At 48.5% G+C, this 68,524-nt stretch overlaps 6 protein-coding genes across 9 annotated transcripts; 2 read left to right on the forward strand and 4 right to left on the reverse strand.

Moving 5' to 3' along the window:
• Positions 1-2,234: 2,234 nt before the first annotated feature.
• On the reverse strand, positions 2,235-30,889 carry USP39 (ubiquitin specific peptidase 39). Its single transcript, XM_035001156.1, has 13 exons — positions 30,603-30,889; positions 28,559-28,628; positions 26,968-27,062; positions 25,667-25,803; positions 24,324-24,476; positions 19,449-19,674; positions 18,097-18,174; positions 16,803-16,870; positions 16,092-16,280; positions 10,461-10,603; positions 6,274-6,409; positions 4,021-4,107; positions 2,235-2,752 (listed from the first exon to the last, which is right to left on the reverse strand). The coding sequence occupies exons 1-13, from the start codon at positions 30,868-30,870 to the stop codon at positions 2,705-2,707; spliced, it is 1,698 nt and encodes a 565-aa protein (XP_034857047.1). The 5' UTR covers positions 30,871-30,889; the 3' UTR covers positions 2,235-2,704.
• A 1,438-nt stretch (positions 30,890-32,327) lies between these two features.
• Positions 32,328-37,870, forward strand: CUNH2orf68 (chromosome unknown C2orf68 homolog). The gene is made up of 4 exons (XM_035001162.1): positions 32,328-32,537; positions 32,613-32,731; positions 33,622-33,773; positions 34,140-37,870. Exons 1-4 carry the CDS (start codon positions 32,431-32,433, stop codon positions 34,260-34,262), a joined length of 501 nt encoding a protein of 166 aa, XP_034857053.1. The 5' UTR covers positions 32,328-32,430; the 3' UTR covers positions 34,263-37,870.
• A 2,103-nt stretch (positions 37,871-39,973) lies between these two features.
• On the forward strand, positions 39,974-44,493 carry TMEM150A (transmembrane protein 150A). 4 transcript variants are annotated; one of them, XM_035001159.1, is made up of 8 exons: positions 39,974-40,056; positions 40,572-40,746; positions 41,197-41,244; positions 41,586-41,672; positions 42,283-42,350; positions 42,671-42,798; positions 43,001-43,178; positions 43,446-44,493. In XM_035001159.1, exons 2-8 carry the CDS (start codon positions 40,682-40,684, stop codon positions 43,685-43,687), a joined length of 816 nt encoding a protein of 271 aa, XP_034857050.1. In that variant the 5' UTR covers positions 39,974-40,056; positions 40,572-40,681; the 3' UTR covers positions 43,688-44,493. The 4 variants fall into 4 exon arrangements, with proteins under 4 accessions (XP_034857050.1, XP_034857049.1, XP_034857051.1 ...); XM_035001158.1 differs by lacking the exon at positions 39,974-40,056 and having other exon boundaries at positions 40,154-40,746; XM_035001160.1 differs by lacking the exon at positions 39,974-40,056 and having other exon boundaries at positions 40,696-40,746; positions 41,197-41,385; positions 42,703-42,798.
• On the reverse strand, positions 44,144-46,729 carry RNF181 (ring finger protein 181). Its single transcript, XM_035001163.1, has 5 exons — positions 46,594-46,729; positions 45,830-45,960; positions 45,541-45,650; positions 45,284-45,358; positions 44,144-45,006 (listed from the first exon to the last, which is right to left on the reverse strand). Exons 1-5 carry the CDS (start codon positions 46,677-46,679, stop codon positions 44,947-44,949), a joined length of 462 nt encoding a protein of 153 aa, XP_034857054.1. The 5' UTR covers positions 46,680-46,729; the 3' UTR covers positions 44,144-44,946.
• A 1,913-nt stretch (positions 46,730-48,642) lies between these two features.
• On the reverse strand, positions 48,643-55,865 carry VAMP5 (vesicle associated membrane protein 5). Its single transcript, XM_035001164.1, has 3 exons — positions 55,536-55,865; positions 49,944-50,081; positions 48,643-49,476 (listed from the first exon to the last, which is right to left on the reverse strand). Exons 1-3 carry the CDS (start codon positions 55,848-55,850, stop codon positions 49,267-49,269), a joined length of 663 nt encoding a protein of 220 aa, XP_034857055.1. The 5' UTR covers positions 55,851-55,865; the 3' UTR covers positions 48,643-49,266.
• Positions 55,866-57,548: 1,683 nt separating this feature from the next.
• Positions 57,549-60,977, reverse strand: VAMP8 (vesicle associated membrane protein 8). Its single transcript, XM_035001168.1, has 3 exons — positions 60,731-60,977; positions 59,288-59,446; positions 57,549-57,989 (listed from the first exon to the last, which is right to left on the reverse strand). Exons 1-3 carry the CDS (start codon positions 60,731-60,733, stop codon positions 57,846-57,848), a joined length of 306 nt encoding a protein of 101 aa, XP_034857059.1. The 5' UTR covers positions 60,734-60,977; the 3' UTR covers positions 57,549-57,845.
• Positions 60,978-68,524: the final 7,547 nt, after the last annotated feature.

Below are 68,524 nucleotides of genomic sequence, written 5' to 3' on the forward strand. Positions count from 1 at the left end.
CACGGTGAAACTGGGTTGCTCTTACAAAATGCAGGCAAGATGGACTATATCCAGTAGTAAAGGTTAATGGAAAACTAGAGCAACACAAAGGGGGTGGGGAGTCAGATGATTAAGGAGTCAGGTCCTTAGGGACTGAAGATTTGGGTCACCCTACCAGGTTCAGAACCCCAACTAGCTGAGGCTCTGGCTAAGGGCAGACTAGACCCAGAAAGGGCAGTGGAAGTAAGAAGCATAGACATCAACTGCAGCCTTTTGCCCTATTACAGAAATATGGACTATAGTTTTATTTTCTACTTGCTTATTGCCTTCAGGATATACATAATTATATAGGATAATTTGCATATGTTAACCATTTTTTTTCTTCTTCCCATTTTCATTTTATATACAACTCCTTGGAAGTTACCTTTACAACTTAGTCTTTAGATAACGGCATATTCAGTGGGACTAGGACTGGATTTGAGGAGTAACCCATACAGCCTTCAGAGGATACAGGACTCTGAGGACATCTCGTTTTGGGAAAGGTTGAAAACTTGTTTACTTGTAAGAAGGGTAGCAGTTTTTTGTTAGGCAGAAATAGAGTTGTTTTCTTTGTTGTCGTCACTGTTGTTGTATGGAAGTTCAAATGTGTGTAAGAGTGTACATGGAGGCTGAGTCCTCAAGGGGTGGACTGGGCCTCTCAACTCCACAACTTAGTGCCTTGGGACGCCACAAATTCACCCTTGTCACCTGCTCTGTGAAAATGGATTTGGGTCCTGTAGATTGTTCCTCGCCAGCCGCCATGGATGCTCCGAGGTGCTGGAGACACACCGCAGGCAGACAGGGCTCTGCGTCCCAGAGCCGGTGCGCTCACTCAAAGGCAACATGCGCAGCTTGCTCCGGCGTCAGGTTCCCGCAGTGCCCACAGACCCTCGGGGCCGCAGCTGCACCGGGCACTCCTCTCCTCCCCAGGCAGTTGGGAAGCAGAGTGAGACGCCTCCCCATAAGCAGCGTTTCCTGACGCCTTAGACAGACCACTGATGGGCACCAGCGGTCGGACTTTCAGCCTTAGACGCTATGGCAACCCTAGGGATGGCAGATGCTCCTTACACCTGCTATTCCTGTGTTCTTTACAGTTCCGACCCCAATCCTGTTACAGTCAATAATTCTTGAAACTGAGTTTTCCCTGATCAAATTACCGTATGGTTTCTCTCTTTTAACTGGACCTAGACTAAGCTGACTATAGTTTAGCCTGGACAGTGGAAGAGGATTCAAGTGGGGAAGATTCAAGAGACACTTAAAATGTGAAATCGACAGGACTTGGTTACCGATTAGATGAGGGAAGTGGGGGGGAAGGAGAACTCCTGCATAAATTTCCAAATTATATAACTGGATGATGGAACCCTACAGTGCCATAGAAACCACTGGAAAGGGACCAAGTTTAAGGCGAAAACTCACAAGCTCAGTTTTGAACAACGTTGGCTTTGAACTGACTTTAAGACATCTAAAATATATCAAGAGGCAGTTGGCTCTGAAGTTGAAGAACGGAGAGAAGTCTGGGATTAAGACTGGAGCCATCCCCCTTAGGGGATAAGTGAAGCCATGGACATACTTGAAATGGCCTAGGGAGAAAGCAAACTGAGGAGAGGGCCCAGCACTGAGTCCTGAGGAATCTCAACTTTTAACGGCCGGAGAGAGGAAGAGGAGTCAGCAAGGGACATCCGGAAGCTGTCAAAGAGGTAAAGGCAAACAGGGACAGCGCTGACTCCCAGAAGTCAAGGGTGGCAGCCACAGACGTGCAGGGCTCCTCCCTCCCTTTAAGAGACCTCGCGGTGGCTGGCTGACCGCCACCAGCGGTTGCACCTTTACATCGCCCCCATTCTCAGCTCCGTCACCGTGCTTGGGCCGACGCCACACTTTCTCCAGGCTGGTTCTAATCAACGACTGAGCTTGAAGAAAGCCATTTCTGCTTGATTCTTTTGACTGGCAATCTTTGCTCTGGGACCCCAGGGGCCTGGCTGAGACTTTCTCAGAACTGCACTGCAGTCGAATGTCCCTCCTGCCTTCCTTTCCCCCCCTTCCCTCACACAGCCCTGCACCTCAGCCTGAAACCGCCCACCTCCACCTTTCTAGTTAAGCACAGGAATCGGTTGCTTTAGTCAGATATTTTGTTACCTAGAGACAAAAATGTATCCCAAATGACACACCACCCACAAGCTGACAAGAGCCTAAGGGAAGGATATAAAACAAGAAGCTGGTTTAAAAACAGGAAAACATTTAATCCATTCCAAAATACACATCAGGAAATGAAGTGAACCACAGGAAAAACACCTATGATGGAAGAAGGATATTACTGGCTTCATGCTCTTATTCCTAAAATCCTGAGGCTCTGATGTGTAAAAGACATCATCTTGCCCTTCAGATACTCCCAGATGCCCAGAAAGATATTACACACATCTGCTAAAAAGTTCTGGCCTGCTGAAACTAGAGGGGAGCTAGACAGGAAGGAGAAAGGAGCATCAATCTATAATCAACTGATCTCAGGACAGTTGGGTGACGGTGCAGACCCATCCCAGGCGGGTGGGCCCCTCTGATGCCCTGGTGTGAACCCAAACCCACAAAACGGGTTGGCTCAGGGAATGTGCCAGTCAGCCTATGGTCAGCTACAGCTTTGCTATTATTACATCTTCAGCCAAAGCCCTGGGGAGCAAAACCCTAAACTCCTCCTTCAAGCCCCCTGCTGGTTGGTTTCATCATTATCTCGCCTCTTCCAAATCTGTAAGAAATGAATACAACAGACATGTAGGAGCTGACATTCAATCCACACACATTTATCAAGTACCTGTTCTACCCTAGGCGAGGGACAGCCTGTCGCTCCACATCCTTATTTGTCTGTCCCCTGAAACTAACTCAATCCTTTCAGAAAATTCCCTTTGGCTTGATTTTTATCTTTCTACCCATCCGCCTCTCTCCTTCTTAACTTCCCATGCCAAACTCGCTTTCTAAAAAGGAACTCCAAGTTAAGCCTATAACCACAAAGTCACTGAAGTGTTATCTCTAGAACGAGAAGTGTCTCCGTTCTTTTTCACGAAGCTATAGCTTCTTGACACCAGGGAACAAGGTCGTTAAAAGAGCAGGATGTGGTGTGGTGCTGCCACTTCTACTGTCTAGGATCGCCGCGCCTTTCGCAGAAGTTCCAACAGCCCTCGGTCAGGACAGAGCGGCCCGAGGCTCGCAAGCTCTGCGCTCCGGAGGAGCCCCTACGAGGAGGGCCCAGGAAGGCATTTACCATTTTTGGTGGAGCCCAAGCGGCAGTTCCTAATTATGATGCCTCTGTACTCTGGATCTGGATGTCCTGCACGCTTTTTTATGGTTTATTTAACCCATTAAGCAGATGTGAAAAGGAGCACTTTAAGAGGTGCAGTCTCCTTGAAAAACGGATCAAACTCTTGAGTTCAACATACTCGGTGTTTGTCAATAAATGTATGGTATGACAAGACAAAACAGAACAAAGCTTGGTCTCTCTCTTCCTTCTTTGCTAGGTACCAGGGCAGTTATAAAGAGAAACAGAGATACTCCGCTCCACGAGCTCTCGATCCAATAGAGAAGACGTTAAAATAATAAGGTTGGTGCTCTGGCAAAGACATGAAGAAAGCGCTGTGGGGTCACGAAGAGCACTCACTTGGCCTGGGATGCTGGGGAAAGCTTCAGAGCCGACTCCTAGTTGGGGTCCTGATTATTCTAGGCTCTTCCTCCTTGAAATCAGACTACACACCTCCGCAAAACTAACCTGGCCACACACATAATCTCCTTGCTCACCCACAAATCTTTCACACTTCCTTGCCCTTCTCTTTTCTAGCAATCACCCCTGGGCTCTCAGGGCCATATAATCTGGGCCCACCTCACTCCTCTGTGCATTCCAACAGGTACCCAGCCTAACCGAGGCTTTGACTCAATCCCACTTCCTGCCTTCACCCACATCATTCCCCTCACTGGCCCCACACCCTATCTGTTCAGCGCGCACCAAGTCTGTGGCCAACCCACCTGAATGTAAGCCTCCGAGAGCGTGATCATCTGGGGAAGGATGTCAGTCACCTGCAGGTCTTGTAATTCATACCATTTGCCCGTCCCCTGCAAAAAGTATGAAGGGATGGGTTAGTCTGCTCCCTAAAACCAAAAGGTGTAGAAGGAAAGGATCGCAGCAAAAAGTGAGAAGAATCAGAAGAATAGCTGCTAGACCACCACTCAGCAAGAATCATAATTAAGAGGGTGCATGACTTCTGCATGGCATCAATCAATTTAAAGAGCTTTTGGGGTGCTGATCTTGGCAAACGCAATCCCTGCCGAGGATTCCTTGAAGTACAATGGAGTCTCCCAACACTTTTAAGAAGAATTTAGGTGACAGACTAGACACACTCAGCAGGTGCAGTGTTAACCACTGGGAAAGCCTAAGGTACACATCCCCACCCTCCATCCCACAGAACACAGCAATAGCCAAGAGAAGTGTCCTTGGTGGACACTGTTCAAAATAGTAACCAGTTTCCTTTGGCCTATAAAACCAGTGCTGCAAATACAACAAATCTACTTTACTTCATGCTGCCATACACGAGGGGGCAAAGAGGCTTCTGGATTATGGCAGAGGCACTACTGGAAGCTCACCTGCCTCAACCATCCAAACTTCAAAGAAATGCCAAAGGCAGATACTACAGACTATAGATATTCAGAGAGTCCAACAGTTCAGAATACAGGAAACATAACAAAAGCTCAGGATCACATAATCAAGCACCCATTCCTGTTTTGAGGCCTGGTTAAGAACATGGTGAAACCAGGGGAACCCAGGTGGCTCAGTCAGATGAGCAGCCAGCTCGACTCTGGCTCAGGTCATGGTCTCAGGGTCCTGGGATTGGGCCCGGCGTCAGGCTCCACACTCAGAGGGGAGTCTGCTTGAGATTCTGTCTCCCTCTCCCTCTGTCCCTTGCCCCACTCACATGTTTTCTCTCCCTCTCTCTCTAATAATAAATAAAATCTAAAAAAAAAAAGGTACTAACACCTGTCTTAGAGGTGTGTTTTAAGGATACAAATGCAGGGTGCCTGGTGGCTCAGTTGTTAGGCGTCTGCCTTCAGCTCAGATCATGATCCCAGGGTCCTGGGATGCAGCCCCGCATCAGGCTCCCTGCTCTGCTCGGCGGGAGGCCTGCTTCTCCCTCTCCCAGTCCCCCTGCTTGTGTTCCTGCTCTCGCTATCTCTCTGTCAAGTAAATAAAAATCTTTAAAAAAAATAATAATTCATTTAAAAAAATTTTTTTTAAATAATAAAGATACAAATGAGGGGCGCTTGGGTGGTACAGTTAGTTAAGCATCTGACTCTTGGTTTCCACTCAGGTCGTGAGATCAAGCCCTGTGCTGGATTCCCTGGGCACTCCTCCCCTTCTCTCAAATTAATAAATACGTTTTTTTAAAAAAGATACAAATGAGATGAACATACATTAAGCACTTGGCATACTTTCTAGCGCACAGTAAAATACTTGCTAAACAGAGTTAGTTATTACACCCAGAAGACTAATCAAATTAAAACAACCTGTGCTAATTAATAATCTGTGTGATACCAAATATATCTTAAGTACATGTTTCATCCATTTTCAGCTTGAGACAAATTCAAAACAGTTTTTCTAGCTGAAAGAAACCTTTAGACCAGTGCTTCATAAATTTTAATTACATACCAGAGGGTCCTGTTAAAATGCGGATTCTGATTCAGTAGGTTTGGGTGGGGCCTAGGATTCTGCATTTCTAGCGAGTTCTCATATGATATCAATGCTGCTAGTTCGAGGATTCCACTTCAGGTGGTAAGGCTCTAGTCTAAGACAGTGGTGCTCAACCTTGGCTGCACAATGGAATCTCCCAGATAATTTTAACACCATGCTGCCTGGTTCCCACCTCCACATAATCTAAAGCAGTCTCTTAACTGACTGACATTTTGAGCCAGATAATTCTTTGTTATGGGGGCTGCCTGTGCACTACAGGATATTTAACAGTAGCCCTGGCCTCTATTCCAGGTAAAAACCAACAGGCACAAATTACACTGTTCTAATGTAACTGGCCTGGAGTGGCCCAGGCAACAGGATTTAAAAATCTCCCCAGGTGAGTGCAACGTGCAGCCAAAATTGAGAACCACTGCCCAAAACTAACCACTGACAGCTCTATTACTTGCAGAATACCAAAGTCAAGGTCAAGATAAGGCAAACTGAAGAGAGCTGCCCACTGAAATGCCAAAGGAACAACCCCCATTTATGCCACTCACATGATGGAGCACATGGATCCGGTAGGAGCCCTCCGAGGGCTTGCCGTCATGGACAATGTTGGCAATGAGGTCGTAGGTGGTATTCTTATGCACTGCTTGTACTTCCTCAGACAAGTACTCTCTCAGATCCACATTTCTAAGGATGATGAAAATAAAGCCACAAGATCAGACAAAGACTACAGACGGGGAAACAGTCCAACATCAATGGACCACAGAGCTACTGAACCCTATTTTAGCAGCCTGGATCTAGGTAGGCTTGCAGAGCCATGGAAGCCCAGGTTGGTGGAAATTCACATAATTTGCCACAAACATGACGCAAACTAGAAAGACTGGCTCTAGGGGGAAAGCACACTGTAAAAGCATGTCTAGCCATAAAAGATGCAGGGCCTCACATCATTCAGATTAGAACTGGAATGAGGGCTTCTGTCGCTTCAGAGGTATGTGAGAATCTGAGCAGGTTACACCGCCGAAGGCTCTTCTAGGAAATGAAAAGGAGCATCACCATCTCGAAGGAGATGGTGAGGATTAAGGGAGACAACAGCAGTAACCCGTCACCTTTGCCCTCTGTGGTAATCCCACAGCTGCAGTGTTCAGTCGATGCCCGGTCCCTAGCCTCTGGCTATAGAAGGCCTGACCGCATGATTCTGTGAGTGGCCACTGTAAACAGTCATTTTCACAATTCCAATATGGCAAAGCAGGCAGACCAGTAGCTTCAGCACAGAAGGGGAATTTACTCAAAATAAAGTAGAAATGTGGCTAGAACCAGGCCCTGGAGAAGAAGCAAGATCCAAGGGAGCTGCATGACCTCTTTTCTGCTCTGACATCGGCTTTGTCCTTCTCCCTCCTTTTGCAGCCCTTCTTTCTGTTCTTTAGGTGACCCACCCTGGCTACTCCACAGCTTCCCAATTTCTCAGTTCTGGTGGCCAAAAGAAACTACTGACTACGTTCCTTCAATTGGGACTTCAAAATATCTATTTTATTTTGAATATCTAAACATTCACTTTCAAATATAGAGACGCATTCTTGAATGTGGAATAATATCTCCTTTTGTGTTTTACGTGTTGGATTCTAACCATCAGTTGAAGTATAAATGTATATACCAGTTATTGCAAAGTCAAATGCTATGATAAATGTCAACTATGAAGATGGGACAAAGACAATTGTGAAGAACCTTCCTATAGTTAAACAGGGAAACAGAGTGTTAGCAAGAATAAGAGAGACTGTATCATATTTCTAGTATCTCTAGAACTGACATGCCATCTGATGTACTACCACTCAAAACATGAACTCCAATAACGTCATCCGTGACGGATTCACAGGAAATGCTAACAGCGGTCATGTTCGTGGTCACTTCCAAATGTGTATCTCCCTCTGAATTACAGACTGTGAATATATTACCTGTCCAAAAATACAAAAACTTTCTATGTAAACCATGTAGTAATTAACATGCAACTTTGTTCTAATTATATTATATAGCTTTCATGTTAGTGATAGCTATTTACTTCTACAGACCGACAGTGTACCATACAGACTGCAACACTTATTGTTAAAGATAATTTAGATAGGAGTTGAAAGAAATCCACGTGAGCTCCAGAGAGCCGGAAGGCCTGCTGGCTGCTAAGAGCTGTCTTCTCAAGCTAGCTCTCCTCAGCTTTAACAACAGCTGTCCAGACTTGTTTGTCTGAACAAGTCCTAGAGAGTCTTCACGAGTATTAGTACTCAAGCTTTCAAGACTGAACCAAAACCGTTTAGTGATAAAAGGGAATGAATACATGTTAAATCATTCTGTTTTAGAAAACAGCCAAAGGAGCCCACTATACTCCTCTCCCAATGAGAACAGCCCAATTCAGAGAACACCTATTAGCTGGAAGCGCAGCTCTAATCCCGTGCTCCAAAAACCTACCTCCAAATGAGCAGAAGGCACCTAATCACTGCAAGTCTGATCAATCTCCAGTAAAAAGATGTGTTATGAATAAAACACAGGAGAAAAATTAGGTATAAAAAGGGTCCTTTTCAAAAAAGTGGAGACTTTAGGGGTGCCTAGGTGGCTCAGTCGGTTGAGTATCCGACTCCTGGTTTTGGCTCAGGTCATGATCTCATGGGTCATGAGATCGAGTCCCACATCAGACTCCTTGCTCAGCGTGGAGTCTGCTTGGGATTCTTTCCCTCTTCCTCTCCCTCCCCCTCTGCCCCTCTCCCCGCTCGCACATGTAATCACTCTCTCTCCTTTCTCGACCACGCACTCTCTCTCTAAAATAAATAAATCTTAAAAAAAAAAATGGAGGCTTTAGCTAATCTAGAACCATAATGCATAAAGCATTTAAAGTACAGGTTTCCAGAACTGGTCTCTAAAAGACTGACTAGCTAAGAATTCATCTTTTTCTCAACTTCTCAAAAGCAAGCTTTCCAAAGGACAAACTACTGAAGTCAGTTACCAAATAAACACATTCCAGATGCAATATAAAAGAAGCCAATGGAGTAAGGCCATTTCTGTGGTGACTGAGCCGGAACTATTACCGACACATAGTCCTCCTTCCTCCGGAAATGCCCTTGAGTCAAGAGCACTCCCTCCTCCCACGAACACACTGATGACTGTGGCAATTCACAAAAGTCCAGTTCAGAAAGAAAACCCCACTACATGGACTTTCAAATTCACAAAAGTCCATGTCAGAGTAACTCCAGAAGATATGCCAATGACCTGCCCAAAGTCCCACAGCTAGGATGGCACAGCACTCAGGCCTCTTTACTTTCTGATACTACCCTCTTAAACACTACCAGAATTAAGAACTGGAACCATTTTCAAAGGAGAAAATTGGCAGTCTTGGTGTGGTTTGGGCAAGTGAGAAATGGAGAGGGATGGAGAGACAAAGAAAGGAAGGGATGAGCATTTACACATTACAGCTCCCAAACTACTCTGAGGGTTTGGGGGGAAATACACAAAAAAACAAAAAACAACCCTGAGCTAAACATCAAGTTAATTCTGTCATATATCCACCCAAATCCTTTTCGACAAGAAGCTGCCTTAGGGCTCCACTCTGACCTAAACACCAGCAAAGAGACCCTCACTCCTCCTGCCAGTCCTGCCACCAGGTTTCTCAGTGTTCTCAGAGGTATCTTCTTCAGAGTATGAAAAACCATGTCTCCTGAGAACCGAAAACCAACTGTCTACCCCCAAAAGGATCTTGCAGGAACTGAGTTAGAAAGTAGTAAAATGAAAGCATCTGGTACAACTCCTCTCAATTTGCATTAAAATACTCATAGACGGGGCACCCAGGTGGCTCAGTTGTTAAGCGTCTGCCTTCGGCTTGGGTCATGGTCCCAGGATCCTGGGATAGAGCCCCGCATCGGGCTCCCTGCTCGGCAGGGAGCCTGCTTCTCCCTCTCCCACTCCCCCTGCTTGTGTTCCCTCTCTTGCTGTGTCTCTCTCTGTCAAATAAATAAAATCTTTAAAATAAAATAAAATACTCATAGACGTTCATAAAAAGATAACTGCAGGGTGCCTGGGTGGCTCAGTTTGGTTAAGCGACTGCCTTCGGCTCAGGTCATGATCCTGGAGTCCCTGGATCGAGTCCCACATCGGGCTCCCTGCTCGGCAGGGAGTCTGCTTCTCCCTCTGACCCTCCCCCCTCTCATGTGCTTTCTCTCTCATTCTCCCTCTCTCAAATAAAGAAATAAAATCTTAAAAAAAAAAAAAGATAACTGCATGGTAAACTAAAAACAAGACCATACATCAAAATTTACCTTTCTCACCAATAAGGAAGGACCCCAAGATGGCAAGACAAATGTGGAACCATCCCCACTGTCTGTGACTAACTACAGTATGCAAGAAGATGCAAAGACCAGCAAACAGAAGTACAGACTCTAACTGCTCGGGATCATCTTCAAAGCCAGGCAGAATCCTACCGGTCCTGCCCTACTTTCATCAACAGTTTTTCCCTACATGAAAGACTACACTGCCCAGCAAGCAACAGGAGAGAAGGTGAAAGGACTGCCTCAAGGTAAACATCTATCTTTGAAGTCCCTGAAATATTTGTATCCTTCCAACAACAACCCTTAACTTACATAGTGTAAGTAGCCTCTGTTCCCAGCAATCTCTAACACAGTCCAAAATGAATAACGGTACAAAAGTATGAAAAGAGATTCAAGCTCATTCCCCCTAAGAGGAAGTGAAGCAGTGTAATACTCACGTAATAGGGAAGTTGACAATAGTTGGATTCTTCTCCACAAAGAAATTGTTTTTAGTGAATCTCTTAATACAAAAGATGAGATATGGAGGGAGCTTGGTGAGCTGGAAGCGTTTTAGAAAGTTCTCCTTGTAGGTCTTATATTCCTAGACAGAGTGAGAAGGAAATTAACAAATTAGTGCTGGAGTATTGGGGGAGGGGAGTGAGTTTTGTTTTGGTTTAGATTTTTAAATATAATTCTGCCTTGCGCTTAAAAATTCAGAAGACGGGGTGCCTGGGTGGCTCAGTTGGTTAAGCGTCTGCCTTCAGCTCAGGTCATGATCCCAGGGTCCTGGGACCAAGCCCCACATCGGGCTCCCTGCTCAGCAGGGAGTCTGCTTCTCCCTCTGCCTCTGCCACTCAACCCTGCTCATGCACTCTCTCTCTCTCTCTCTGTCTCAAATAAATAAATAAATAAATCTTAAAAAAAAAAATTCAGAAGACACCTGATCCCAGAAGCCACATAAAGGCTTAGGGACAGCAACATGGCTACGGCTGCCTAAAATACAGCTACGGGCCGTGTTTACTCCAGCACATGAGCATACTGCTGAACTCCACCCACAGCAATGTGGGATCTGTTTCTACAAGGAAAACAAAAATGTCCGATGAAAAAGAGGTTTGTTAAAAACTGCAGAATTAAAACCATGAAAGTCTTGGGGTGCTTGGGTGGCTTAGTCGGTTAAGCATCTGCCTTCAGCTCAGGTCATGATCCCAGGGTCCTGGATCCAGTCCCACGTTGGGCTCCCTGCTCGGCGGGAGTCTGCTTCTCCCTCCCCCTATGCCGCTCTCCCTGACTCATGCTCTCTCTCACTCTCTCTCTCACATACATAAATAAAATATTTTTAAAAAATAAAATTAAAAATTAAAAAATAAAATATAAAACCAAGAAAGTCTCACTGAATTCAAAATAAGGAAGAACATCCTGACCAGGAGAGGCAGATAGGCACAGAACAAGTACTTCTGAAGCAGTGAGGGACCCCTCATTATTGACGGTATCCCAGCAGATGTAAGAGCTAAAACTACAAAAGTCTTAGAAGAAAACATAGGGTAAATTTTCACGACCTGGGATTTGACAGCAGATTCTTACATATGAAAACAAAAGCACACACTTCACAAGAACACCTAGACAGTATTTCATCAAAACTTAAGGCTTATGTGCTTCAAACGATACTATCAAGAGGGTGAAGAGGCGACCTACAAAGAGGAGAAGATGTCTGCAAATTCAGACAGCTGATAAAGGACTGGAATCTAGATTATATAAAGCATTCCTACAACTCAATAATAAAACGATAACCCAGTTAAAATATATACAAAAGAGCTGAGTAGACAGTTCCCCAAAGATGATACACAAAGGTCCAATGCGCACATGAAAAGAGACTTAACAGCATCAGTCTTCAGGGAAATACAACTCAAAACCGTAATGAGCTACCACATCACACCTATTAGGATGCCTCTCACCCAGAAGACGAACAGTAACGAGTGTTGGTGAAGATGCAAACAAACTGGAACACGCATTCACTGCTGATGGGGGTGCAACACGTTGCAGCCACCTCGGAAAACAGCCTGGCAGCTCCTCAAATGGCTGAACAGAAGAGTTACCATACAGCCCAGCAATTCTGCTTCTTAATTACCACCCAAGAGAAATGAAAACTGTTCACGGAACAACTGGTAGACTAATATTTATGGCAGCATTACTCACAGTAGCCAAAAGGTAGAAACAATCCCAAATGTCCATCAACTGATGGCCAGATAAATAAAATATGGTGTATTCACACAACGGGGTGTTATCTGGCCACAAAAAGGAAATGAAGTAGTGACACATGCTACAACATGGACGAACCTTGAAAACATTACACTAAGTGAAAGAAGCAAATCACAGAAGACCACATATTACAGAATTCCACTTATATGAAATGTCCAGAATAGCAAATCCAGAGAGACAGAAAGTAGATTAGAAGTTATGGCTAAGGGAGATGAGAAGGTTGAGAGGTAACAAAAGGGTGATAAAAACATGAATGATGAAAATGTTCTAAAACTAACTGGTGGTAGCACGTATCTGTGGATATAGTAAAAACCATTCAATTATAAACTTTAAATGGGTTCACTGTATGGTGTATGAATTATACTCAATAAAGCTGTTATTTTTTTTTTTTTTATTTAGTGAGAGAGAGAGAGCGCACAAGCAGGGGGAGTGGTAGGCAGAGGGAGAAGCAGACTCCTGCTGAGCAAGGAGCCCGACGCGGGACTCAATCCCAGGACTCCGGGATTGTGACCTGAGCCGAAGGCAGGTGCCTGACTGAGCCACCCAGGCGTCCCCTGTTATGTTTTTTTAAATCAAATTGTCCTGTCACATGATGAGTAACCTGAGAGCACTGGAGAAATAAGCTTTCCATCTCTACTACACAGAGCATAGGCACACCTTTCTGGTAAATATTTGATCATCTATAGGTATAAGCACTACTGGAAAAAATATCTTTTTGTTGGTATCAAGTAACTTCTGTGTGGTTGAAATAACATACTGTGTTAAAAGCAAGAAAAAAAAAATTTTTTTTTTTTTTTTTTTAGATTTTATTTATTTGCGAGAGAGAAAATGAGAGACAGAGAGCATGAGAGGGAGGAGGGTCAGAGGGAGAAGCAGACTCCCTGCTGAGCAGGGAGCCCAATGTGGGTCTTGATCCCGGGACTCCAGGATCATGACCTGAGCCGAAGGCAGTTGCTTAACCAACTGAGCCACCCAGGCGCCCCTCAAAAAAAAAAATTTTAAGGTTTTAATTTCTTTTATTACTTTTTTTAAAATTTATTCATTTGAGTGAGCGAGAGCATGAGCGGGGGGAGGGGAGGATAGTCAGTAGGGAGAAGCAGACTCCCCACTGAGCAGGGAGCCCGATTCAGGGCTGTGGGGCTCTATCCCAGGACCCTGAAATCATGACCTGAGCAAAAGGCAGACGCTCCTAACGGTTTTTATTTTTAAGTAAGCTCTACACCCACCATGGGGCTCACACTCATAAAGCCAAGATCAAGAGTTGCACGCTTCCCTGAGCCAGCCAGGCGCCCTCCCCCTCCGCCACAAAAAAATTTTTTTAATCAGGTAAATGCTAAGAGATTTCACTATCCACATCTGAATCTATGAATTAGTGTTCACAAGAAGCATTCATTTTAATTATCTCAGACTAGGGAAGGATTTAACACATAAATGATATCACAGCCTAACATAAAAGTTTCCTCAGGAGTTCCAGAAAACGTGGAGGAAGAATTTCACCATGGACAGCAGTACCACATTCATACAGCAAGGAACAATTTGGCTGTAACTATGTATCACATTGTAATAACACTGTTAATCACTTTTATTGCTTTTAAAATTTTGTCTGCATAACTTATAAATATGTTATAATTTCATACTTGCTTAAAAGCTGTAAGTATAGGGGCGCCTGGGTGGCTCAGTCGGTTAGGTGTCTGCCTTTGGCTCGGGTCGTGATCCCGGGGTCCTGGGATTGAGCCCCACATCAGGCTCCCTGCTCAGCGGGGAGTCTGCTTCTCTCTCCCATCTCCCTCTATGTATGTGCTCTCTCTCTCTAGTTCTCATTCTCTCTCAAATAAATAAATAAAATCTAAAAAAAAAAAAAAAAAGCTGTAAGTATAATGAGCTTATACCAAAGTTTACATTTATACTAACTTAAGTATTATTATAGTAAAAATAAATGTAAATCAATACTGAGGGCTCAAGAGAATCTCAATATTACTTAAGTTTGAACAGTGATAATAGGGACCAAGAGTGGCATGGCTGAAAATGCCAGATGAAAAATCGGAGTTTAAATTCCCAGCTCTGTCATTAAAACTATAAAATAAAGAAACTGAGCTACACAAACCCTAAGGTCTCTCTTTCACCTCCCTAAAATGAAATGAGTCTAAACAGCAGATTAGACATCTTAGGTTATCACTGTTACCAATCTCTGTGCGTGCATGTGTGTGTGTGTGTGTGTGTGAGAGAGAGAGAGAGAGAGAGGGGGGCAGCTGCCAATGTCCATGGATACCCAGGGCTTGTTGTGCTTCCTAAGCGTGCTAACAGTCAACGGACTTGGGCACTGGACGGAAATAGTGATGGAGGTCAGGGGAGGCGTGTTTTAGAGTGCTGGGATGGCTGCCTACCTCACAACTCAGCCTTTTCAAGGAAAGGCCCCTAGTCACGGGGTTTTTGAACAGAAAGGACACCTGATTCAAGCAGGCCTTTCAACTCCCCCTGAGGAACCCAGAGCAGCACGGCAGAGGCTGGGCCTTGGCGATAAGGTAATAGCAGCCTGTACCAGGGACAATCAACAGACCGCCACTTCTGACAGCCCCCTCACTCTCGTTCTGTCCTTCCCAAGTCCTGCTCAGTTCAAGTCTCCCTAAGATCCTAAGGAGATGCCTTCCAGTAAAATTCCTCTTTTAGTGAACTTTTTGTTGGTATTTAATATCTGAAAACAAAAGAATCTTAACTAATGAAGAGAACGGGCAGAAAGGATTTGGAATGAAACATTAAGTTAAAAAAAATTCTCTTAGTAAATTCTCCCAGAACCAAAAGGATTAAATTTGTCTAGCATGAAGAAGAGAATTAAACCAAGAAACTTTAATTCAGTAGATAAAAAGATACTTTTAACTTCATAAGAAGTAATATTACAGGGGCACCTGGGTAGTCAGTCGGTTAAGTGGCCAGCTTTTGATTTCGGCTCAGGTCATGGTCTCAGGGTCCTAGGATTGAGCCCTACATCGGGCTCTGTGCTCAGGAGGTAGTCTGCTTTTCCCTCTCCCTCTGCCCCCCGCCCAGCTCGTGCTCTCTCTAATAAATAAAACTTTAAAAAAATGAGTCAAGTACAGTTCTCAGCAGGACTTGGTGTCTCTAAGAATCACTGCTCCCTCTGCTCCTCCCCCCACCCAGCTTGCAGGCCTGCATATACATGGTGTCTCTCTCAAATCAATCAATCAATCTTAAAAAAGAAAAGTAATGTGACAATGAGAACAAATGATTTCTTTCCATTTATTTATTTATATCTTAGCTCTGTTTTTTTCCACTTTAATGCTGACACTACATTTTTTATTTTTTAAAGATTTTATTTATTTATTTGACAGAGAGAGACATAGCAAGAGAGGAAACACAAGCAGGGGGAGTGGGAGAGGGAGAAGCAAGCTTCCCGCCGAACAGGGAGCCCGACGTGGGGCTCCATCCCAGGATCCTGGGATCATGACCTGAGCCGAAGGCAGATACTTAACGACTGAGCCACCCAGGCGCCCCAACACTACATTTTTTAAAAGATGGGAGTTTTTCCTACTTTTCTGAGTTTCTACTGTCCTAAATACCCCCTCCTTTCTCCAACCTACCCAGAGGCAGATGGTTAGGGTTAAAAGAACATATGAAAAGTAGAAGAGAGGGCACAGCAAATCAAGTTAAGAGCTGGGGTGACCAGCTAGAAACAGCAATGGAGTCTGGGAGGCTCAATACAGATAATATGCTTTATGGTAAATGCATTCCACCTATGTGGCGACTTTGACATATAAAAAGAAACTGAAAAAGTCAAGAGAGAAAGAAGCATCAGCAGGGCAGCTGTGCAAATGGGATACCTTCTCTGTAATGCCGTTGAACTTGGCCAGGATATTGAAGAGCGGCACCTGAGGGATAATGAGCTGCTCTTTCTCGTCCTTGTAGAGGGGAGCAGTAGGGAGATCCAGAGTCAGGTACATGAAGGTGGACTCCACCATTGTCTCCTGGTACTCGTCATTATGCAGCAGCTGTTCTTTTTCTTCTGCCGGCTAGAGACAAGGGAGAAGAGAAAGGAGGGAAGGAGTGTGAGCAGTACAGAGACCACCACACACATGGAAAGAAACAATGTTTTTGTTACATTTACTTCATTTTGTTTTGAAGTGAATGAAGAGGGTGTCCAAGAAACTGAGCATTTCATGGGCAGCAGCATCACCTACCTCGTTAGGGTAATGTAAAAACTGATGGGTTTCCATCTTCAAAGAGATTTTATTTAAATACCAGAATATTTAAAACGCTTTCAGATGATCTAGAAAGCTCACCTGAGCTTTCTGAAAAATCATGCCAGCACCACCCAGTGGCCGGGCCACTTAACCAGCGGACTATACCCTCCCATAACTCCCACACTTTGGCACACTGGCATGACAGGAACCTGAGGAACTGTCCCTTGGCCAGTGTTTTACAGAACCTCATCCTGGGGCAAGAGGACGTGACAGATCTCTAAGCCTCTCTGTCAACCCTAAATCCCCTCAGATAAGAGAAATCAGGCCAAGAGTCAGGTTCAACCCACTCACCAGATCAGGATGAGGAAGCTTTTTAGTGAAGATCCTCATGGACCCCTGGAAAACATCGGTCACAATAGCTGTACAAATAGGAATCAAAATGCAAATTCTGTCAGGTTGGGCAGCGTTTCCAAATATAGTCCTAACTTCTAAATTTCTGAAATAAACCAGCATCTTCCAGCATAAGACCCAAAGCTCTCACTAAACACAGAAGTACCTGTATAACACATACCACCACCTTCATCATTATTTGTGTAAATAATTATTTTATGGCTTTCTTCTCCACAAGATGCCCTTTGATCCTCCAGCACAGGGCCTGGCCCATAAGAGAAAAATTAAGTGTGTCTGAAACGAATGAATGATTTATAAAACCTAGGGACTTACGAATCACAAAGAATTCACAAGCAAACCAAGACACGACCAAAGAATTTCCCATAACCATATGCTGTGTGCAAAGGAAGAGTCCACCTTGTGCTAGACATAAAAGAAAATCCAGACTAAGGGACGGAGCAGAAGAGACCCAAAGCAAAGAGGGAGAGCACAACAGGGTTCTAGAATCCGGACAGGACACGAGTAACAGAACTCAGAGGCACAGGTTGAAGGCATCTGGTGGAAGAGGCAGGGCCACCTCGTAGAAAGAGCACCAGCCCACAATTCCACATCAATAAACATCAACACCAAAAAAAATAAAAAATAAAAATAAACATCAACACCAGCAGAACCGAGGAAAAGGACAAGATAAAAAACTGCATTCAGTCTCCAAAATTATAAATCTAGCTTGGTAGTCTCTAAGCTGAGAGTTATTTCTGGCATTCATGGAAACTAACTACTGATATGCCACCATGGATGTTAAGGGACACAGGACTTGAAGTCTGAGAATCTGTATGGAGGCCAGCCTCATTTCTCCAAGTACAGGCCCAGAAGGAGGAACCAGCTTTCACTCTGCTTTACCAGTCAACTTAGAAGCCAGGCAAACACTCAGTGAGCCCTCCTCACATCAACTCTTGCACTACCAGACTAGCAGCTGACAACATGCTGCCCAGCCCCTCAGTGTGGAACTGGGTCAGGGTTTCTAGAGTATAATTATATCCATTTCCATGTATTAAGCATGCCATTGGATTAACCATATCCTAATCTTTTTAAATGGAGAGGAGCCTATTCAGGAATAAAATTTAGCTCACGTGTACATAAACACTATCCTGAGACACCAAAAATCAACAGTTAAGAAAAGGATGGGAAGTTGCAAAGTGCCCCTAAAAGGAAGCAAACAAAAAAGAGCTCTCTTTTACAAAAGAACATGACTTACTCTTCTTTTTCTTCTTTGTGCCCCCCAGCGCTGAGTGTAGAGCATTCAGAAACCAGGACAGAAAGTCAACTCCATCCCCTGGAAAAGAAGGAAGGGGGGGCATGTCGAAGGTGGAAATTAGTACAACCCAAACCATGCCCTGGTTGGCAGGACGCCACATTCCTGGTTTTCCTCCTTCCCTTCAGGCCACACCATCCCATCCCGTGGGCATCCTCCTCTATTTGGCCATTAAATGCTGACACTCCTCAAGGTCAAGCTCTTAGTCTTCTGATCTCTACTCTCTCTCTGGGCTCTCTGACCCAACCAGGACCTTCAATTATCATCTCTACTTCAAACCTGTCTCTCACCACCCACCAAAAGCCAGTATTGAATTTCTCCTCTAAATCACTCCTCAGCCAGAATCATGTTTTTAAAACTAAGTTTGATGTCACATCTTGGCTTAAAAGCCTTCACTCACTCCCCACTGGTGTCAGGATATAACCCAAGCTCCTTCCAGTGGCACCTGAACAAGATGATCCAGTCCCTCCCTCCCACCTCAGCTCTCACGCTGTCCGCTGGACTCCAAGCGCCCAGCTACTGGCAGCCTTCCATCTGTTCCAGGCACATCCACACTGCTGGCAGCATCCTCTCTACCTGGAGTGCCCAGCCCCGACCTAGCTCCGCTGTGCCTGGAACTCAGCTAGCCCCTCCTCCGCTCCGACCCAGCCGGCCGCCCATGTGCTCAGCTGGGGCTCCTTGCTCCACGCCCCCTCCAAGAGCACACTTCACTTCCTCTGGCACAGCACTTACACCCTGGAGTCACCTTTTTACACAACTATCTTCCCCACCAGAATGGGAGCTCCTGGAAGAAAAACACTGTGCTGCTTATCCCCGTAGCTCTAAAACCTATGACAGCAGCAGGAGAGGTGGTGAATAAACGGACAGGAGGCAAGAGGACACTGTATGAGATCCAGGCGCTAAGAGCTCCAGAATGTCCACTTTACTCACACGGCAATAATTAGCTGGACTTGGAGGGATGAAAAGAGTCAAAATAGGTCATCGGAATATCTAGTCTGCAACATAACAAAATGAGAAGCAAAGGTGGCAAGTGCTTCAAGCTTGGTGCCTTTCCCAGCCTCCTAGCTTTCCCCTGAGCCATACAGTTTAGTTTACCAAATAAGACCGACTTTCTATCCAGCTCAAGTCTCAGGACTCTGAGCAGGGCAGGCTGATGAAAGAGGAGTGAGGAACCCAATCACGCTATCAACTAGACACCCAGTTACTACAAAGTTCACTGCAAGCACAAGTAAATCTGCTCATCAAACTAGTTTTGTTGCCCCACCATCAGAAAAGATGAAAGACTCGTTCCTTACCTTGCTTGGTGATCTGAAAGGTCTTCTTGCTGCAAAGGACAACAGCCTGAAGCATCTCATGGGGAGAGACATGTGCCTTGAAATTTCGAGGGTTCCAGAGCTTTCTCATCAGCTCTCCAAAACGCTGGACCAACAAGAACATGATATCCCCTGGAGGACGCTTGATGTTCTTATAATTGTCTTCTTCCAAGAAGTAGTTCCGGAGAGGAGGAACATTAGACAAAGCCTGGAAGTTGAACACTCCAATTAATCCAGGGCCCCTGTGCACAGCCCTGGGGACAAGCTCTTCTACTAGAACTGGGCCTGTGATGGCCTTCAAGAGTCAGAAGGAAATGCTCAGGTTTAAAGTTCATGTTATAGAAACATCCTCTGTACTAAGTCACATAAAGTCCAGTTCTGCAGACACTTTACTGATGTAGACATGATGAAGTTTTGTTAAGACTTTACTTTTTTTTTTAAATCTCACTTTTTTTTTTAAGATTTTATTATTTATTTGTCAGAAGTGGGGGGAAGTACACAAGCAGGGGGAGTGGCAGGCCTAGGGAGAAGCAGGCCCACCACTGAGCAAGGAGCCCGATACAGGACTCGATCCCAGGACCCTGGGATCATGCCCTGGGCCGAAGGCAGACACTCAACTGACTGAGTCACCCAGACATCTAATGATTTTACTTTTTTTTTTTTAAGCAATCTCTACCCCCAACATGGGGCTTGAACTCACAATCCCAAGATCAGGGTCACATGCTCCACCAACTAAGCCAGCCAGGCACCCCACGGAAGTTTAAAAAAAAAGTATTCAAGTCCCTAGCCACTGACCAACTTTTTTTTAGATTTTATTCACCACTGAACAACTTTTTTTTTTTAAGGTTTTATTTATTTATTTGACAGAGAGAGACAGCAAGAGAGGGAATACAAGCAGGGAGAGTGGGAGAGGGAGAAGCAGGCTCCCCACTGAGCAGGGAGCCTGACACCGTGCTCAATCCCAGGACCCTGGGATCATGACCTGAGCTGAAGGCAGATGCTTAACAACTGAGCCACCGAGGGGTCCCTAAACAACTTTTTTTAAAAATAATTTCCTTTATTTACTCTAATCAGTCCTGTGACTATGTTTGAAATCATCTTAAAAGTTGGTGTTTTTCCCAAAGTGGTATTTACTAAGAGAACGGTAATATAAAATAAAATGAAAGAAAAATGAATTATACATAAAAATGACACAAAATGAACATATATGTAAAAATGATTAATTCTGTTAGGATCAAGGGGCGCCTGGGTGGCTCAGTCAGTTAAGGGTCTGCCTTCAGCTCAGGTCATGATTCCAGGGTCCTGGGATTGAGCCCCACATGGGGCTCCGTGTTCAGCAGGGAGTCTGCTTCTACTTCTCCCTCTGCTCCTCCCCCCCTGCTCGGTGCTTGCTCTATCTCGCGCTCTCTCTCTCAAATAAATAAATCTTAGGAAAAAAAATCTGTTAGAATTGAAATGGTCAAAAGGTTTAGGAAAACAAAAATACATTTTAGCTCATTAAGCAAAAAGATAAAGACTAGCCATGTTGGTTCAGGAAGAAATACATGCTCATTAGTGTGAGCTACAAAACTGGGAGGAAGACCACAGAACAGACCCAAAATAAATAGTTTGCCCGCAGGCCCCTCCTGATGGGTTTGTGAACACAATGCTTACTATGAGCACAACCTTCTGTGGTGAGGTAATCCATTTAGAAAGGAGGACCAAGATTTCTACTAAACACAATAAACCCAGGCATCTTCGAGGAAGACAACTCAGGACACGGGAGCACCATAACAACAGATATGATTAGGAAAACCCCCACAAGTTTAGCTCAGATAAACAAGGACTTCATGCATAGAGAATAATTATTTAAAAAAACTAGTTACTCTCTAAAGGAAAGGAGTACGGATAAAGTTCTTCCTAGTTCTCAGTCATCCAAGCTGTGGAGGGAGGTTGCTCTCCGGCTTCAGCAACCATTACAAAAAGTATCAGGGAGAGGGGCGCCTGGGTGGCTCAGTTGTTAAGCATCTGCCTTTGGCTCAGGTCATGATCCCAGAGTCCTGGGATCGAGCCCCGCATCGGGCTCCCTGCTCAGCGGGAAGCCTGCTTCTCCCTCTCCCACTCCCCTTGCTTGTGTTCCCTCTCTCGCTGTGTCTCTCTCTCAAATAAAGAAATAAAATCTTTAAAAAAAAAAAAAAAGTATCAGGGAGAAATTAATCAGCCTCCAGAGGGAGTAACTTCATCCATTCAATCCCATTCTAGTGGCAGTAATATCACAGAGGGTTTGTTCATCTACTTATTTTATAAATAAAAACTTCCTATAGGAACTAACTAGAAGGAAATATTTGCAACACATACAACAGAAAAAGGCTAATATATATCTCTTAGAGCCCAGTGAAATAAACCACCAATAGAAAAATGAGCACGTATGGCCCAACATTGCATGAAAAAATCTAATCAACTTTAGAAATTAATAAAAAAAAAGGTATGTTATACGTATCAAAATGGGGGAAAAAATAACAGTGTAACAGTGACAATGCAAAATGAAGAACCCTCTCTTGTGTTGTTGATGGGTTTGTGAGTTGCTATAAACACCCTACAGCCTAGAATCTAGGCCCTAGATACATTAATACAAGAGGTGATGATTAAGCTATAATTCATCCACGAAATGGACTAACATGTAATCATTAAAGATGCTGCAAAAGCAGAGGTACCAGCCTATTTCAGAGGTATTACAGGTTTGGTTTCAAACCACCACAATAAAGCTAATACTGCAATAAAGAGAGTCAAATGAATTTTTTGGGTTTCCCAATGCATCATAAAGTTTATATTTACACTATACCATAATTTATTAAGTATGCAATAGCTTATATCTAAAACAACAATGTACATACCTTAATTTAAAAATACTTTATTGCTAAAAAATGCTAACCATCCGGCCACCTGGATGGCTCAGTGGGTTAAGCGCTCTCTCTCCTTCTCTCTAATAAATGCTAACCATCATCTGAGCTTTCAATGAGTCACTCTCTTTTTACTGGTGGAGGGTCTTGCCTCCACGCTGATGGCTACTGACTGATCAGGTTGCTGAAGGCTGCGATGACTGTGGCAGCTTATTCAAAGACAACAATGAAGTTTGCCTTCTCAATTGACTCTTCCTTTCATGAACAATTTCTCTGCAGCACGTGATGCTGTTTGACAGCATTTTACCCACAGCACAACTTTCAAAACTGGAGTCAATCCTCTACAACCTTGCTACTGCTTTATCAACTAAGTTTATGTAATATACCAAATCCTTTGTTGTCACTTCTACAATCCTCACAGCAACTTTTTTTTTTTAAGATTTTATTTATTTGACAGAAAGAGAGACAGTGCACAAGCCAGGGGAGCAGCAGGCAGAGGGAGAAGTAGGCTCCCCGCTGAGCAAGGAGCCCGATGCGGCACTCGATCCCAGGACCCTGGGATCATGACCTGAGCCGAGGGCAGACGCTTAACCGACTGAGCCACCCAGGCGTCCTGGATCCTCACAGCATCTTCACCAGTAGATTCCATCAAGAAACTACTTTCTTGGCCCATCCATAAGAAGCAACTCCTCATTCACTAACATTTTATACGACTGCAGCAATTCAAATATAATAATAAATTGTGAGAATTATCAAAATGTGACAATCATGAAGTGATAAGTGGTGTTGAAAGACTTCTTCGACACAGGGTTGCCACAAACCTTCAATTTGTAAAAAGCGCAATGTCTGGGAGGTACAATAAAGCAATGCGCAATAAGGAAGTATGCCTGTGTTGATTTCATAATATACCTTTAAGATTTTATTTATTTTAGAGAAAGAAAAAGCGCGAGAACACGTGAGCAGGGGGAGGAGTAGAGGGAGAGAGAGAATCCCAAGCAGACTCCGCACTGAGCAGAGAGCCTGAAAAGCAGGGCTCAATCTCACAACCTTAAGATCATGACATGAGCCAAAATCAAGAGTTGGACATTCAGCCAACCAAGCCACCCAGGCGCCCCTTTCATAATATGCTTTTAAGCCAGCCCAGGACAGAGTACTAGAGAAAGGAAAGAATGAAGCCTTTACTTTATACTTTCTACATCTTCCACCCACCCCGTAAGTGTTTATGTCTATAAATTTTTTTAATTAATTTTCTTGTCAATCAAGCAAGATTATTAATTTTCTTAATTGTGTTTACCAACATTTTCTTATTTTTCTACAATGTGTATATATTACTCATATACTTTTTTAAAAAAACAAAATTTAATTGCAAATAGGACAACTCTGGCTTTCTGCATTCCCCACTTTGGGGCTTAAGCACAAGAGCAGGATCAAGACATCAGAAAACCAGCACAAGGAACATCCGCACTATTAAAAAAAAAAAAAAAATCATCTCATGCATGTGTTTCTTTTTTGGTACTACCAGGCCACACACACATTCTATCCTTTATTCCCTGAAAACCCCAGAGGCCCTGAGCCCAAAGGCTAGAAAAGGCCTCACCATTTGGCAGCAGCCCTTTAAGCAGACACAGGAATGTTGTTTGGTGCAGAATAGTCAAGTACAGGGGTGCCTGGGTGGCTCAGTCGGTTAAGCATCTGTCTTTGGCTCAGGTCAGGATCTCAGGGTCCTGGAATCAAGCCCCATGTCAGGCTCCCTGCTCAGCAGGGAGTCTGATTTTCCCTCTCCCTCTGCCCCACTCGTGCTCTCTCTCTCTAATAAATAAATAAAACCTTAAAAAAAAAAAAAAAGAGTCAAGTACAGTTCTCCGCAAGACTTGGTGTCTCCAAGAACCACTGACTATACCAGAACGGAGTCATTTCTTGACTCACCTTCATAGTGTTCCCAGGTTACCTCCTCCCCCAGTTTCCATCCTGATCCTACCTGAAGGACAGCATTGGCATAGTCGTTGGCCTTTATGTTATTCAGGCCCACGATGCCTGGCAGGTAAGTGGTACCATCATATGCCCGGGACAATTTGGCTTGCTTGTCCAAGTTTGCAATCTGCTGCTTTGTGAAAGTGGGCTTCAACACATACTGCAAAGCAAAAGAAAATTCCAAGTTGTAGGGCTGTCTACAGAGTTCATAAGATATATCTGAAATAGCAATTTCTCCCCAAAAACAAAAAACACTTTGGTCATGAATGTCTCATCACACACCTAAAGGGCTCCCAACAATAGGTATAAAGGCTGAGGTAACATAGAATAGGCCCTCCCCACATTACTAATACAGAAGGGGATCTCTGTGTTTAACCCAAAATCACTGAATCTAGGTCTTTCCTCAGACCTCAGGTCTGGCCAACTCCATGACAAAGGACCGTCAGAAACTGGAGGACACTCAGGTCTCTGCAGGCAGCAGGAGTCTGAGTCTCAGGGGGGAACTAACAGAGCCAGCACAGACCAGCGCAGGTGCGGGAACGTCTCCCTGCCTCTGCAAACCTGAGATCTCATGAACTCCCTGTGGCTGGAGGGGCAGGAACCCAGTCCTAGAGCTACGGGGGTCATCACATAAAGGGCTGAACAGAGGTCTCTATTAACTCACTTTGAAACCTTGCATTTATTTCAGTTTCTCTCTCTCCAAATACTGTAACTACTTTAACCTCAACTATTAATAGGTCTATAAAACTTATAAAAGTAACAATGTTTCAAACACTCTAAACACCAAGCTTTCCTTAAAAATGAACAGAGCATTCAGCATGAATATATAGACACTTGCTAAAAAGGAAAGTAGTAACAGTTCCAACATTAATCACACCCAAGACTTTTAATGCTCCCCACTTAAGTACAGTGACTCTTGCCACAGATCACACACCAGAGACCACAGATGGGATGCACTGGCCATTCTGGCCACATCATATCAAACTAGCCAGGAGCTGGTATGCAGCTTGGTATCCACTGTCCTACACCAGGCCCAATTCGTATCCCTACTCCAAAGTGTGAAAGGGAATATATTTCACAAAAATGCTTTCACCCCAATTAGAAGGTAGCCATATTCCTTTAATCCTCTCACATTAAAAGCAGAAATAACAGCTAGGCTGCAGACCACAGACCACAATAATGAATCCTGGCCTTCTTACTCACATCTCCCTGGTTCCTCCAAAAGGAAAAGAAGCCTCTACAAGCCTAAAGGACTGAAATTCTTCCCTAACCTCGTGTGAGGCAGATCCCCAGGAGCCCTGGGATGGCTCCCAAGAAAACTAGTTCCAAACCAGCCCTTCTTGGACATACTGTGATGTCCTCCAGCGAGGAATCGATGATCTCATAGTTGTCTGGAAGGCAGTAGAACTTGAGGGTGTGGAGGTTGAGGAAGACATGGTGGCTAAACTGGACACTGTGAATGTAGGCATGAGACTTCAAACCCCGGCCTGGAGGGAAGGATGAAAGGCTGTAAGTGTAGGGCAGATGCCAGAGAGGAACAAATCAAATTGGATTTTCCTTTCATAATTTTGTCCTGGAACATGTTAATATCAGCAAAAACAAAGTATTATGCCATCCGTGCAATGAATCTCTTACATGAACTCTTCTCATCAAAAAATTAGCAAGGAAGAATAGCGCATTAGTGCTTTATTCCCTGGCTGACATAAGACATTGTTAGGGAAACTAATTTCATACACATAAATATGAAATTTGTGTGTGCGTGCAGCAGTGTATAAGTTAGTTCCATATTACCTAAAATTAAGATTATCTGTGCATGTATCATATATAACAAATGCACAGACATGCACAGATACGTACATATACACATATGAACATCCTATGACAGTCCACCACCATTCAGTCCTGAATTTCCAAACCCCCACGTTCAGGACAATCCTGCACCTACATACCTTTGTTCACGTTGCCACTCCTTTTTAGAATCTCTCTCCCTTAACCCATTCAAACCCCCTATGTCCTGCCAGTTCAAGTCCTACCCTGACCTCCTCTGCGAATTAAACATAAACACTCCAGCTAACACTGATCTTTGCCTATTTCAATTCCCATAGTCCTTATTCATACTCAGTGCCAAACAGTCCAGCAGTAATCCTTATGATCTTATAGAGTTTGCTGATCGTTTTATGTGTTAACCTTGACTATTTATGAGCTCTTTATAAGTGCAAGGAACGTAGTTTACATTTCTTTTGAATCCTCCAGTATACTGTGTATACAGCATTTGCTTGGTCTGAATGAATTGAAATAATAAATTTCCAGAAAAAAACAGAATGAAAAAGCACTCAGAGCAAAAGGATTTTCAAAAAAAAGACATGACTACAGAAAACATCAGAGATTCAGAAACTCACAGCCTTTGAGTTCTCCTACACAGCCTCAACTAGTTCCTTCTCCCTTTCATATGTATATAGGTTCCGACTGGAGAATCTCCTATTGATTTCCTAAGAGTATCCCAATTTCCTGAGAACAAAGATAGGGATTCTCAGATATGACTCCTGACAGCAGCTTACTTTCTTTAAAAAAAAAAAAAAAAAACCTCTCTGGAGCAGACCGGTAGCTGGCACTGAAAACTTAGCAAGTTTATAATACACAACGTTACTTACCCTGGAAGTACTTGCCACACACGAGACAGGCATATGCATTGATATGTGAGAGGGAGATGGAACACAGTTTCTCAAAGTCAAAGTCCAGTACACTCCTAAAAGAACCACACAAAAGAAAAAACAATTAATAGGGAGAGATGCCTAGGAAAGCACCCAAGTGAAGCAGCATTGGCTCCACATTCCACAACGTCACATAGCATCCTTCAGAGATGGTTCAACGACCATACATAAACTGTGGGGAACATTAACTATTCCTCCCTAAACATTTAATATAGCACCCCTACCCACCAAGCCCCAAAGCAGTGCCAAGGTATCTCTACTAGACATACAAAGCAATGACCCTCTCTTTTTAAAATTTACAACCAGTAGAGAACCTTCCACTGCAGTTGCTTTCTCTGGAGGAAATGCTGAATGTAGGACTAATGTAACAGGGCCCCAATGGCATTCCAAATTAAAAGACTGGGGATGGGGGCACCTGGTCGGCTCAGTTGGTTAAGTGCCCAACTCTTGATTTTGGCTCAGGTCATGATCTCAGGGTTGTGAGATCTAACCCCAAGTCAGGCTCTGTGCTGGGTATGGAGCCTGCTCAAGACTCTCTCTCTCCCTCTGCCCACCCGCTCTCTAGGGAAAAAAAAAAAAAGACAGGTAATGGAAGGACATCAAAAGAGTGAACAAACCCTTATATAAGAGAAACCCTTATATAAGAAAATCTATTTTTGTCCATAAAGATAAATGGAAAGCCTGAATATTAGGAGAATACCTACAAATAGATCTACTTATTCAACTGCAAAGTAATGTTATATGAGTAGTGAACAGGTTAAGGGACAAAAAAACTTTACTTCTATTGAATCCACAAGTGACAAAGAGATTTCTCCTCAAATATTAACTCTAATTAATTGGTAATGATCCCAGTAAAGCTGCAATGTCTATTAAAGGAGGCAATAGCTACAAGTGGATATTTACATTTAAATTTAAAATCATTAAAATTTGAAACTGGGTTCCTCAAGCCATGTTTCAAGTCCTCTCTAGCCATAAATGGCTTGTACCTGTCACAATGGATAGCCCTTGTAAAGAGTAATTCCATTACTGAGAGAAGTTCTGTATCTAATCTATATATTAGACAGCACTATCTTAGAGCATAAGTTGAAAAGCATCCTAAGATGCCAACTGGGATCAGAGAAAAGAAACAAGGACAAGGTAACTACTTCTGCTTTAGGACATATTTTTATCGGTTTTTCCTTTCTCTGATGAATTCCGGCCACCTAAAGTAGTACCTAGCACATAGCAAGTGCTCAAGAGATATTTAAATTTGCTACTGTCACTTTAAGAACACCATGTACCCTGTTATTCCATCAAACAAATTCAAGATAAACTAAAAGCTCTTTATGCACATTCCCACCCTAAAAAAAACACTCCGACACTTTATATTAAAAGGCAAAGATTAATAAATATGGCAAGAAGCACAACTTTCTGGGCAGAAAGCTTTAAAAGGGATAAAGTTTGTGAATGTGTTGTTCTATGTACAGCTCAAAGAATTTTCTGCATAGATTCCATTGTTTTTTGCTGCCCTCGGCATCCCTGTTCTACTAACCTGTTAATGGTATCCAGGTATGGGCAATGGCGGCTCCTCCGGTCCTCGGAATCCACGCGGCCATTCTTTGCTAAAAGGAAAATCATCACAGACTGTGAAAATGGGAAAACTGTACTCAGGGTCAACTACTAGTATAAACAAAAAAAATGAGAAAAACCCAACAGGATGAGCTCCTACACAGGTGGCCCAGCAATACATCAAAAAGCCCACTAATGGAAAAAGCACCAAACTGGGAGAATAGATTTGAAACACATATAACCAACAAATGATTCATTTGCAGATTACATAGAGAAATCTGGTGAAGCGATAAGAAAAAGACAAACAACCCAACAGAAAATGAGGAATATAACCCTCATCAACAATCAAGAAAATGCCAATTTCCTTGTACGATATACCCACTTCACACCTACCAGAGAGGAAAAAATAAAACCAGAAAATTCCAGGTGTTGGCAAATACAGAGAGCAATGGAAATGCTCATGTACTGCTGGTAGGAGTGTAAACTGTTACAACTTCCTGGAAAATAGTACAGCAAGATCAAAGCTGAAAATACGCAGACCTTTGACCCAGCAATCTCTACTTATAAACCAGAGAGAAACTTTTGCACATGTACACTGGGAGTACTTTACTAAAAACATTTATAGCAGCAATATTTAAAAGGGCCCAAACTGGAAACGAACCAAATATCCACCACAAATAAAATGGATAAACATATTCTGGTATATCATCAATAGAACACTATATAGCCATGAACATCTATTTGGATGAACCTCAAAAATATGCCTAGCAAAAAAAAACAAAAAGGAAAATCAGAAGACCACATATAGTATGATTCCATTTGTATCAAACACAAAGTAAAACACAGTACTACTTAGGGATACATATAGGAGGTAAAACTAAAAATAAAAATAGACATGATTAGAAAAATTTCAGAGTAATGAATTCTTAAGCAAGGAAGGCAGGCAGATACAACTGGGAAGGGGCCTATGGGAGCTTCTAAGGTACTGGTTATGTGCCACTTCTAACTCTGAATAGCATTAGGAGACAATTCTCCATGGGTCTCTCATGTTTCTGCCCACACTGTGACCAGAGGCACTGTCTGCCTCCAGACTACCTTGTCAAGGATATTTGTATAGTAAACGCATTGGGGGGGGGGGGGTGGCGGTCTGTGGTCTCCCTACAGTGCAAAGGGGAGTCAAGTTCACAGACCATTATAAAAGATTCACCTTCTGTAAGCCCAGAGTTCCTTTCCTGGAAGGCCACCCACTATAAATATAAGTTCTTTTCAAACTGCACTGTGGGAATGACACGACAGGAACTTGTCCCGTCTTCATTTACACCCAGAAAACTGTGGCAGGCTAACTAGGTAATTTGTAAATAAAATCTCAAACCCTTCACAGTTCTTGACAAGTAAATTTAAGGATGTATATTTTCACTCTTCTTTAAACTATACCTGTACATTATATTCAGTCCATCTTAGTACCTGTGATCTATTTCATCATAAAAGTGAAAGGGAAAAAACAAACAAAAAAAGACAAGCCAGAAGAGCAAGTGGGATCCTAGTGTGTCTCAGAGAAAACAATCTCCTTATCACAGTTATGCAAGATACCTAAGAAACAACTTCTCTTCCAAAGAAGGGGAAACCTGAAGCTGACAAGGTACTTAAGAAAAATCAAAGAATACCCTGAAATTATTAATTATTCAAAGAATATTTATCAAACATTTTCTATGGGCAAGGTGCTATTCTGGACTCTGTGTAATACAAAAATATGTCAAACAGAGGACTCTAACCAAGAAGTTTAAGATTTAATATTAAAGTATAATCATACACAGATAACCAGGGCCAGAAAGCAAAATTATAAAGCCTTAGAGAACTAGTACTGTCCTCACTACAATGCAGTCAACTCTGGTCGCGGACACTAGGAGTGTGAATCCCCTAACCCCACGCCCACGTCCATCCCCAGGGAAAGCTGGAAAGAGAAAAAGGAGAACGTTGAGAATGGAGCCCGCGCCTGGCACGGCCCGGCCCAGCCCAGCCCCGCGCACCTCGCACCTCCCGCTCAGGCTCAGAGTCCTCGTCGGCCTCGCGCTCCCGCTTCACCCGCACAGCCGGGACCGCGGGCGTCGGGGCCTCCCGCGCGCTCACCGGCTCGACCTCCCGCTTCACACGCACGGGGCTGCCTCGGGAGCTCGGCGCCTCGGCTTCCCGCTCCCGATCTCGCTCCCGCTTGACGCGACCCGAGCTGCCCCGCGACTCGGACTCGCGCTTCCCGCGGGTAGAACCACGAGATTCACGCTTGGACCGACCAGACATCGCCACTACCGGCCGAGTCGTTCTGCGCAGGCTCCAGGCACGCTGGAGCGCGCGGCAGGTAGCCAATCAGGAGCCGTGCTATTATGGCCCCCCCCCCCCGCCTCGGCTCTCTACGAGTCGCCGTCGAGGACACGTCATGCCGCGAGAAACTTCTGGGAAGAACTGCGCCTCCAGTGGCCTCTTAGCCTCTGCGTGCGCCCCTGAGAAAAGCCTGCGGGCCTACTGCCACCTTACCCATAATTTTCTGGATTAAAAAAGGTTGTCATTGGGCCCCGGATTTCGTCGAGTTACTTTGTGCCCGGGAACCAGAATCGGGAGGTCGTCTCCACAGTCGCTGTGCACCAGAGAACTTGGCGACATCCCCAAACCATCCCCTTCATGCAGCAACCTGGCTACTCTAATTCCGCGTTTAGAGGCTTGTTCTCGGTCTCACAGGAAAATATATACGTCAGGCAGAGAGACAACCTTGACCCTAATAGGGTTCAAACTTCAGGGCCTGTGGCCCTCACGATCTTGTACAGTTCTACCGAGATGAAATTGACATGCAATCAAATGCACGTTTATTTAAAGTGTGCAATTTGCTAAACACTGATGGATGGGTGTATACACTCTGAACCCATCACCACGATCTAGATAAGGAACCTACCCACCAGCCTCAAGATTGTCCTTCTCCAAACATCTGCTTTCTGTCACTACAGAGCAGTTTTATATAAATGGAAGCCCACGGCGTGTCCTCTTTTTTGCCTGGTCCCTTTGGCTAGGAGAATTTATTTTGAGATTCATCCACGTGGTTGCGTATATCAACAACTTGCTCCTTTTGATTGCCCGGCAGTATTCCATCGTGTGGATGTACCAGTATGTCCCTGTACTAATCACAAATTTCTAATTTTGTCATTTTTTTAGAGGACTCCAAAACTACACACTCAGATCCTGAAAAGCGCTGGGTCCTTCCGCGAGGTCAGTTAAGATATGGGTCGGGTGGGCTCCGGCGCTGGGCGGGCTGGAAGAGGCGCCACCGCCGCCGGCAGCCTCCGCGGGGCTGTGCGGCCAGGATGCCGCTGTGTGCCTTGCCTGAGCATTCGCCTCCTCACAACCTCTTTTGAGGTAGATGCGCTCAATGTCCTCGTTTACAAATGAGAACACTGAGGCTCCGCGGGGTTCTATAGTCAGCCGAGGTCACGCAACCGGTGATGGGAGTTTCACAGCATTTTATCACCACAAAAAGGAAAGGAAGACTCCACAGCGATCGCTGAGTGGTATGATGGGTGCTTTGTGTTTTTCTGAATTTTCTGATGTATCAGCAGTAAGCCTAAGTCCTGTTTCCTATTGCTAATGTCACAAAGAAAAGCCCCGACGGGGAGTAGAAGCCGCGCATGCCCCATCCCAGCACCCGCGCCGGGAACTCCGCGCGCCGCGACGCTCGGCCCGACAGGCTCTTTCCGGGCGGGACGTCAGGGCGCGGGGCCGGAAGTCAGGCGAGGGGCGGTGCGGAACTCGCCGGACGGGAGGGTGGCCGTTAGGGCCGTTGAGTTGGTGGCGGCTCCCAGCACAAGGCTCCAGATGGAAGCGGCACCAGATCCCGGGCCGGGGCTCTGCTGCAAGCCTGGCGGGCGGCTGGACATGAGCCACGGCTTTGTGCACCACATCCGACGGAACCAGCTCGCCCGGTACCGCCCCGCCCCGCCGCCGCCCCCAGCCTAGCTTGGCCCGGCGGTCCCTGACTCCCGCTCGGCTCCCCGCAGGGACGACTATGACAAGAAGGTGAAGCAGGCGGCCAAGGAGAAGGCGAGGAGGCGGCACACGCCCGCGCCGACGCGGCCCCGCAAGCCCGACCTGCAGGTGTACCTGCCGCGACGCCGAGGTGAGGCCGCCCACCCCGCCTGCCTCCTCCAGCCCGCGCGCTCTTTCGGCCCCCAGTCCTGTCTCTACACATTCTTTTCTCTACGTGGAAAAAAAAAAACCCACTTCTTAACCCCCAGGGCTCAGTTCATGTCGTCCCTCCCCTGACGCTCCCCATTCGCTCACTGATTCTTCCTAAGAACAGAGAAGGCTCGTGGCCCCCAGTTAAGCATCACTATTAAGGGGAAATACCTGGGAGCTAGCAAGTAGTTGTTTGTCTGCTGGTTTGCCCACCATGCTATGCTTTAGGGTTCTCACTATCTGACAGAGCTTGGCACAGCTATAGTTGAGTAGGACGTAGGTGTGGAATGAAACTCAAACTCACTACGAAAAATGGCGTTTTCTCCAGCTTCCCAGGGACCTAGCGATCACAATAGCTAACACGGCACTAAATTTGTTTAGCGTTACTTAAAAGTGTTTTACAGATCTTGGGTACGTTAACTCATTTAATTTTCACTGGATCCCATAAGATGGAAACTACTGTCATTTCTGTTTCACAGGAAACAGGCACAGAGAGATTAACTTGCCCAAGGTCCCATAGCTAATAAATGGCAGAGCCTGCATTTGAACCCAGGTAGGACTCTGGCCACCTCTCGACTACCTTCCAAACTTATTCACTAGATGAAGGTGCATTGTGTATCTACGATGTGATACGATTGTGCTGGCCCCAGAGCAGGGATACAAAGGTAAATGAAACTATTGATTGGCCGTGCACCTAACACATAACACACATGCACAGAGTCCGTAAGAAGATCAGGGCTTTCTTTACGGTATGTTTTCATGTGTCATCCATATGGGCAGGGGCTCCAGCAGCCTTCCCCTCTTCCCTCTCACTGTGATTCATCCTTCCAGATGGCTCTACCCACCCAAGCAACCCAGACTGTGAGGAGTCCGGTGAAAGCAGCAGTAGTGGCAGCTCCGAGCCAGAACCTTCTGGCCATCAGCTCTTCTGTTTAGAATATGAGGCAGACAGCGGAGAGGTCACCTCAGTTATCGTGTATCAGGTATGCCTCGTGGAAACAGCTGCAGCCTGAAGGTCCTTGGCCGTGCTAGAAATCACTGCCAGAGCCTGAGCCACTGTTTTCCTCAGGGCCAGTGGGAAGTGTCGGCTCCACATAGGAGCATAGACTGCTGGGCGATGCTTTTGAGCACAACTCACGCCTGTCACACAGTGATTCTCAGCAGGCACTTGGGAGGGCATGTGGCCCCCAGCTGAAAATCACTATTACAGGGGACACCTGGGAAATGACAGGCACTGGCAAGAAGCCATGAGTCAAATGGAGTTCTGTGAGAGTGTTGTCTAGGGACAGGGCAGGTGGCCTTTCCAGAAGAGGCTGGGCCCTGAGCTTCCTGACTCTTCCTCCACGTAGGACGATGATCCAGCAAGGGTGAGTGAGGAGGTGTCAGCACACACGCCTCTGGATCCACCCATGCGAGAGGCCCTCAAGTTGCGCATCCAGGAGGAGATTGCAAAGCGCCAGAGGCGACACTGACCAGGCTGAAGGCATTCTCACCAGGCTGGATTCACTGCCCAGGGAGCTCACTCCTAGTTTGGGGGTGCCAGGACCAGTCTGAGCTGATCTTGAGAGTGACACACACACACACACACACAGACAGACACACACACCCAAGCTCAACATCCATAGGAACAGAGTGTTGCAGGGACAGCCCTGCTTTGTAGGCCATTCTTTCTTGCATGTTGGCCCATTTGACCAGCTTAGTATTCTGGAATTTGAGAATTTTGTTTGGCTAACTTGGTGTTCTAGAAGCATAGATTCCAGGGAGAGCTGAGCTTTATGAAACCTTTTGCCAACATGCTGCTTTCTTACTAAGGTCATATGCCGTGGGACACCTAACCACTGCTGCTCCACCCAGCTCAGTGAACCCTATTTGTTGTTTTACAGTTCATTTGTTCCTTGCTTCTGCTCACTTCCATCCATGTTTTCCTAGACCTTTTTTTCAGCCGTTTCTTTGTTCTTTCCATTCTCTCATCTTTGTCTCAGAATCCATCAGTTCCATCGCACCTCCCAATGTGACTGTGCACCTCCCAACTGCTCAGGACTTTGGAGGTGGGGAGTCCTGGGGGTTCTACCTTTCTGACAAGCTCTTCCGGTAATTCTCATACCAATAAAGTGGGAGATCTTCATTTTTGAGACTGACTTGCAAGCATGTCTCCCTCCCATTCCATGGCTTTTGCAAGTTTCTCTCATACCGCACTGCTTTGCACTGTCTAGATAAAGAGACATAGGAAGATGATGCCAGAACTCAACTGCAAGGATTTCTTGCAGCAAAGCCTGCCTTGGTTAGGGCTATAGGATTCCAGTTTTCAACCTCATCCCTAGCTGTAAACAGACCATCCCCTGCTCAGGCTAAAGGGGAATTATCAAAACAAGCTTGAAACTGACTCTCCAAATGTGATCTAACAGTCTTGAATGTATGTACAAAGGGAAATTCAACATGAGCAATAATTGCCTATTTGGAGCCTAGTTGCAAAAAAAAAAAAGGCCTGTACAATGGGCGGCAAAATGAGTCTCTCTCATCTGCCCTGCCCCTGCCCCTGCCCCATTCTTTCTCCTTTCCTATCTCCCAAGAGTATATAAACTGAGATCCTTAGAATAAAAGATCCTAGGAATATCACTGTTTTCATCTCAGTGAACATTTTCCCTAATGCAGGGTTAGGCTAAGGTCTGAGAAGTCCACAAGACATCCTATGCACTGCAGTTCCAAGCCACTCAGATTTCCAGCAATTGACCTAACCTCAGTGACTTGAAGTATGGGATTTAAGTGAGCCCATGAACACTAAGACTTCTTGAAACCAAAGTCCCCCTGCCTCAGGGGTTTTCTCTACATCAGGGTCTCAAGATCAGTCTGGCTATTCCATCTCAGCGGCTTTTCTCTTAAAGGACACCTGAGGGCACTGTTGGTTTGTGCCCTACAGCCCTGAAAATCTACCACCTCAGAAATGGGGCAAGGCAGCTACTTAAACTACATCAGTAGAACCCAGTGAGCCACAGCTTACAGTGCCCAGAGGAATTCCGGCAAAGTGAGTGAGGTAGATAAGTTAGACGGGCCTGGTTGTGAAAGGAGCCAGGGACCGGAGTGTTCCTGGCCCACAGAGCTGGCCCAAGGTTAAATGCCTTAAACTTGCCAGTCCTGGGCTTGTTTCTACTTTCAGAGGAGAAAGTCTGCCCTCCACTTACTCAGCCAGGCTAGAAGTGCCTTTTGACTTACAATGTTAACTATCTTCCAGAGTCTCCGAGTCAAGGAGGCTGTGCCATACTCTCTCCCCAATCTTCTGCAGCTCAGAGGACTGGGGATTTTAGTCTTCCAGCTCTTCAACTGATCTTCTGACTTGGACATAGGGTTTCACTGGAACTCTTAGGCTTCCTAGTCTGGAAATAGTTTTTGGGTCTGTCTTCTCACAACTGGATGGCCTTTTTTGTGGATTTATTAAAGAATTTAGAAACAAGACCAGAAGAGGAGGTTGGGGGCATGGCACCTGAAATTTTAGCCTCCATTCCTGTTTGTGAGAAGGGAAGTGTGTACTTAATGTCCTTTTATGTCTGTCATGTACTCCTCACACTCTCAGGTCAGAGACTGATGGGAACTCCTTGTTTGTGAACTTTTTTTCTTGAGGCATTTTGCTTATCAAGTGTGTATAAAATATTTTCCACCCAAGAAAGCAGCCTAATTCTTAGCTAATTTAAGCAGCAGGACTACAGGAAGCACTAAGCCTGGTACTTAAACGGGGGGTTGTCCTTTTGGGGAGGCCTGTTGGTAGTGATGCTTCCACTGTTCCGGATGTGCCTGAAATGCCTCTCTGCTTCTCAGCGAGCTGACAGCCTTTTAGCTCAGGCTCGTTGCTTATTGCCACCCCTCTGGGGTCCAGGATGGTACTGCTACTATCCAGTTTATTCACCAGACTTGCCTCCAGACATCTTCCAGCTGTTTCAGAAATCAGTGCTTTCCCATCGAGGAGCATGTTACAGAGCATTTCCCACAGGCTCTAGAGATGTCACAGAGGACTGCCCCATGCTGTTTGGTACAGGGGCAACAGTGTCGGACTGACTGGAGCTCTCCGGCAGGCTGCTTCAGAAAGAACACTCATTTGACTAGATGCATTCTTGGCTGTCTTAAAAAAAAAAAAAAAAAAAGTCTGGTAGCCTCATAAACCTATCTCAATGCCCATGAATGTTCTTCACTTACTGAGGGTAGGCCTTGGATTTTAAGGCTTTCTGTTTCCTGGGCCACCATGGGTGATACTATAAATAGAAGGAATCTGGGGTTTTTAGGGGCTTTGGGCTGTGTAAGAGTAAACACTAAAGTTTGAGTTTTAGCCAGTTGACAAGCCTAGAAATCTTTGAAGAATGTAATGCAAGAAGGAAAAGGAAGAATGTAAAGCTTTCTGTACTGAGAGTAGGAGTCTATGGCACTTGGCCAGCCAGTGGGACCAACATGGGCAATAACAAATGCTTCTCCCTGTGCATGAGCCTCTGAAAGGGGCATTTCACCTCCATGGTCCACTCTGAGGGGCACTGCCAACTAGAGATTAGCTCATGGGGCTGGAAGAAACCCTTTGAAGTAGTGAGTATCCCACCTGCTGTGCGTTTGCCAGGATGCATGGATAGTAGGGTAGTGGATCCCCATCTGGTTCACAAGCATAAATGAGACCTTTGCATATCGAAAGAGGAATGAGGACAGATTACTTTCCTACCTTTGAGCCTTTGGGGATAATCAGCACGGAATGTTAACAATTATTTGAAACATTTTCAGCTCCCTCGTTGAATTCCTATCCTATCCCTGAGGACTCAGATGGTCAAGAAGCCATAGGCACCCACCCCAAATTTCACCAGTAGTTAGAGTGACACTAGAAGTAAAAACCTGAGTATATGGCTCCTTTGCCTTCTCAGAGGCTCCAGGAGGAGAGGTTGGTTGCACTGGTTGTGTTAAATGTATAACAAGCCATATATTCTTCTGTTTTCTCATTTCCAATGTTTCTGCTGTGTGAATGAAGTGTGCAAATTATTTGAAAATCTTGGAAGGAGGTACTTTTCGAAAACAGTATTCTTTTCAAGCAATAAACTATTTTTACAGCACTGTTTTTGCCAAGAGTTTTGAAATCACTTGTGTACATAGGGAAGTGAAGATTAAATGCCTGCCCTCAAGTCATTCAGCAACACAGGATCAGCACTTGAAATCTCATCTTTTGCTTTGCCTTGACTATTTTAAGAACCGTCCTGGTTGGAGCATAACAACTAGACTCACGTAGCATTAGAGCTAGCAGGGACTATTAAAGGCGTCTGCTCACACTTCTTATCTGGTAAGTAACTCCACCCTGCCAACTACCCATGAAGAGCCCTTCTGTCATAGGGAGTTCTGTCTTGGGGTAATTCTACTTTAGGGACTGCTGAGATTATCCTATTAAGGAAAAATTTGCCTCTCTGTCATAGTTCTGTAGTGCCCATCTTACCCCCACTTTATGTTAGAATAGCCGGTTTAGGTCCTAAGTACCTTCTCAGGTCTTCCCCATGATAACATTTGGATAGGAACTCAAACCCAGCTCAGCAGGATATAGTAAGTGTTGACTAAGACTTGCAAAGCTTCCAGTGAGGTAGGAAATGCTGAGGGTTCACAGCACCATTGGGCAGATGAGAAAAAGGTGCCTGCTCCAGATGGGAACACACCTGGGCAGAAAGATGGTGCTTCTCTTGTGATTTAGAAAGCAACACCTCTGTGTCCTGGGGCACAGCATGGCAGGCAAAACCCCACTGATCCATTCAGCCAGCTATTGTACAGCCATACTTTTTTTTTTTTTTTTTAAGATTTTATTTATTTGACAGTACAAGCAGGGGAAAGGGCAGGGAGAGGGCGAAGCAAGCTCCCAGTTGAGCAAGGAGCCCTATGCAGCGATCAATCCCAGGACCCCGGGATCATGACCTGAGCCGAAGGCAGACGCTTAACAACTGAGCCACCACCCAGGCGCCCCTGCTCAGCCAAACTTCTTGGCCCTGCTTAAACTATTTGTCCTGATTCGGAAAAGCGCTCTCCAATAGATTTCCGGTTTCCATTTTTACCTTCCATTTGGTCCAAAAAAGGTTGCTCCTTCAAGCCCTTGAGAAGTTTATCTGCTCCATTTTTTCTTCATGATACAGGGCCCCGTTTCTGCACGTTACCTTTCATGCACCAATGCTGCCAGACCTAAGCTCCCCCTGCTCCTGGCAGCCTGGGCCCGTGTTCCCTTCCGGTAGCCGGCTGTCAGCCCTGGTGCTCTCTCACGGGGTGCCAGCATCTGACCGGCTTCTTAAAAGTGCCACATACACTTTGGGTATGTAAAAAGTGTTCCCACCCTTTTTATCATGAAAACAATGTCCAAGAAGGCACCCTTGGCCTGTACATTTTGGTGAAGCCGATGGTAATTTATTCCCACACAATCCTGTTTCCTCTTCCCAAATTGCTCTGGGTCTCCAGTCTGCCTTTTCTTTACCATTACCTGGCCATGTGTGACCATGGATATCCATTGGTCTCCGTGGCCTTGTTTCAAGTAAGTGTTCATCAGCTAGGAAACAGGTTTTGGACACTGACTTCTGGACAGTATTCTGTGTACCTGGAGCCTTGAAAATAAAAAGTATCTCATGAAAGTAGCCCTCCTCCAGAGTTTGCTGAGCCGAAGGAAGCATAAACCCAATCGCGGGCGCTTGAACTTAACAGCCAAGGCTTTGTGCTCCCTTCTTCGCGGACCCGCCTCGCCTAAGACAGAGGCAGGCAAGGGGCACCGCGCTGAGGGAGGTTCCCCCAGGTCTTACTGTCGGCCGGTCCGGGCTGCAAAAATGTGCCCAGCGGCGGAGGGAGGCTTCCTCCAGCCTTGTGCGCGATGCCGATCACAGCGGCGCGGCTCCGGAGCTTCCCGCTCCCCCGAAGCTTCCACCGCAGAAACAAGGTACGCGAGACGACGGGCTTCTCGGAGTCGGAGCCTCAGCCCGAGTACCACGCCACAGCCCTCGGCTCTCAGGGCCCCAAAGTCGGGGCACCGCCCACGCTTCCACCGCCACTCGGGCGCGGGGGCTCGGGAGTTGTAGTCTCCGGCCGAGCGCGGGCGCGGGGACCGGGGCGGCGCGGACTCCACGTCCCGGCGGGCGGCGCGGCGCGGCTGGGGCGCCAGGGGCGGGGCCGCTCGGCCCTTTAAACCTTCCAGGGCTGTTCAGAGGGCCGCAGCCAGAGACGGCGCCACGCGGGGCCGAGCAGGGCGCGGCGGCGGCGGCGGCGGCGGCGGCGGGGCGCTCCGGGGAGGTGCGTACTGGGCCCCTTCGTGTCCCCGGCCCTCGGGGTGGGGGGATCCGCTGGGGAGGCTCGCGTTCCCGGCTCCCGTGGGGGCTCCGTACGCCCACGCGGGCGGGGGCCGGACTGGGCTTCCTGCGCGAACCCGCCTCTCCCCCGGGGCGCCGGCGGTCAGGTGTTGCCTGCGCGCGGCCGCCGCTCCGCCGGGCCCCGCACCCGCCCGCAGGCTCTCCTTGGCGCGGCCCCTTGGACGGCCCTGACTGCAGCCCCTCCCCCAACCCGGTCCCTCCGGCGTGGGAGCGGGACTCCCCCCCCCAGATGTTTCGGCCCCGCCTGAGCATCTGGGGCGCACCGGTGGCATTCGGGTGGAACGCGGAGGCCCACGGTGGAGGCCAGAAGGTGTCCACGTTCTGGCGTGGGCTCAGCCCCAAATGTGGGCGCTGTGAATCAGGTGTTGACCACCTTCTCCCCCCACCGGCTGCGGCCAGTCACTGGACCCTGGACTTTGATCTGTCTCTCTCCACCAGGCCTGGGCCGCTGATGGTTTTGGCGAAGTATCTTAAGGTAGCTGGGCCAGCCCCCTCTTTCCCACCTACCTCTTGTCCTTCCCCCTACACCACCCTGGCTCCCCTCCCTCATGACCGCCTGGATCCTCCTTCCTGTCAGCTTGTCAGCATTCTCCATCACGGGCCTATGGACTGTGTGAGTAAAGAGGGGGAGGGGGAGGGCGACTAAGGGACAAAATGGGCCAAGGCTGAGGAGGGCTGGGGCCCAGCCAGGACCCAACAGGAGCTCAGTGGCACACAGAGTCCCTTGTCCTGCTGGGGGCTCCAGGGTGGTACCCAGGATCACTCTAGCTGTCTCCCAAGCCTGGCCTGGTGCCTGGGCACACAGCCCCTTCAGACAAGCTGGCACCACTGCTGTCCAGTAGGGTGACCCTGACAGACCTTCCATCCAGGGCCACTTCCAGAGGTCCTCGAGTGTGGGGCCGTGCTGTGGGTTCTCATGTGGTATCAAGCTTCAGGGCCACCTCAACTTGAGTCCCCAGCAAGAACAAAGGCTGAATGGGGCCAGAATCAAGAGAAAAGAGTCCGTGGGGGCAAGCTGGGCTGGGAGGGCCATGGGTGTGGGGTGACCATTCTGCCTCCACAGGTATGCCATGGCCGTGATGAACCGCCACGCATGCCCTGTGGAGAACTGGTATGGCGCACTCTGCAGACAGCCTCCCTCTAAAGCTCCCTTCATCTCTGTTCCCTCTTGGGTCGGGGCAGCTGCGAGCCAGACGGAGACCCTGGGCCTCACAGCTCTTACCTGACATTGGCAACGCCTGCCCCTCCCCAGGCATGGCTCCATGCCCATCTACCTGTTTCCCACCATCCCTTCACCCCTTTGGCTTCTGTCTCAGGCGGGTTCTGGGAAGTGGGCTCTTCTGTCCCTGCCAAGGGAAGTCTGGAAGGGTGGTCTCTGAGGGCCTGAGGCTCTAGGCCCAGAAGCTGGGAGAACCCCCTTTTCCCCAGGCTACTCTCTGTCCTGCCTACCAGGTCCTACAACGAATCCTGCTCTCCTGACCCCGCTGAACAAGGGGGCCCAAAGACCTGCTGCACCCTGGATGATGTCCCCCTCATCAGGTAAAGTCTGGAAACTGGGCAGGTCAGGGAGACCCAAGCCCCTCAGGCAAAGACCTGTCCCCCAGTCTCAGGAATAATGAGTGTATTAAGATCACTTAAGAACAATTCTCCGTGCCAGTCACTATGTGCCAGGCACCGTGCTGAGTGCTCGATGTGCATAGCGCCATTTAATCCTGCCATGACCAGGCACCTCCTGTTTTCACCATCTTGTAGGCAAGAAAACAGACTGAGGTGTGTCATCGGTCCAGGTCACACAGCTAGTAAGTGGAGGCACCTGGACTGAAGCTCAAGCCCTCTGATTGCCCAGCCCCGGTTCTGGCTCCAGGGAAGCCAGACTGGCTGCAGGCCTTGACAATCTCAGGGAGTCCAAGGAGTCTCAGGCTCTGCCAAGCAATCCTGGGCACTCCCTTACCCATCATACACATGAGCTCTGCTCTGGGGGAGGGCCCAGCCTGGGGCCCGTTGTTTGTGTACACAACGGGCCCTTCTCATAAATCAGTGGCTTGCCTGCTAAGGAACAGGCACAGATAAAGCAAGAGACAGATGGGCCAGAATGGGGGTGCTAGTACTCCTACCCCTCTCTCACTCTGTCCTTGCCCCCCACCCCCAGCAAGTGTGGCACATATCCCCCAGAGAGCTGCCTCTTCAGCCTCATTGGCAACATGGGTGCTTTCATGGGTGAGTTGTGCCCTCAGCCCCCCTAGCCAGCCCAGTCCAACCCACTCCCCACCCCACCCCCAGAAAGGCCCAGGAAACCCTTGTTCAGTGTAGCCCACCCCACCAAGGGCTAAAGCAAGAAGGGCCACTTCTCTCCTGTTCCTTTAACAAGAGCCAAAGGCTCCCACACAGCCACCCTGCTGGCCAGAGCCTGAGGAAACCCAGTTTACCTGCCCTTCTATTCCCTTTCAGCCCTCAGGAGTGTCTGGCGGGGGTGGGGGTGGGGGAGTTGGTGGGAGGAGGGCCCCAGTGCCGGCCCCACCTGTGCTCTCTTCCCCCAGTGGTCCTGATCTGCCTGTTGCTCTACGGGCAGCTCCTGGAGCAGAGCCGTCACTCCTGGGTTAACACCACAACGCTCATCACGGGCTGCACCAACGCTGCGGGCCTCGTGGTGGTCGGCAACTTCCAGGTGTGCCCCCTGCCTGCCTCTTGAACTTTTACTAACGGGGCCTGGCTTCTGCCGGTGCCCTCAGTCCCCTGAAGGCTGACCCCATTTGCAGAGACAGCCCTTCAAGGCTGAGGGTGGGGAGAGAGGGGCTGGGAGGGAAGGGGGCGGGGGGAAGAGGGGTCGGGGGGCTGCCTCACAGATCAGCCCCTGTCTCTGGGCCCAGGTGGATCATGCGAAGTCTCTGCACTACATCGGAACTGGTGTGGCCTTCCCCGCCGGGCTGCTCTTCGTCTGCCTGCACTGTGCCCTCTCCTACCATGGGGCCACTGCCCCCCAGGACCTGGCTATGGCCTACCTGCGGATTGTACTGGCAGCCATCGCCTTTGTCACCCTAGTCCTCAGTATCCTTCCAGGACGGGGCAGCCAGGAACTCCTCCTCTAGCCCAGCCTTTCCCCACCCAAGACCCGGGGGGTGGGGGTGAGGGGCGGGGGGTGGGCGAGAGCCTGGCACACACATATCCAGAAAATACTGCCCAGTGCGGTTTCCTTCCTCCCCTCCCAGGTGGGGAGACCTGGCTCTTTGCCCCAGCTTAGCTATCTACCTGGGGAGACAGGGCTGTCACCAGCCGCCGCGTGTCCCACTGAACACTTCCTTAGCCCCATGCCAGGCGGTGTTTTCTTTATGCATGAGAGCTCTCAGCTGCAGCACGGGGCAGCCCTGTGCGAGTGGGTGTTCGTGATCGACATCCTCATCTTCTACGGCACCTTCAGCTACGAGTTTGGGGCAGTCTCCTCAGAGACGCTGGTGGCCGCGCTGCAGCCTGCCCCTGGCCGGGCCTGCAAGTCCTCCGGGAGCTGTAGCACCTCCACTCACCTCAACTGTGCTCCTGAAAGCATCGCCATGATCTGAGATCTGGGGAGGGTGGCTGGCCCAGCCTCAGCAGCTCCCCACCTCTTAACTTCGCATTTATTTTGTACCAAAAACGATTTTGAGAAAGTATTCTGCTGGGATACAGGCTTCCTTGCTGCTGGAGGAATGGCCATCCCACACCCACCTGTGCCATAGCGGAGCGGGCCTGGCAGCAGCCTGGGCCACACACAGGCTACTCCCCGACTCTGCAGTGTTGTTTTTATGTTTAAAGGTCACATATCCTCACTCACCCAGCCGGCCCTTCAGGTGCCTTCTACTCCCCAGTGCCAAGGCCACACCACTGGGGTTTCCTGCTGCAGGAATTGGGGGCTGGGAACAGCAAGAGGGACAGAAGTCTGTGGGAAGGCCCACTTTTGGGCCCACTGAGGTGCACTGGGATTCTTCACTCTGCCCCTTACTTTCTTTTGGGCAAGTAATACAGCAGAACCACATGGGTATTTTAGTACTTTTTTTTTTTTAATCTATTAAAAGAATTCTAATTTGCATGTTTGTAGTATGTTCTAAAGAATCAAGGGAGGGCCTAAGCCAGGACGGCTTTCCCTAGGCAAAGGATGGGAGGAAACCCCTGCCCTCAGGGAGAGTCTGAGTGCCCAATGCTCTTTGAGAGCAGGGCTGCTAAGAATAAAGGATGCCTGGTGCCATCCAAATACCCCTCAAGGGCTTGAAACCCTTTCTAGGCCTTTAAACTGTCTGAAGAATTGGCATGATCCTTCCCCCACTCAGAGTGTGGTTTGAAGTTGGCTTCCTTAGTAAGGGATATTGGGCGGTGGGGGGGGGGGTCATCCATAGAACAACTTTAAAATGCTAGAAGCAATTTTCACAATGAAGCTAAAGAAAGCCTGTGGGATTCCAAGGTTGACTAAAAATTGCAGGGGAGAGAGATGTAGGCTAATTTTTCTTTACCATCTGTAAGTAGCCATTGGATGCCAGACCCTGACCCATTTTGCTTTCCAACGATGAGCACATAGGCCCAAGCACTGGCTGGTCTAGTGGCCAGGTTCTTGACCTGGGTTCCACTGCTCTCAGGCCAGTAGGCTTGGCAGGAAGGGACACACAGCCTGGTGCTTTCTGTGGTTCAGGCCTCTCTTCCCCAGTAGCAGTAGGGACCTTATGGAGGGTGCAGAGGCCCTGCCCAGGCCTGTGAGCAATGCAGTGCAGGGTGGGTAAAGAAATCTTTAATGAGGATTCAGGTGCAAGAGGAAGATGCTGTGGCAGACAGGTGCTCCACCCCAGGCACCTCATGTGTACATGGCTCCATGGAGGTTCTCAAGTCGGTGCTTTTGCTGCTGCTTGCGAGCCTGAAGGAAAGAGGGCACACTGGGCATGGGCCATACCTGAAGGCCTGTGGGTGGAGCGATGGGACAGCTATCATGGGGCTACCTATCACTGTGTTCAGGCCCCTAGCATATACATTGCCAAGGCTCTTGTCCCTTGCCAAAGTCACCAGGAAGACGACCAGAGCCAGGGACCCTGAGGCCGACCCAGGGCTACTAAGGTAGGGAATGAGAACACTGAGGACAGGGACTGGGGAGTCCCCATTACCACCCGACCTCTCCACTTACCACCAGCCCCTACCTTATCTCGTCTGTGCTCCTCATAAGTGTCGTCATCAGTCGGCAGCTCATGGCGGCACAGGGGACAGGAATTTGTCTGAGAAAAGGAGGGCAGTGTTCCAGCCCAGGTCTGGTCTTCATCAGCTAATATCATTCCCCTGCTCCCAGTTCCCACCCCTACCCCTCTCCCTTCTCTGATCCCCTAAAAGTCCATAAACAGAAAGAGGCTTGAAAACGGGGCCCAGGGCAGGGTGAGGGCTGAGAGAAAGGAAGCAGTACCTTGCTTAGCCAGGGTAGAATGCAGTTGGAATGGAAGAGGTGATGGCAAGGCATCTCAATGGCAGTCTCCTCCTCCTCAAATTCCAAAAGACACACGGGGCACTTGAGCTCTTTAGGAGGGAGTGCTGATCAGGAGAGCTGCTACAGGCCCTACCTCCCGGCTCCCACTCCTGAAGGACATTCTTGCCCCAGCCTGACCTGGAAAACTGAAGGGCTAGACCAGTCTAGCTTGGGAGGGGGTGGGTCTGGCACGCCTGCGCCAAACAGCAGTAAGAATTAGTGTTCTTACCAGCCTGAGAGCCCCTGATGACTGTCCTGGGAAGGTTCTCAACCACAGCCTTGGCAGCAGGTGGAGGCAGGTGGTGATCCCAATCTACTACCAACCCCAAGTCTTCAAAGTCCATCCTATTGAAAAGTGACCTGGGAAGAATGACGCATGTTCAGAACCAAAGAAAACCATCCCTTCTCTTTGCCCCCACAATCCACTAGGCATTAACAGATAAATACCCTGAACAGCTAGTACTAACAGCTACCCCACTAAAGTGCTCAGTAGATCAAAAGCACAGTGGGAAACGGTTTGGAGTTGCTATAAGACAACCCCAAGCATGCAAGCTGTTTAGTCCCATTTTACACATGAGGCAACAGGCTCAGAAAAGTTACTCAGGCCAAGTGGAAATGACCCGGTAAAGCCAGATTCCAAGTGGCAGTCTGGACTTCCGTGCTTGTTCCTAACGAATGTACCTACTCACACCCACAAGGCCTCTCTCCTGACCCCATGACCCGTCTTCTCCCGTAGCTGCTAGAACCGGCTACCGTCCCACTCCCGACTCCCCCCTATTCGCCAGCTCCAGTCTTTCCCACAATCCCCTTGCCCGGCCCAACCACGGATGATCCAAATTATCGACCTTCCTCGAATCTCGTCTCCGGACTAACTCTCCAGATTATTCATCCGTCCTCCCCAGAATCTCTGCCCCATATAATCCGCCCTCTCCAGCCAGCCCCAGCCCAGAAACCTGATACCTGGGCCCCCACCTCCCAGCACCGCGCACCCACCTTGCGAGCTCCAACAGCATATTGGTTCGGGCCTCCTGCTCCGAATCCAACGGCTCGCAATCGTGCTCATCGAAATAGGACGCCATGGCAGCCGGGCTGTCTGACACAGCCTTCGCACCCCACTAGACTGCGGCCCCGCGGAGCTGGCCAATAAGCTGCGGGCCTGAGAGAGGAAGACCAATCAGAGCATCCAAAAGGCGGGCACAGAGGCTCGTTCGGGGCACTGAAAGCGGAAGTATTAACTCTGCTGCCTCTCGTGGCTCGAGTAGATCAGGTGACCAAAGGCTAAAGCCAATGGCAGGGGCTAGGGCCGGTCAGAAAACATGTTTTGGACTCCGAACCTAGGGTAGGCGGTCTGGGAGTGACGTGTGCTTCGCGTCCACAGCGCCCTGGAAAGCCAGATGTCGGGGCTGTAGGGGTCGTGTCAGTCCGTTCTGCGGCTCAGAGGGCCTAGGACGTGAAGATGCTAGAGGCCCTCCAGAGAGCGAGGCGCTGGCGCAGGGGCTCAGGGTACTGCCAGCCTGGAATCACGGCGTTTCCCGCTGCTCTGCCCGGTCCCCGCCGGGTACTTCTGCACCTGCTGCTCTCTAAGTGGTTCAGGAGTTGGCTCTTGATTCCCCTCCGACCCGCAAAACAAAAATTTCCTACTTATCTCCTCTGTGTTAGGCACAATAAAGGGTGGGGCAAAACTCCCCCACCGAGGGAGGGAAGAGCCCTGCTGGGGAATCTGGGGCCTTACCCTCACATGGGACTATGTGTGTGACCTTCAGCCCCTTGCGCAGCCTCTCCCCGAGCTTCCGAGAAATCAGTGGCTTGAATTCAATAAGCGGTTTGCCTCCCTGGCTACCCATGACTATTCTGGAGAGAGAACGAGGGGTTGCAGCTTTAGGGGGAAATAACCCTGCGTCAGATACTTACCCTCAAAGAGTCTGATTTAAGTGATTTAGGCCCCGTAAGGAAGCTGTGTAGGCCAGTGGCTAATGGATGGTGCCCAGACATCCCACAGACTTGGATTTAAATCTTAGCTCTGGTACTCACTGATCTAGGCCTAGGGGTAGTATTTTTAGAAGTTCTGCAGGTGATTCTAATGTGAGGCAGGGTTGAGAACTGCACTAAATGATTTGGATGATAGCTATCATTTATTTGGCATCTAGAACCATTACATTGACGGATGTTTTACACACAACATAAGTAATCCTCACAATTGTTCTGGGAGTTAAGTATGTCCCCTTTTACATGTGTAAAACCCAAGCCTCAGAAGTGGCTTGCCCAAATTCACATGGCCTTTAAGTGGTGTTGCTGACCAACTACAGGGCCAAGTGTTTTCCCCCATCTTTCCGAAAAGAAGATGGTAATGAGCCCCGTGGAAGTAACAAGTTCTGTGAGAGGTAAAGCTCCACACAGCTCTCAGCTTTGTTCTTGTTTCTCTGTCAGAAGCCCTCACTTTACCTAACAAGGAACTGCTTCTGTTGTTACACACTTGACTCTGAATTCCCCTTCCACCCACACTTGACTTTGAGGTGCAGTCAAATAGCCCAGGCAGAGACTGCCCAGATCCCGCAGTCTTTCTTTCTTCCATGGCCTTTTACCCAGTCATCTTTCCTGTGACCCTGAGGCCCTGCCAGCTTAGCCCTGTGTGGCCCTGGAACTTTGAAAAGGCCAAGATCTTGCCTACAGGGCAAACTCTAGGCTATCCTTTGTGATGGTGCGTTACAGCACGGGAGAAGCCCTTCCCATGTTCACTGCTATTGGCCTCATCTGTAATCAGGTGTAAAGCTTGAGGAAGAATGTAGGAGAGAAATTGAGATTGGAGTGTTCAGAGAGGGAAAAGTCTATTTAAAAATGAGAGGCTTGGGGGGGGTGGGGGGGCCTGGGTGGCTCAGTTGTTTAATCAACTGCCTTCGGCTCAGGTCATGATCCCAGGATCCTGGGATGGAGTCTCGATGCAGGACTCGATCCCGGGACTCCGGGACCATGACCTGAGCTGAAGGCAGTCGCCCAACCAACTGAGCCACCTAGGCGCCCCTAAAATCTTTTTTTTTTTTTTTAAGTGAGAGCCTTGTGAGATAAAAAAAACCTTTGAGGTGCTTTCCTCTTCTGGAGTCCTATTCTGAGCATCCTCAAGACATCAGAAAAAGAATAGAGTTCATTCTGAAGGAAACAGGCTCAGAGGGCCCTGGTTGTGAAGGGTCTGGTTTGGGAGCCACTCTGTCTTTGCACCTGCACTCCAGAAGGATCTGTCTGGGTAGGGTTGGATAAAGTACAGAAGGAAAAGGAAAGGGGCCACCTCCCAGGGGTGAAGTCCTTCTACCGACTTTTTAAGCAACCCCAAGAGTGGAGGCAGAGCAGGATGAACCAACATGGAGAGCTTCACACTCACACACTCACACACACACACACACACACACACACACCAGCTTTTAACCAAGCAGCAACTTTTAACCAAACAGCAGCTTTTACTGAGCTCCAAGTGGGGCCGGCCTGGCAGCGGCCAATGCAGCAGGCTGCCCGCAAGGACCAGTCTGTGGCGTGGTAGGCGATGCAAAGGTGCACATATCAGGGTTGCTCTTCAGTGCTCAGTTGGGTGGCTCAGATGGGAGCAAACGCCAGGGTTCTCTGGAGACCAGGACCAGCCAGTGCGGCCACTCGGCCTCTCCTCCAGGCCCGGCTGGGTCAGTCCCCAGGCCCTGAGGCAACGCCTGCGTCCTGGGCCTGTGGGGCACTGCTGCCCCCACTGCCCTGTGGGAGAAAGATGGCCAGCAGCACAATCAGGAGGACGAGCAGGCCACCGCCCACCACCAGCCCCAAGTAGATCCGGCAACGAATGTTCTCCCAGCGCTTCTTCTGGGCCAGGGTCTTGGTTGTCTTGCTGAAGGCTGAGCTCTGTGAACATCCCCAGACATAGGGTGGGAGTTAGTGGTTTCCCTGGAACCCCAGGGCCAGGTTCTCCCAACCCCCCACCGCCCCCCGACCCCAGCAAGGCCTAATTTGTATCTTCCCAGCCTCTCTGCTCCCCTTCTCTACATCGCCCACCCTGGGACCCTCCCAACCTGACTCCTGGTCTCAGACACTGTGTAGCCCTGGACTCGCACCCCTACAGGCTCACGCCCAGTTAACAATACCAGCCCTCAACCTTCAGGAAGGTCCACGGCTTCAAACCAAGGACTTTTGACTTCATGAGGCCTATCTGGAGCTAATCTAGGCTACAAACCCATAGGTCCCACACTGGCCCTCAGGCAAGCCTCAGGCCCCACCAAGGGCCTAGAGACCCTGAGCACAGCCTGAGAACTCTCTCTGAGGACTCCCCCTCGCCTCTCCCACCCCCATCCCTGCTTCCCCAGGCCTCACACCATGTCCAGCAGTTGGTCTGAACGCTGCTCCAGTTCCGCCAGTTTCCCATCGCGCTCCAGGACCTTGTCAAAGTTGTTGAGCATGATTTCTGTCACTTCATCCGCCTGCCGCTGGCACCGTTCCAACTCTGTCCCTGCCTGGGCACCAAGCCCAAGGTCAGAACCGCATGAGGCCCCCAGCCGGCCCTCATCTGATCCTGAGACCTAGAGGTCTCCTTGCCCCCTGCTGTGTGGGGGGGGGGCATGTATGGGTAGGGTGAATAGCATCTTTCAGGTAAGGGTATGATATGTATAGAGTGAAGGACTGGTCTCCTGAGTGTGTGTGGCTTGCCTCTGATCTCACAGATTCCTCTCTGTGCCCATCAAGGCAGGTCCTAGGTCAGCCTTGGCTACAGCATCTCAGTTTCCTCTAAGATGCCCCCGGATGGAAACTTCCCAGGATCTCACCCCACCCCTGCCCCACAAAGCAGATACTTTCCTCACCTGCTCTAGGATGACTTCTACCCTGGGCTTTGGACCACCACACATCATAACCTCTGCCTAACCCCACAGACACACAGAAACCAACTGAAAAGATCAGACCTCCTTCTGACTAGTCAGGCCAGTTCTGCCTCCTGACATGACCCTACTCCCACATCAGTGCTCAAAATTGATTCCCTGTCTGCCTGTGAAACCTCAGCCTCCTTGGCCTCTGGCCTCAGCCTTCCAGCTACCCAGGATCTTCCCTGGGGTCCAACTCACAGAGATGAGACCAACACTTAGACCTCTCAGCTTTAGCAGCAACCACACCTGACAAAAGAACCCAGCTCATTTCAGAGGACTAAGAAGGGAGGCGCAGGGTCCAAGCGTGGGAGGGGTGGGGAGTGCTGAGAGAACAGGGGAGAAGAGAGCATGTGTCACAAGCAAGAAAGGGGCTGGGCTTTGGACACAGGCAACTGAGAGAGACCCAAGGCAGGAGGCCCCAGTAAGAGCTGGAAGTCCAGGAGCAGGTCCAGGGACGAGCAGCTGAATCCCAGCAGATTAACAAACCACAGCAGCTCCCTCCTCCCAGCCTAGTCCGCTGCAGCCCATCCCTGTTCTCATCTCCTCCCCACAGAGCACTGGCCAAGCTCCTTTTCCTGCCAGACCACATTGCCCATTGTCTGCAACAGACATTTTGGCACTTGACTGAATTCCACTTAAAACCAGAGAAAGGGGAAAGATCTGGTGGTCACAGAGGGCCACTCCTACTCAGGCAAGAATTCACATTCAGGATCCTTGCAGCTGCCTTGCACACAGCCTGCAAGCATTCCCAGTATATGAGTCCTATCTCCCCAACTGGACCACAAGCCCCAGAGGAAGGGACTACCTTTGTCTGCTCCCATCCCGGTGGCCCAGGGGGGCTAGCACAGTGCTGACCATTACAAGGACTCAGTGAGTGGGTCAGTCACATTATAGCTCATCCAAAAGCAATTCTTATTTTCAAGGGATGTCATCCCAGTGTGTTTATCCAGCCCAGCAGGAGTTTCGAGGGGCAGGCATCTGAAACCCAAGTAGGTCAATATTTACCCATGAACTAGAAAAGCAACCTGCTTGGAGAGGGGCAGGCAAACCATGCCAGAGGGGTGCACTCCCAGGCTGGGGAGCAGTGACTGGGGAACAAGGAGCAATAATGCCGAGAGCAGGGGGGCTGCGCTCATCTGTACATTGTCCTCAGTCAGCCATCATCAGCACTATTCTCACTACCGTGGTAGTCAACAAACTCCCACAGCCCATGTTCACAGAGTCCCAGGCATCCCCACCTTCATAATGGGCCAGGGCCAAAACCTGAGAATGGGCAAAGCTTCCAAATGACAATCACGGCTAGAGGTTGGTGGGATGCTGAATATTATTTTTTCCGCTATGAAAACCACAGCTGTTGTTCTCTGATGCTCCAACACGGGATGGCACTGGGTCACATTCTCCAGGAGACCTGGCTGTGCTTCTTGCTGCGAAGCCAGGCCTGTCCGGGCTGAGGTGGGACCGGGCCAAAATGAACACATTCGCTCCAGGGAACACAGAGGCCTCAGGCTTAACCCCCTGGCCCTCCTTGGCCTCCCTGAACCAGAGGAGAAAGGATACTACATGCACAGGTCTCTGCTGGCACGGGGAGAAATGAAGAACTACAGGATGGGGATGGAGGTAAGGGACCAGGGGACAGGGCCACGCTCCGTCCAGCCGTAGTGAACTCGGCATAGTGCCTGGCACACAGTGGACACGGGGAAAAAACATTTCTGAATGAGTTGTGCCTGTTCCTAAGAAGCTCACTATAGGCTGGGGGAAAGGGACATATGTGACACGGGTAGGGAAGAGTGGAGGGTTGTGCGGTGAGGTGCCAACGCTGAGGGTCGGAGCCCCCCTCAGAGAGCGGATTCCCCGGGGGGAGGAGCCCTTGCAGGACAGGGCGGAGCTGGGGCATTCCACAGGGACAGACCAGGCCGAGGGTAAGGGCGGAGGGGCAGGGTGGGACCAGCGAACACACAGAATGGAAGTCCAGAAGAAGACACTCACTGGACGGAAGACTGGAACAAGACCTAGTGTAGACTTCTGAGCCCAGGGGGACAGCGGAGGGGGGCTTCAGAGTAATTTCTCTAGGGACGCCTGGGTGCCTCAGTCGGTGAAGCATCTGCCTTCGGCTCAGGTCATGATCACATGGTCCTGGGATGGAGCCCAGCATCGGGCTCCCTGCTCAGTGGGGAACCTGCTTCTCCCTCTGCCTGCCGCCCCCCCCGTTTGTGCTGTGTGTGTGTCAAATAAATAAAGCATAGAGATGAAGGGGGGCTGAGAGGGGTGCATCGCAGCCCTGCCTGGGGTCTGCAGGGCTGAGGGGGCACGGTGGAGTGCGGAGCAGCCGCGTGGTTGGCAGACAGGGGGTGGCAGTTACACGGGAAATGTTCTCCACAGACCATTACCCTCTGTACAGAATATCCCACCTACAACCCTCAAATAGTTCCGGTGTTTCGAGGCCACATACCCTTGGTTCCTCTGAAAACAAAGCTCTCCCAACCTCCCTGTCCTAAGTCTCCTGTCTCCCTTCTCTCCTGGCGGGTGCCAAACAAACCCTGTTGCAGCTGTTACCACTGTCCTAGTCACAGGACAGGGGGCAGCGAAGGGGTGTACCAGCTCCTTCCTAGGTCAGCATTCACCTGAGCTCAGAGCTAAGGGCCGGGGCTCTGCACTGCAGCCCTGGTTCCCTCAAATCTTGCCTTTGCTCCTCACCAACTACGAGACCTTTCCGACCCTCCACTTCCTCATCTGTAAAGTGGCGACAAGAATGATATCTACCACGTTAGCTAACGCATGTGACCTGTTACAAAGTGCTTAGCACAATACCTGACACGTACTAAATGCTCAATAAATAATAGCTATTATTGTGGATGGAGCCAAAGTTTCCCTCGCTGATTTTTTTTTTTAAGCAATCAGATCTCAAGAACTGTTCAATACCTGTGATCAATAAAACCTCTTAAATAATTTTACAAAATACCCAGACAAGCAAGCTCTTCCTTATTGCAAACGTGTGCACTTGTCTCTAACCTAAATACAGAACATCACCTGGGCCTTCAATAAGCTGCAAGGAGTTTATGTCCACCAGGCACTGCAGGCTGTTGAGAAGGTTCTAGGTCTTGACGGTGAACACAGCCACCATCCAATGGGCACATACTCTGAGCTAAGCATGGTGCCTGCTGTTTGTTCACCTGATCTTATTTAATCTTCGCAACAATCCACTGAAGGCATGCTATTATCCCAGTTTTATAAAAAACTGAGGCTCAGAGGGGTTGAATCACCTGTCCAAGGTCATACAGCCAGTAAGTAGACGATCCAGGAGTGGAACCAGTGTAGACTCCAAGAATCACATTCTTAACCACGGTGCTAAAGTGAATGCAGGTAAAGGGGGGTCAAGTCCTTTAGCTGGCTGGCCAAAGACTCCCCAGACTTTTTAATGTGGCCAAGTCAACTTGTGTGCTATATGAGGGAAGCCCGTGGCTCAAAACCCACATTCACTCGACAGTGCAGGAGAGAGGACCATCTATAGGATGAATGAATTCAAGCCCTTACCCATTCAGGTTTCATCTTTCCCATCACTATTTACTCCTGCTCTCTGCCTATACCTGTCACCACATCTGGCACAGAGGAAATGCCCAAGAAATGCTTGTTGACTGAATGAATCAGAGGAGAGGATGAGGAAGAAAGACCAGGCAGGGAACCGGGTGGGAAGAAGAAAGGGAAAGAGGTGGTGCCAGAGAAAGGGGCAGGTGTGCAAGAAACAGAGGGATGGGGCCAGGAGCCGGGAGGGGAGAAAAATCAAGGTACCCCCGCCCCCCCAGGCTCTGATCCACTGTTGGCCTCAGATGAAGCCCCATAAATTATCCTGGCCTCAGCCTTCACTTCAGGAGTCTCCTCTTCTCCCCAAGTGCTCAAGGCTGACTGGAAGCCCACCCCTAGCCCTGCCTGATCCCTTGCCCTGCCTGATCCCTTGCCCTGCCTGCTGGGAAGTGGGCTCGGAGCTTTGTCCCATTCTTGGAGCCTCTCTCAGTTTCCTGGCGTGGCCTTAGAGCTCAGTGCAACCTTCCTGCCCCGCTTCCTCTTCCTGCCTCCGGTTCCCTAGAGATGAGGCCATCCAGGCATCATGACCCCCAGCCAGGCCACATCCATCACACCTCTGCCAGTTTCTCCAGGGCAGAAGCTTAAAGCACCAAGCCTGCTTCCTGTCCAGCCTATCTTCCTAGGAGTCCAGGGGATGGAGGAAAGCTACTGGCACCTCCTGTTGCTGACACCTTTGCCTTAGAGATGGCAAGTGGGGACACAGGCCAGAGTCTGCGGCTGGAGTGGGGGATGACTCACCTCAAGAATGTGTCCCTCAGTAGAGGTTAGGAGAGAGCCAGGACTGTGCCATAGTCTGATAACTTCAGGGGAACTTTTATGGTAAACGTCTCCCTTTATCTCTCCGCAGGGAAAGGAGTGTGCCCTCCAATACCCTGCCACGGCGCTGGCAAGGCCTCTACCACCCCATCTGCTCAGGTTTCCAACTCCCAGGCCACACTTGGCTTCTCACGGCTCCGGGCAGGGCTGAAGAGGTCATCACATTACCTACCACTCCTGAGGAGCAGGTTCTGGGTGCCAGGCAGGGCTCTGCCATTGTATCTCCCTTAACCTCGCAAGGACCCAGTGAATCAGGTATTGCTGACCCCACTTCACAGATGCGGAAAAGAAGGCTCGGGAAGGTTAAGTGACTGGCCCGGGGTCACAGAGCCAGTAAGTGGGCCACCACCAGGATCTCAGCCCGGAGTCTGCCTCCGAAGGCCGGGCTCCTAACCACTTGGCCCAGGGAAGGGGGAAGCCGGAGTCATGCACACTGCGCGCAGGCGGCCAAATTTCCCCTTCCCAGCCTGCGCGCCCCGGGAGAGGCTCTGGCCCCCATCCGGCTCCTGGCCGCGGCCACCTCACGGTGGTGGGGGGGGGACCGGCGCGGGTCCCGGACGACACCCCAGCCCTCGGACTTCAGCCTCCGGCCGCGCACCCCCACATCGCCCTCTGCCCCCCGTCCGGCCGGCTCCGCCCCGCCCGGGCCCTCACCATAGCTGCTGCCGCCGCCTCGCCAGCTCGGGCTCTTCTGTCGCCCAGCGGCCGCGGTGCCAGATACCCGGGAGGAAGCGGAGGGGCGGGGCCGCGGCCGGCGGGGGCGGGGGGCGCGCCTGCCCGGAGCCCGGACCCGGACCGCCGCAAAGCGAAAGCTGCCGGCACCCCGCCCGGCTTCGCACGGCTCCCCCAGCCTCCGGAACTGAGGGCCTCACGCCTGAGCAGCCTGGTGCTCGCGCTGCACGCTGGCCACACGTCGGGGGCCCAATCTGTGACCCGGGCACAGTGGAGTGGGCTCCGGAGCGGAGGCATCGCTCGTTCCACGAGCCTCTGTATCCGTGCTAACGCTGGGCACTGTGCTAGAGACGCCTCGAACAGCCAGCCGGGCCGGGTCTTTGCCACCCGGGTGAGTGCATTCACCGGTAACCCAAACCCAAACCCGACTCCCCGAAGAAAAGTTTAGAACGAAAGAAACTATTCGCAATCAACATTGTGAACGCACTACCTGCCGCTGAATTGTGTATTTCGAAAATGGTACCACTGCCTGTTACAGTTGTATGTACACTTATACAATGTATGTTGTGTGAACAGACCCCCAGGGAGAAGGTGCTAGTTCTGGCTTTTCTGTATTTCCTCTTCACCACAAGGGCAGCTGCAGCCCTGCCCTCATATGACCCTGCTCCTCAGGGGGAGGGAGGATGGGCGAAGCCACCCCTCCAGAGCCTTCCTGAGCTGAATCTACCCATTCTCCCCCTCTCCTCTGCAGGGGAGTCTGAGACACCTGTTCTCTACCCCACCCCATGCCACCCCCACCATCTCAACTGTGGCCCCTCTTGGGGAAGGGGGTTGAGGGCTTCCCTCCTTGGGTTGAACCGTGACAGTACAGCCCACATTCCCACCCTGGGCCATCTAGATCCCAAGGAAGAGGTCTCCCCCCAGTTCTGTGGACTTTGAGTCCAGGAATGACCTGAGGAGAGAAGATGATCACAGTCTGATATAGGAGGACAAAGTCTGCCCTGAGGGCTTTTCTGTGCCTTTTTTTTTTTTTTTTTTTTCCTCCCTGGTTTTCAGAGTATGATTCCAGAACCTGACTTGCCAGGAGTCGTCCCAAATCTTGTCTCCCAACCCTATCCCTTCTATACAGGTTGTTTTCAATACTGGAAAGCCCACGGGAGAAACAGGGACAGAGAGGGCAAGAATCCTTTCCCCAAACCAAGACAGGAAAGAGTGACAATGAGGTGGAACCTGGCGGGGAGGAGAGAAGCCCAAAGACAAAGAGGCCCATTGTACATGGAGGGGAAGGAGGGCCATAGGCCCTGTCCTGTGACACTGACTGGGCCCAGCCACGAGCCATGAGAAGAGATGCTCACCCCCTCAGCTGAGACCCGGAGGCCCTGCTAAGTCCCAAAAGGGCAGGGGCAGACAAAAGACAAATAGAACTTTGCAGAACCAGGGGCGCCTGGCTGGCTCAGTCGGAAGAACATGTGACTCTTAATTTCAGGGTCGTGTGTTCAAGCCCCATGTTGGGTGTAGAGATTACTTAAATTTAAAAATTAAAATAAATAAATAAATAAAAAGAACTTTGCAGAACCAAAAAGGAAAAGTGGCCCAGTTCCTCCAACCCCTCACTCTTGACTGCAACAGGGCCACAGAAGAGAGATGGAAAGAGGCCCTTGCCTGTCTCGGCTAACACTTCCAGCAGAAAAGTAATAAAAGGACATGGCAGGACCCCAGGGGGCACTCTTAGGAGTGTTGCATACCACCCTAAAATGGTTTTGATTTTTCCACATGCCGAGAGCCTCAAAAAATTCTGGTTCTTAAGACCTGTGACAAAGAATGGAAAATAGAGAAGGATGGGGAGACTCCATCTTTCTTCTCCAAACTTACACTCTCCACCCCTCCAACCATGGGGCCTCAAATAGGAGAATCTCAGCCAGAGGGTGTCCCCAGGGAGAAAAGAAATAGAAGAGCCAAAGGCAAAATGGAAGGGGAGAAATTACCTCACATGTGTAGGGATACTGAAAGGTCTTTATTGCCCACCGGCCACCATCAGTTTCCCAGCCCCAGGCTGGGCCTTCTGGGGTCTCTCCAACCAACTCTGAGGGCCCATGAAACATAGCCACAGTCCAGCTCTCTCCTTCCAGGGGGGCCAAGGTGCCTGGGGCAGACAGTGTGGCGGAGGGGCCTCAGAGTGAAGGGCGGGAGGACGCAGTAGCACTCCCTGCAGGCAATGATGGGAGAGAGGGCCCTTTTTGGCACCCACGATGGAGGGTTGCCCTGAAGAGGAGGGCGGGGGCGAGGGGCTCCCTAGGTTGGGATGGCATGGGTAGCAAAGAGCACAATGAAGAGGATGATGATAAAAACAGTCACGCAGATGAGGACAATCATCTTCACGTTCTTCCACCAGAACTTCCGGGCCACCTTCTGCGATGTGGTCTTGAAGTGCTCCGACTGTTGGGGACAAGGCAGAGTGAACCAGTGCCTCCTCCCACCGGAACAAGAGGACAAACAGAGGCCCACATGCTATCCATCCCAATATTTAAGTGAGCAGTTGAGGGAACAGACTGTTACACAAAAAGACTGTGCTGACCTTCTACCTTGACAGATACACCTTCATGACACTCTGATGGGCCAGGCTCAAATTTAGAATTCTTGGGCTTCCCTTGGCCCCCTGCCTCCCCTCTTCTCTTCTTACCCCTGAACCGTCACACACATCGAGGGGCCTTTTACATATGCTCACACCCAAGGGTGCGACACTGTGTACAATCCACCCTTGGGAGGGCACACACTGGGGCCAAGCAGCGCAAGCTCCAGGTGGCTGCATCTCCCTGGATCCACGACTCCTTGCCCCATGGGGACCGCTGAAGCTGGAGGACAGGCCAGCGCAGCAGGGAGGCTGGAGGTGAGAGAAACTGCTACTCTTCCTCCTCAACTCGAGTTGCAGAAATTACATTTCCCTGGGCCGTGCTCCCCAGCCTAGGCTGTGGAAAGAAACACTAAGTCCGGGGGAGACTATACCCAAGATGACGCCCAGGACTCAGAAAGCCACAGTGTCTCTTCCTGTGGACATGGAACCTTAGCCTCCAACCTTTGTTGGGCTATTCTGTTAGAGTTACTCCCTCCCTGAGCAGCTGGCTTCAGCCCCTGGCTGGAGAGAGAGAGAGAGAGGAATGAGGTCTAGCAAGATGTGTGGGAGATATTATTCTAGCCTTCAGCTAGCAGAGGACCCCTGAATCAAAGAATTTCACTGCTCTTCCCAGCTTCTTTTTAAAGCAGACTCAGCAAAACTCTAACAGTTTTCCGCCCCCCTGCCTAGTAACTCCTAGAGAAGGCCAAAGGCCCTAGGAGGATTTTCCAGAGCCAATATTTTTGTCCTGGGGAGGTCAGGTCCAAATGATTGTCAAGGGCAGCCTTCAAAGGGAAAAATTAGTTTCATGGGAGAGAAGCCTAAGAATGCGAGGGCTGACTGGGCCATCTTAGCTGTCTCAGAAAACGCCTCCAAGAGTCAGCCCCACCCATCTCCCTCCTTCCCCCGCCAGTCCTTAGAGCCATTCCCTGGACCCCAGTACCAATCAGTGGAGTAGAGCAGAATCGAACTGGGGACTTGCTCGTCAATTCCCAAAACAAGTGAAAAGGCAGACTTCCCTCCTATGCATTTTGCCCCCAACACCACCAACCCCCAAACCCCAACAATCCTCCCTCCCTCTCTTCCTCTACCCCCCACCCCAACCGTGGGCTCCCCATCTCACTGTGGCTTCCAGATCCTCTGTCTTGTTGCGGAGATGTTCCAGGTTTTCTCCTCGGGCCAGGATCCGCTCCACATTCTGGGTCATAATATTCTTGACTCCCTCCACCTCGCTCTGCAGGTTCCGCACATGGTCATGTCCCCCACCTCCACTGGCCTCCTCCTGGGCAGCAACACAGGGGTTAATTAGGCCAAGTGGGGGAGGAACTGAGACTCAGCCTCAGAGGCCAGGGGAGGGGTAGGCCTGAGATGGACTTTAGCTTTTTTTAATGCCTCAACTGTTTACAAAGAGAATGTTTTCATGTATTACTCATGTAATCAAAAACAAATGCATTTAGAAGCCCCAGAAGGTGAGTGCTGATGCTAGACAGACTAGATCAAGTCTCCTGTCAGGTTCTCCCGAGCCCCTGACGAGGAAAAGAAACACAGCCCTAAATCCCACTCCACGGTTGCCTCGCTCCTCCACAGGGGTCAGAGGACTACTAAACTGGCATCTCAGGATGGAGAAGCCCACCACTATTTACCAAAGGGTCCTCATTAAAAATACCTGTGCTGGCACAAGCCCCTCTCACTGCAAGACAGCAAGCAGCTGGAGAGTAACAGCAACCAGGCTCCAAGGCCCCCCCAGACCCCCCGCCCCCCCCCAAGGGCCATTGCGCCATGAACTTCTGCTTTTGCCACCACATAGCACCATGTGCAGGCACCAGGCCAGCCCTCCCTCCTTAAGCAGATATTAAATAAAACAGCAGCCTGGGTGTTGGGGGAAATGGAGGGCAAGTCCCCCTCTGGCTCATGATAAGGTTTTTCAACAGGGAGGGAAAAACCACTCTTAGGCTCCTCCCTCCCCGACCCACCCGACCTCCGAAACAGGCCGGGGAGCGTGGGTCCCAACTAGATGGACTAACAGAGAACCAACTTCTGGTTCTTTTAGAAACCCTTAGCTTTCTTCCTCATGTTTAGAGAGGGGGGGCCCGCCAGTTCCTGAGACTGGGCAGGGAGACGGATTCTTGGAGTTTCTATATAGAAATAAAGTGAAAGGCAGCGCAGGACTGGAATGTGCCCCCGAGAACTTCGGAGGTGCTGCCCAGGGGTGTCATAACACCCGGTGGCCGGCGGGCTGGAGGAGGAGACGCAGGGCCTCTCAGCAACTCCCCGCCTGGAATTCGGATCCCCCCACCCCCAACACACACACATACCCTCACCGAAACCCTGCTCTGGGGCAACACGGAGGTCAGGGGAGGGAGGGAGTAGGCCAGGAGCAGGAATACCCGTCCAGGCAGCTCGGAGCTTTACGCAGCCAAGTTGTCAAAGAAGAGCGGCCACAGTCAGCCCTGGCCCCGCGCTCTGACTTTGCCACCAGCTCCCCCGACCCCCGCCCTCCCCCTCGCCCCCCAGCCCACTCTGACTCGTCTTTGAATCAGCCCCTTTCTGGTCGCAGCTCGCTCACCATGTCTCCCAGCGGCTCGGGCCTGTCCGCGACGGGGCTCGCCTAGTCTGTTTCCTCCCGGGCCGCCCTCGCTTCACTTCCTGCTTGCTCCAACTTTCAGCCTGCCCCCGCCCGCCTCGCATCCCGAGCCGCTCCAGCCTCACCTCCAGCAGGTTCCCCCAGGTAGGCGGGCACCCTCCGTCGCCCTCCCAGTCTCCTCCCAAACCAGGGCTTGGGCTTAAAGCCACAGGGCTCCCGGGCACCAAAGATCTTCTAACTCGTCAGGAACAAGAAAAGAAAGATCGAGCAGCCCTCCTAAGTTTCCTGAGGCTGGACCTCCTGATACAGAGAGGGAAGCGGTCTCCTTTTTCTTTTCTTTCTTTTTCTTTTTCTTTCTTTCTTTCTTTCTTTCTTTCTTTCTTTCTTTCTTTCTTTCTTTCTTTCTTTCTTTCTTTCTTTCTTTCTTTCTTTCTTTCTTCCTTCCTTCCTTCCTTCCTTCCTTCCTTCCTTCCTTCCTTCTTTCTTTCTTTCTTTCTTTCTTTCTTTCTTTCTTTCTTTCTTTCTTTTCTTCCTTCCTTCCTTCCTTCCTTCCTTCCTTTCCTTCTTTCTTTCTTTCATGTCCTGAATATCTGATCTCAAATCTTAGAGACTGAAGTCAATTCTAAGTACCCCACCAGGGGTAGTTCACATGGAAACAGAACACAGATATGAAAATTTCTTGCTGGCAACCCCTGTTCCCATGTTCGTGGGTGGGCAGAAAGTATTAAAACCCTCAAAGGCTGGACTGCTGTGATCCGGGGCTATGGTGTCAGAAAGCTCTGGGTTACTAGCTCTGTGACCCTGAATGAACCTCTTCACCTCTCTGGGGCTTGCAGGTGCTAATGTTGACCTCAGAGGATGGTGGGGAGGTGTAAAAGGTTAGCACATGCAGTGTGCCTGGCACAGTGTCCGGGAGGAAGGCCTGTCCACTGTTAGAACCAGGAAATGCTGGCCTACCAGTCCCTTCTTTCCTTCCAGAGTTCAATAGTCCCTTCAGGACCCGCCATGAGGGATTGGTGAGCCCCGTGAGAAATGGTCAGAGACCTGCCCTATGGACAGAGAAGGGCCCCAGAGCAAAGGATTTTTCCACCACCTGGCTCCAGGCCACAGAAAATCTAGTCTTCCCAGATGGTATTTATTAAGACAGAACAATAACAGGGCCATGCAAAATGGAAGAAACATTCCTGTCGCATCCCAGAAGTATCAGTGTCAGTTCTAAGAGGGAAACGTCAGCTTCTCTAACACATACTTACTTAAAGGAATTAACAAATTTTGGACCTCTGTTTTGAGATGCTTTATTCTACTTTATAATGAAATCTTATCTCCAATCGGATAAGATTATTATATTTTGCAAGCCTGAAATTTGGTGGACAGTACCAGCCTGCTTTCCCAGAGAATGTGGCTGCCCCACTTCTCACCATCCTTAGAGGTGGGTCAGAATCCTTGATCTGTCCTGTGCTGTCCAGTACAGTAGCCACTGACCACATGTGGCTGGTGAGCACTTGAACCGTGGCTAGTCTGAATGGAGAAGTGGTGGAAGAGTACACGCCGTATTTTTTTTTTTTTTAAGATTTTATTTATTTATTTGAGAGAGAGAGAATGAGAGACAGAGAGCATGAGAGGGAGGAGGGTCAGAGGGAGAAGCAGACTCCCTGCTGAGCAGGGAGCCCCATGCGGGACTCGATCCCGGGACTCCAGGATCATGACCTGAGCCGAAGGCAGTCGCTTAACCAACTGAGCCACCCAGGCGCCCTCTTTTTTTTTTTCTTAAGATTTATTTATTTGAGAGAGAGAGCACGCGCACACATGAGGGGGGAGGGGCAGAGGGAGAGGGAGAGAGAATCTCAAGCAGACTCCCCTCTGAGTGTGGCGCCCTACACCAGGGCTCAATCTCACGACCCTGAGATCATGATCTGAGCCGAAATCAAGAGTGGGATGCTCAAATGACTGAGCCGCCCAGGTGCCCCAAGTATTTCAAGGACTTACTATGCAAAAAAGAATGTAAATATCCCTTCGGTAATTTTACATACTGATGACATGCTGAAATAATGTTGTAGGTATACTGAGTTAAATTTTAAAAGTTAAATTTCACCTGTTTCTTTTCTTTTAATTTGGCCAGTAGGAAATTTAAAATTACAAATGTGCTTCAAATTATATTTCTATTAGACACACGGTTCTATACCTAATATTCGTGTGGCCTCGGACAGACTGATGTGACATCTCTAAACCTCAGTTACCTCACTGTCTGTGCCTGGTACTGAGACAGCCCTCAGTACATGGTGGCTATGATGATTACTCTTATTAAGAATTCCAGATGCGGGGCGCCCGGGTGGCTCAGTCGGTTAAGCGACTGCCTTCGGCTCAGGTCATGATCCTGGAGTCCCGGGATCGAGTCCCGCATCGGGCTCCCTGCTCGGCAGGGAGTCTGCTTCTCCCTCTGACCCTCCTCCCTCTCGTGCTCTCTGTCTCTCATTCTCTCTCTCTCTCAAATAAATAAATAAAATCTTTAAAAAAAAAAAAAAAAGAATTCCAGATGCTAAGTGTGGTGGTGGGTAGAGAAACATGAAAGGTGCCAAGAAACAAAGGGCCAGAGTAGGATGGCTGAGGAGAGCAGAAAGACATGGAGGAGGATTTCCAGGGTGGAAATCAGGGTTACAGTTGTTGAGGAGTTACTGGGGTCTAGTATGCCACTGCCAGCCTGGGACATACATTGGTGTCCCTGATGGAGCTGACCCTTCGCCTAAACCCAGCATCCATTAGGGAGATTCTCCAGCGCCCACAGTTGGAACTGCAACCTGTTCATCCTCCTCTTCACCGTGCAGAATCCCTGCAGGCTTGGCCTCACCTGTATACACATGACAATGCTTCCCTTTGTCAAGAGACCACCTTGCTAGCACCCTCACAGGAAGAGCCATTCAGTAAGGCACCAAACAATGCACAATGAGCAGAAATGGTAATATGGCGGGGAGTGGGGTGGGTAGGGGGGCTGCCTGGCTCAGTCAGAAGAACATGCTGACTCTTGATCTTGGGGGCGTGAGTTCAAGCCACACTGGGCCTACAGCTCACTTTAAAAAAAGAAAGAAAGAAAGAAAAAAGAAATGGTACTATGGGCAAGGTGCAAGATCAAGGAAGGCTCCATGGAGAAATGGAGTATCAGTCACTTTGCAAAGAAAAATGCTAGGTGGTAGGTAGGCATTGTAGCCAAAGAAGGAATCATGGTGCAATGAAGAATGTTCTCAGTCCCTGTGTTACCAGAAGGTTTAGGTATCAGCTCTACTACTCCCCGGCTGTGTAGTCTTGGGCAAGCCACTTCCCTCTAGGAGCTCCAGTTTCCTCATCTGCAAAATGGGAAGAAGAATGAAAGCTGCTTTGCAGGGTTATTATTGGGATTAAATAATCTGGATATATATTTCTGTATTTCTGCTAAAGCACTTTGCAAATGAAAAAGGAGATTAATAGAGAAAATAGAATGAGAAAATAGTGAAAGAGGAATATTAACAGCCTGCAAAGCAACCAGGGAAACTTTGGGGGTGCCTGACATCTATCTCAACCTTATTTATGGCCCAAGTGGCAGTTTACTCCTGTACCTCTCTGGGAAGGGCTGGAAAACAAGGAAAAGGCACATTCAGGAGGTGCAACTGGAATTGCTCCCTAAAGGATCATAAAGCTCTCACCACTGCCAAGGCCTCTTTTGTCTCCAAACCCTTTGTAGACTATTACACTGCTGGCCACCCCATCTGTAACAGTCACCCCCATCATTCCCAATGTCTCTTTCCCTTTCTAACTGTGCTTTTAGAGCCAGCAGTTTCCACCCGTGGCCATTGTCCCTTTGGACACTGCACTCTCCTGGAGCAATAGTCCTCTATGAGGCAAGGCTGATTTTGCCCTCCAAGGGACATGTGACAACATATGGAGGCATTTTTGGTTGTCACAACTGGGGGGGGGGGGGGATGTGCTCCTGGCATCCAGTGGGTGGAGGCCAAGGATGCTATTTCCTACATGCAAAAGACAGCCCTCCCATAAGAATTATACAGACCAAAATGTCAATAGTGCCGAGGTTGAAACCCTAGTCTCCCTAGGTAAGTACAATGCTTTATGGTTTCAGCAGCCATTTATGGATGAGCCCCAAATCTGTATCTCAGCCCTGACCTTGTTCTCAATTGCCTCTCCAGTGCCCTCTCCACAGACACTTCCAACAGCTAAACCAAACCCTTTATCTTTTCCCCACATGCCTCCTCCTGAGTAGTACTCCCATGGTACCAGTTCCCCAAGCTAGGAATCCCTAAGCACGTTTTATCTTTTATAGAATCTGTAATATGCTTTGCCATTAGGGGTATACACATTGACACCTCTGAGACCCTGACTTCTGTGAAGGCAGGGACTATGTCTTTATTGTGGTACTCTTGTAAAATAACATACACCATGCGCACAGTAGTCATTCACTAAAGGTTTGGGGTATTGAACTGAGAGATCTGAAAGAGGGCTTCTTTCTCTGCTGTGCAGATAAAAAGATAACTTTTATTAGAAAAGACCCATGCATGGGGCGCCTGGGTGGCTCAGTCGGTTAAGTGTCTGCCTTTGGCTCAGGTCACGATCTCAAGGTCCTGGAATATTGGGCCCGATATCGGGCTCCCTGCTCAGTGGGGAGTCTGCTTCTCCTTCTCCCTCTGCCCCACACCCTCACTCATGCTCTCTCCCTCTCTCAAATAAATAAATAAAATCTTAAAAATAAAATAAAAAGAAGACCCATGAAGAAATCTCTTTCCTAAATTTTGGACAATTTTATGGATAAATGAATACTAAATGGCATGAGTCTTTGTGTACTGGTCCTGAAAGGATAAACTGGCAATCAACCCCCTCAACAAAAACAAGTTACAGTCATTGGGTGGAGAGGTACTGAGTTAGCACAGCTCATTTACTAGCTGTACAGAATGCTCTCCAGTCACCCAAGACTATACTAAGAACTTTGATTTCCCTCTCTCCTCTCAAAATGATACTCATCCTTCAAAGCCCAGCTCCAAGTTTTCAGAAATCTTTCCTGAATTCTCCAGTCGTGGTTCATTTCCTCTTCAGTGCTCCCACAGCACTTTGAACCTCATTTAATACTTAGGATTTTGTACATTATATTATCATTCTATTGTTTCCATATTCTTTTATTATGTTTCCGTATCCTTCAATTCCTATGGTCAGAGGCTACAGCTTAATAATTTGTTTCTTTCTCTATAACCTGTCCAGTTCTTGGCACATAACAGACTATAAAAGCTGAATTTAATGGAACCATCTAATTTTGAGTGGTCTTAGAAGAGCTAGCCCAAACTTCCCGACCCACATTGAATTCATTTGGACTGGGGTTTGACAGGAGATTAAGAGATTCATCCCCTAAATAGATCTATGGCTTCCAAAGTGACTTGGCCTACCTTGCCTGTTAGGATAACCTAGAAGTGGACCAGACCCTCAGTAGCAGGAACACTGTTAGCCCCATGATTCTACCTGCTAAACACATCTGTCCCTAGTAATCCCTACTCCTACATCTACTCTAGACATTCTTTTCCCTTAGGATAGTGGTTCTCAACACATGGTCCACAAACCCCTCGGGTCTTCAAGAACAAAACCACTTCTATAATAATACCGATACGTTATTTTTCCTTTTAACTATGTTGCCATTTGCACTCAAGATACAAAAGCAACTGTGGGTAATAAAACTGTTGGCAACTTAGCAGGAATGAGACAATGGCACCAAATTGTAGTAGTAGTCCTTCTATTCCTCCTGGCTGCACACTTGCATTTTCAAAAAATGCCATTTTCAACATCCCTAATGAAGCAGTACAAATTACTAATTTTATTAATTCTTTTTTTTGAAGATTTTATTTATTTGACAGAGAGAGAGACAGCCAGAGAGGGAACACAAGCAGGGGGAGCAGGAGAGGGAGAAGCAGGCTTCCCGCAGAGCAGGGAGCCTGATGCGGGGCTCGATCCCAGGACCCTGGGATCATGACCTGAGCCGAAGGCAGACGCTTACTGACTGAGCCACCCAGGCGCCCCACTAATTTTATTAATTCTTGACACTGGAGTACACACCCTTAACTATTTTGCGGGAAGAAATGGGAAATACACTACACTTTGCATACCCAAGTATGATGGCTGTCTCACAGCTGTTCTGAGAAAAAGCACTTGTGTAGTTAAACTGTGAGCTGCAGTAATGTTTTAAAATTAACAGAATTTATTTTTTTGGAGTGGTACAGACAGTTCCCACACACCTCTTAGCACTCTCCCATTTTTCTCCCATTATTAACAGCTTCCACTATTATGGTATATTTGCTTTACAACTGATGAGCTAAGATGGATACGTTATTATTAACAAAGTCCATAGTTTACATTAGGGCTCACATCCATGGGTTTTGACAAATATATAATCACATGTATGCACCATGACACCATTATAGTATCATACAGAATAGTTTCATCTAATAGTTTCACCCACCTATTCATCCCTCCCTCCTTCCCCCCAGTTCCTGGCAACCACTGATCTTTTGCCTTAAAACCACAGTTTTGCTTTTTCCAGGATATCAGTTTGGATCATACAGTATGTAACCTTTCTAGATTGGTTTCTTTCACTTAGGGATAGGAATTTAAGATTCCCCCACATCCTTTTGTGGCTTGATAGCTCATTCATTGTATCACTGAATATTCCACTGCATGGATGTGCCAGTTTGTTAATCCATTCACCTACTGAAGGACATCTTGGTTGCCTCCAAGTTTGGGCAATTATGAATAATGCTGCTATACATTTGTGTGGGCATAATTTTTCAACTATTTGGGTAAATACCAAGGAGCACAATTGCTGGATCATATGGTAAAAGCATGTTTAGTTTTGTAAGAAACTGTCAAACTGTTTTCCAAAGTGGGTATACCATTTTGCATCCCTACCAGCAATGAAGTAGAGTTCCTGTTGCTTCAGTCTTCACCAGCATTTGTTGTTGGTGGTGCTTTGGATTTCAACCACTCTAATAGTTATCTCATTGTTGTTTTAATTTGCAATTCCCTAATAAATGTTGAGTATCTTTGTTTTTTTCTTTCTTTTTTAAAAATGAAACATCATTTTACTTGTGGGTATTGAACAAACTATGGTTATTTAAACCGGCACATTTGGCAGGTATTTTTTTTTTCAAACATCAAAGAAGTGTGGCTGTTCCTCGAAGGGAAACAATAGACAGTATTTGTTGCCAATGAATAAATTTGAACTTTCAAATAAAAATTAGAATTTTGGAAAACTTGTATCCACCAGTGTGAGCTGGGCAGCTCCCCAAAATTTAAGAGACTCTGCATTTAGAAGAGCAGCATAACTCAGTGAACCAATGTTTTCCAAAGCCTATATGTATGATTTTGTAAAAGGTCCATTCAAAGTGCAAGATATACCAATGATTTTAATGTGACAGAGCATAAAGTTCATTGGTATGGTTTCAGATTCTACATCTGACTAACCTTTAAAAAACTACCACTTTTGGGACGCCTGGGTGGCGCAGCTGGTTAAGCAGCTGCCTTCGGCCTGGGTCATGATCCCAGTGTCCTGGGATCGAGTCCCACGTCGGGCTCCTTGCTCAGCAGGGAGCCTGCTTCTCTCTCTCTCTCCCTCTGCTTGTGCTCTCTCTGTCAAATAAATAAAATCTTTAAAAAAAAACAAACAAACTACCACTTTTAAGTTTAGGGGTGGTATCAAAGAAGGATACCCACAATTATCTAAAAACGTTATTAAAATGTTTTTCCTTTTTCCAACGG

The sequence above is a fragment of the Mirounga leonina genome, unplaced genomic scaffold, assembly GCF_011800145.1.
Source record: "Mirounga leonina isolate KUSES-001 unplaced genomic scaffold, KU_Mleo_1.0 Mir_125, whole genome shotgun sequence".
NCBI classification, from domain to species: domain Eukaryota; kingdom Metazoa; phylum Chordata; class Mammalia; order Carnivora; family Phocidae; genus Mirounga; species Mirounga leonina.

Coding starts and splice junctions, on each gene's coding strand:
- VAMP5 (XM_035001164.1), bottom strand. CDS start 55,850: ATGCCTCCGCTCCGGAGCCCACTCCACTGTGCCCGGGTCACAGATTGG. Junction 50,082..55,535: donor AGGCGGCGGCAGCAGCTATG/GTGAGGGCCCGG, acceptor CTTGGTGCCCAG/GCAGGGACAGAGTTGGAACG. Junction 49,477..49,943: donor CAGACCAACTGCTGGACATG/GTGTGAGGCCTG, acceptor GGATGTTCACAG/AGCTCAGCCTTCAGCAAGAC.
- CUNH2orf68 (XM_035001162.1), top strand. CDS start 32,431: ATGGAAGCGGCACCAGATCCCGGGCCGGGGCTCTGCTGCAAGCCTGGC. Junction 32,538..32,612: donor CGACGGAACCAGCTCGCCCG/GTACCGCCCCGC, acceptor GGCTCCCCGCAG/GGACGACTATGACAAGAAGG. Junction 33,774..34,139: donor CCTCAGTTATCGTGTATCAG/GTATGCCTCGTG, acceptor TCCTCCACGTAG/GACGATGATCCAGCAAGGGT.
- TMEM150A (XM_035001159.1), top strand. CDS start 40,682: ATGACCGCCTGGATCCTCCTTCCTGTCAGCTTGTCAGCATTCTCCATC. Junction 42,351..42,670: donor CAACATGGGTGCTTTCATGG/GTGAGTTGTGCC, acceptor CTCTTCCCCCAG/TGGTCCTGATCTGCCTGTTG. Junction 42,799..43,000: donor TGGTGGTCGGCAACTTCCAG/GTGTGCCCCCTG, acceptor CTCTGGGCCCAG/GTGGATCATGCGAAGTCTCT.
- USP39 (XM_035001156.1), bottom strand. CDS start 30,870: ATGTCTGGTCGGTCCAAGCGTGAATCTCGTGGTTCTACCCGCGGGAAG. Junction 27,063..28,558: donor TACCTGGATACCATTAACAG/GTTAGTAGAACA, acceptor TGGTTCTTTTAG/GAGTGTACTGGACTTTGACT. Junction 6,410..10,460: donor ATTGTCAACTTCCCTATTAC/GTGAGTATTACA, acceptor CATCATCCTTAG/AAATGTGGATCTGAGAGAGT.
- VAMP8 (XM_035001168.1), bottom strand. Junction 57,990..59,287: donor CAGAGGATCTGGAAGCCACA/GTGAGATGGGGA, acceptor TGTCCCCAACAG/TCGGAGCACTTCAAGACCAC.
- RNF181 (XM_035001163.1), bottom strand. CDS start 46,679: ATGGCGTCCTATTTCGATGAGCACGATTGCGAGCCGTTGGATTCGGAG. Junction 45,651..45,829: donor CATCAGGGGCTCTCAGGCTG/GTAAGAACACTA, acceptor TCCCTCCTAAAG/AGCTCAAGTGCCCCGTGTGT. Junction 45,007..45,283: donor AGGAGCACAGACGAGATAAG/GTAGGGGCTGGT, acceptor TCTTTCCTTCAG/GCTCGCAAGCAGCAGCAAAA.